The sequence below is a fragment of the Salvelinus alpinus genome, chromosome 7, assembly GCF_045679555.1.
Source record: "Salvelinus alpinus chromosome 7, SLU_Salpinus.1, whole genome shotgun sequence".
Classification (NCBI taxonomy): domain Eukaryota; kingdom Metazoa; phylum Chordata; class Actinopteri; order Salmoniformes; family Salmonidae; genus Salvelinus; species Salvelinus alpinus.
In genome coordinates this window covers 34,370,953-34,437,257 of record NC_092092.1, presented here as the reverse complement: position 1 = coordinate 34,437,257, position 66,305 = coordinate 34,370,953, and the positions used below count along the sequence as shown (strand labels likewise).

At 46.4% G+C, this 66,305-nt stretch overlaps 3 protein-coding genes across 11 annotated transcripts; all 3 read left to right on the top strand.

Annotated features, from left to right (window-relative positions):
* Window positions 1–11,793: 11,793 nt before the first annotated feature.
* LOC139580868 (synaptopodin 2-like protein) lies at window positions 11,794–22,251 on the top strand. Of its 2 annotated transcripts, XM_071409955.1 has the most exons (5): window positions 11,794–12,027; window positions 14,406–14,557; window positions 14,718–14,993; window positions 15,087–15,535; window positions 18,481–22,251. In XM_071409955.1, exons 1-5 carry the CDS (start codon window positions 11,926–11,928, stop codon window positions 21,183–21,185), a joined length of 3,684 nt encoding a protein of 1,227 aa, XP_071266056.1. In that variant the 5' UTR covers window positions 11,794–11,925; the 3' UTR covers window positions 21,186–22,251. The 2 variants fall into 2 exon arrangements, with proteins under 2 accessions (XP_071266056.1, XP_071266057.1); XM_071409956.1 differs by lacking the exon at window positions 14,718–14,993.
* A 3,812-nt stretch (window positions 22,252–26,063) lies between these two features.
* Window positions 26,064–32,649, top strand: LOC139580867 (myozenin-1-like). Of its 4 annotated transcripts, none has more exons than XM_071409954.1 (6): window positions 26,064–26,190; window positions 28,343–28,433; window positions 29,617–29,783; window positions 29,880–29,952; window positions 30,770–30,950; window positions 31,119–32,649. In XM_071409954.1, exons 2-6 carry the CDS (start codon window positions 28,352–28,354, stop codon window positions 31,357–31,359), a joined length of 744 nt encoding a protein of 247 aa, XP_071266055.1. In that variant the 5' UTR covers window positions 26,064–26,190; window positions 28,343–28,351; the 3' UTR covers window positions 31,360–32,649. The 4 variants fall into 4 exon arrangements, with proteins under 4 accessions (XP_071266055.1, XP_071266053.1, XP_071266054.1 ...); XM_071409952.1 differs by having other exon boundaries at window positions 30,767–30,950; XM_071409953.1 differs by having other exon boundaries at window positions 29,877–29,952.
* Window positions 32,650–32,871: 222 nt separating this feature from the next.
* LOC139580865 (ubiquitin carboxyl-terminal hydrolase 54-like) lies at window positions 32,872–63,839 on the top strand. 5 transcript variants are annotated; one of them, XM_071409946.1, is made up of 20 exons: window positions 32,881–33,006; window positions 40,243–40,345; window positions 41,632–42,081; window positions 43,475–43,567; window positions 49,063–49,197; window positions 49,928–50,041; window positions 50,283–50,365; window positions 51,455–51,563; window positions 52,644–52,790; window positions 53,150–53,299; window positions 53,544–53,724; window positions 53,898–54,077; window positions 54,314–54,629; window positions 55,464–55,850; window positions 56,063–56,187; window positions 56,354–56,512; window positions 57,718–57,859; window positions 58,690–59,585; window positions 59,727–59,905; window positions 60,537–63,839. In XM_071409946.1, the coding sequence occupies exons 3-20, from the start codon at window positions 41,914–41,916 to the stop codon at window positions 60,624–60,626; spliced, it is 3,654 nt and encodes a 1,217-aa protein (XP_071266047.1). In that variant the 5' UTR covers window positions 32,881–33,006; window positions 40,243–40,345; window positions 41,632–41,913; the 3' UTR covers window positions 60,627–63,839. The 5 variants fall into 5 exon arrangements, with proteins under 5 accessions (XP_071266049.1, XP_071266046.1, XP_071266050.1 ...); XM_071409948.1 differs by lacking the exon at window positions 40,243–40,345 and having other exon boundaries at window positions 32,872–33,006; window positions 51,458–51,563; XM_071409945.1 differs by lacking the exon at window positions 40,243–40,345 and having other exon boundaries at window positions 32,872–33,006.
* The last annotated feature ends 2,466 nt before the right edge of the window (window positions 63,840–66,305 follow it).

Below are 66,305 nucleotides of genomic sequence, written 5' to 3'. Positions count from 1 at the left end.
ACCGGCCAAACCCTCCCTAACCCGGACGACGCTAAGCCAATTGTGCGTCGCCCCACGGACCTCCCGGTCGCGGCCGGCTGCGACAGAGCCTGGGCGCGAACCCAGACTCTGGTGGCGCAGCATAGCACTGCGATGCAGTGCTCTAGACCACTGCGCCACCCGGGAGGCGTATTAATACTGTTTAACCAAACTATTGTTCCCGGTCACCTTGCCCTGTTTATAATCAGCATCTCGCTCTTTCAGTTTTCCTACAAGGCTGCTATCAATCCATGGTTTTTGATTTGGGAACATTTTTTAAAGGCATCGGTATCACGTCATCTATGCATTTGTTTTATGAATCAGGTGACTGAGTCAACGTATTCATTGATATTATCTCCAGAGGCGCCATGGAACATTCCAGTCCATGTGATCAACAGTCTTGGAGCGTGAATTCTGATTGATCGGACCAATGCTGTGCAGATCTGACCACCGGAACATCCATCTTGAGTTTTTGTTTTATAGGCGGGAGAAGCAAGATAGAGTCATGGACAGAAGGGGGCCTTATACCCGTGACGAAAAGTCGTCTAGCAGTGGTCAAGAGTAGAATGTCCATGAGTTAGACAGTCGATGTGTTGGCAATCATTTGGGAGCACGGTTCTCAAATTACTTTTGTTAAAGTACCCTGCAACAATGATCACTGCCTCCAGGAATGCAGTCTCCAGTTTGTTAAGGGTCCAATGAAGATCTTTGAGAGCCTTTTTGGTGTCGGCTTGGGGCGGAATGTACACAGCCATGGCGATAATCCCTGAGAGGTGGATCGACTGAAGTTGAGGATCCTCAGTGTTTTGATGCAGTGTTTGCTAGATAATGTCATGCTAGAGTATATCAGTTATCCCGTAAGAGCTTTTGTTCCGAACCAACTACGGTGTTTCAGGTTCCAAGTGTATGGTCATGTTGCATCAGTATGTAGGAGGGAGATTCCGAGGTGTACGAAGTGTGCAGGATGGCATGGGACAAAGGAATGTGTAGTTTCGGTGGAAAACGTGGAGTGTTTTAATTGTGGGGGTGGCCATGTTGCTGGGGATCAGAAATGTGCGAGTGAGACAGGTTAAGGTTTCAAGGGTGAGAGCAGTGCAAAGTGTCATATGCTGAGTCAGTGAGGAAAGTACAGGATGGTGGGCAAAGGCTGAGGGAGCCTGAGATGATCCCTATGAGTAGTAGACCAGTACAGAGTGACTTGAACAGTTTGTGCTTTAGTAAGGTTGGGTTTTTGGCGTTTATTACTATGGTCATTAATTGTACCGCACAGATGGAAAGGAAATCCCAGAAGATTGAATTGCTAGTAGCAGCAGATAGCTTTTCGGGTGTCAGAGATTTGAGTGCAGAAGAACTACAGGGGGTTTGAGAGAAGGGATTCCATCCTCTCAGGTCGACGGCTTGGTGTATGATCTGTTAGGGTCAAAGTAGTGGGAAGGGGTGGTGGGGTGTGTTGGGGATAGTGGTATATATGCAGAAATATAAAGTTGAAGTCGGAAGTTTACATACACTTAGGTTGGAGTCATTAAAACTTATTTTTCAACCACTCCACAAATTTCTTGTTAACATACTATAGTTTTCTACTTTGTGCATGACACAAGTAATTTTTCCAACAATTGTTTACAGACAGATTATTTCACTTATAATTCACTGTATCACAATTCCAGTGGGTCAGAAGTTTACATACACTAAGTTGACTGTGCCTTTAAACAGCTTGGAAAATTCCAGAAAATTATGTCATGGCTTTAGAAGTTTATGACAGGCTAATTGACATAATTTGAGTCAATTGTAGCTATACCTGTGGATGTATTTCAAGGCCTACTTTCAAACTCAGTGCCTCTTTGCTTGACATCATGGGGAAATCAAAAGAAATCAGCCAAGACCTCAGAAAAAATATTGTAGACCTCCACATGTCTGGTTCATCCTTGGGAGCAATTTCCAAACGCCTGAAGGTACAACGTTCATCTGTACAAACAATAGTACGCAAGTATAAACACCATGGGACCACGCAGCCGTCATACCGCTCAGGAAGGAGACGTGCTCTGTCTCCTCGAGATGAACATACTTTGGTGCGAAAAGTGCAAATCAATCCCAGAACAACAGCAAAGGACCTTGTGAAGATGCTGGAGGAAACAGGTACAAAAGTATCTATATCCACAGTAAAACGAGTCCTATATCGACATAACCTGAAAGGCCGCTCAGCAAGGAAGAAGCCACTGCTCCAAACCGCCATTAAAAAGCCAGACTACGGTTTGCAACTGCACATGAGGACAAAGATCGTACTTTTTGGAGAAATGTCCTCTGGTCTGATGAAACAAAAATAGAACTGTTTGGCCATAATGACCATCGTTATGTTTGGAGGAAAAAGGGGGAAGCTTTCAAGCTGAATAACACCATCTAAACCGTGAAGCATTGTGGTGGCAGCATCATGTTGTGGGGGTGCTTTGCTGCAGGAGGGACTGGTGCACTTCACAAAATAGATGACATCATGAGCAAAGAAAAAAGAAAAAAAAGAAAACATCTCAAGACATCAGTCAGGAAGTTAAAGCTTGGTCGCAAATGGGTCTTCCAAATGGACAATAATCCCAAGCATACTTCCAAAGTTGTTGCAAAATGGCTTAAGGACAACAAAGTCAAGGTATTGGAGTGGCCATCACAAAGCCCTGACCTCAATCCTATGGAAGATTTGTGGGCAGAACCGAAAGTGTGTGTGCGAGCCAGGAGGCCTGCAAACCTGACTCAGTTACACCAGCTCTGTCAGGAGGAATGGGCCAAAATTCACCCAACTTATTGTGTGAAGCTTGTGGAAGGCTACCCGAAACATTTGAACAATTTAAACAATTTAAAGGCAATGCTGCCAAATACTAATTGAGTGTATGTAAACTTCTGACCCACTGGTAATGTGATGAAAGAAATAAAAGCTGAAATAAATCATTATCTCTACTATTATTCAGACATTTCACATTCTTACAATAAAGTGGTGATCCTAACTGACCTAAGACAGGGAATCTTTAATAGGATTAAATGTCAGGAATTGTGAAAAACTGAGTTTAAATGTATTTGGCTAAGGTGTATGTAAACCTCCGACTTCAACTGTACAACAAAGTGTCTTGTCTGCCGGAAAACCACACAAAGAAGTAGGTGAGCAGCATCTGCAGAGACTTGAAGGCAACTTCATCAAAAAACTGCATGACCTTTCACCACATGGTTTTTGTAAAGTTCACACTTTAAAAGGCGGTGATCAATGATGGTCACTGACTAGACAAAATTGTTCCGCTTGAATGTGCCCTCAGTCAAGCTCTGCTGATGAATTCCTCTCCTGTAGGCGACAACATCTTTGTAGCTGAGATCTGTCAGTTACTAGTGGAGGGTGTGAAGCAGAGCACTGAGAGGATGGCCTATATCAGGGGTAGCCTACTCAACTACTATTGGAGAAGGTCCTAGGTGGAAAAGGTCCGGATGGATATTGTAACTTATCGTCATAGTAACAAACCCCCACCTCTCAACCCCAAACTGTTCACACCCCTGTTGTTGGTGGAAAGAAAATGTTTCTGTTTTTAAGATAATTTCTTGCAATTCTACACATTTTGCCATGAGGCGGAGATAACTTTTTGCAATTTTAAAGCTAATCTCCTGAAATTCTCCACATGTTGTCATGTCTTATGTGTGTATAATACCTGAGTGACTCAACAAAATCAATTGGGGCCCCCATGGGCACATAATCTGGCCATAATAAGATTTAGATAGCTAGTTAGCTTAATTTAGCAACCTTCACATCTGTCAGTAAACGACCACTGCCCATGCACTACCAAATTTCGTAATTGCACCTTGTGCATTCTATTATTGCAGCTCTCAACAGCATTATATTGAAAAACTGACAAAGTAAACATTTGTAAATAAATTGGTATTGACCCTGTTCTGGTTGTAGATCCGGACTGCAGTCCGCCAGTTGAGTATGGCTGGTTTATATTCTGATGGACAAGGTTCAGCCCGGCCTGTTCACAACTTCCTCCTGAGAGTGCGGAGGCCACCCAAACTCAGCCCCTGTCTAACCGAGCTTGGCGTATTTGGGGCCTACATCAGGTACATTCATGGACCCATCTGTATATATTCCTTTCTTGACAACTTTACAGAGAGATGGCTATACAACTTCAAAAAAAGATATCCTGGGGTGTTTATTTCTTGGTCTGACAAGAGAAAATCTAAACTATTGTTACTAAGCCCTTGCAGAGAAACCACATGACCAAAATCACATAACTGGTGTTACATCATAGAGAGGGCAGAGCAAGCCTTAAACAGGAAGCTCACCCCGTAAAGCACATGGTAAGATCAGTGACATAGATTTTTTTCTTTTTCTGATGTTAAGGTTATAAAACTGTCAAATAATACACTGTCCCAAATTGTAATCTAATACATAATAAAGTTGCCCATTTTTTGTTGTTGTCCCACTTTACCAATCATACTGTAGGTAGCTAAATTAGGACAGCTTGGAGTAGCTGAAGTTGGACAATCTTATAGGCTTTTCCAATGGAGGAAAGAGATCCAGTTTACAATAGGGACCCCCTGTGCAATAGTATCTAATAATTCACAACAATACACACAAATCTAAAAGTAAAATAATGGAATTAAGAAATATATAAATATTAGATCGAGCAATGTCGGAATGGCATTGACTAAAATACAGTAGAATAGAATACAGTATATACATATGAGATGATTAAAGCAGTATGTAAACATTATTCAATTGCCTAGTGTTCCATTATTAAAGTGGCCAGTGATTCCAAGTCTATGTATATAGGGCAGCAGCCTCTAAGGTGCAGGGTTGCGTAACTTGGTGGAAGCCGGCTAGTGATGGCTATATAACAGTCTGATGGCTTGAGATAAAAGCTGTTTTTCAGTCTCTCGGTCCCAGCTTTGATGCACCTGTACTGACCTCGCCTTCTGGATGATTTCAGGGTGAACAGGCCGGGGCTTGTGTGGTTTATGTCTTTGATGATATGTATTCCTCTTGTTCAAATGGGATAGGGCAGTGTGCAGTGCGATGGCGATTGCATCATCTGTGGAGCTATTGGGGCGGTAAGCAAATTGAAATGGGTCTAGGGTGTCAGGTAAGGTAGTGATATGATCCTTAACTAGCCTCTCAAAGCACTTCATGATCACAGAAGTGAGTGCTATGGGCTTGTAGCACTCATTTAGTTCAGTTACCTTTGCTTTATTGGGTACAGGAACAATGGTGGACATCTTGAAGCAAGTGGGGACAGCAGACTGGGATAGGGAGAGATTGAATATGTCAGTAAACACGCCAGCCATCTGGTCTGCGCATGCTCTGAGGACGCGGTTAGGCATGCCGTCTGAGCCGGTAGCCTTGCAAGGGTTAACACGCTTAAATGTCTTACTCATGTTGGCCACAGAGAAGCTGAGCCCACAGTCCTTGGTAGCCGGCCGCGTCGGTGGCACTGTGTTATCCTCAAAGCAGGCAAAGAAGGTGTTTAGCTTGTCTGGAAGCAAGACGCTGGTATCCGTGACATGGCTGGTTTTCCCTTTGTAGTCCGTGGTTGACTGTCGACCCTACCACATATGTCTCTTGTCTGAGCCATTGAATTGCAACTCCACTTTGTCTCCGTACTAACGGTTTGCCTGTTGCCTTATGGAGGGAATAACTACACAGTTTGTATTTGGCCATATTAATGAGATGGCTTTCAGTTTTGCGCGAATGCTGCCATCTATCCACGGTTTCTGGTTTGTGTAGGTTTTAATAGTCACAGTGGGTACAATATGTCCTATACACAGTGGTGTAAAGTAATTAAGTAAAAATACTTTAAAGTACTAACTTACTTATGTACTTTTTGGGGGTATCTGTACTTTACTTTACTATTAATATTTTTGACTACTTTTATTTTAACTCCACTACATTCCTAAAGAAATAATGTACTTTCTACTCCTTACATTTTCCCTGACACCCAAAAGTACTCGTTACATTTTGAATGCTTAGCAGGACAGTAAATTTGTCTAATTCACACACTTATCAAGAGAACATCCCTGGTCATCCCTACTGCTTCTGATCTGGCAGACTCATTAAACACAAATGGTTTGTTTGTAAATGATGTCTGAGTGTTGAACTGTGCCCCTGGCTATCCGTACATTTTTAAAACAAGAAAATCGTGTCTTCTGGTTTGCTTAATATAAGGAATTTTAATTGATTTAATTGACATTTAAAAGCAAATACTTTTAGACTTTTACTCAAGTACTATTTTACTGGGTGACTTTCACTTTTTTTTGTCATTTTCTTTTAAGGAATGTTTACTTTTACTCAAGTATGAAAATTGGGTACTTTTTCCACCACTGCATACACTTCCTGATGAACTCAGTCACCGTATACGTGTATTCGTCAATGTTATTCTCAGAGGCTACCCGGAACATATCCCAGTCCGCGTGAAACAATCTTGAAGCATGGATTCCGATTGGTCAGACCAGCGTTGAATAGACCATAGCACGGGCACTTCCTGTTTGAGTTTCTGTCCATAGAAAGGGAGGAGCAAAATGGAGTCGTGATCAGATTTGCCGAATGGAGGACATTTCGAAAAGTTGAGTAGCAATGTTGTTCCAGAGCGAGTACTACAGTCAATGTGTTTGGTAGAACTTCGGTAGCGCTATTCCTCAAATTTACTTTGTTAAAATCACCAGCTACAATTAATTCTGCCTCAGGATATGTGGTTTCCAGTTTGCATAAAGTCCGGTGTAGTTCTATGAGGGCCGTCGTGGTATCGGCTTGAGGGGGAATATACACGGCTGTGACTATAATCAAAGAGAATTCTCTTGGGAGGTAATACGGTCGGCATTTGATTGTGAGGTATTCTAGGTCGGGTGAACAAAAGGACTTGAGTTTCTGTGTTATCACAATCACCATGAGTAGTTCATCATGAAACATACACCCCCGGCTTTCCTCTTCCCAGAGAGTTCTTTATTACTGTCTGTGCGATGTACTGAGAACTCAGCTGGCTGTATGGACGGGGACAGTATATCCCGAGAGAGCCATGTTTCCGGGAAACAGAGTATGTTACAATCCCTGATGTCTCTCTGGAAGGAGATCTTCGCCTTGAGCTCGTCTACTTTATTATTCAGAGACTGAACATTTGCAAGTAATATGCTTGGAAGCGGTGGATGGTGTTCACACCTCCTGAGTTGGACTAGAAGTCCACTCCGAATACCTCCTCTCCGCCGCCAGTGTTTTGGAGCAGCCTCTGCAATAAGTTCAATTGCCAGGTACAAACAACGGATCCAATTCGGGAAAGTCACATTCTTGGTCGTGGTGCTGGTGAGTTACCGCCGCTCTGATATCCAAAAGTTATTTAGGCTGTATGTAATAACAAACAAAAATTCTGGACATGGTGCTAAATGAGTATGCTGGACAGACATCTGCTGAGGACCAAGAGTGATGAGCTCAGAATCACATTAGTGGAAAGCAAGACTGTTCTCCAGTGGTGTAAAGTACCCTACTGCCTCTGATCTGGCAGACTCACTAAACACGTGCTTCGTTTGTAAATGATGTCTGAGTGTTGGCGCGTGCCCCTGGCTATCCGTAAATAAATTAAAAAAACAAGAAAATGGTGCTGCCTGGTTTGCTTAATATAAGGAATTTGAAATGATTTATACTTTACTTTTGATACTTAAGTATATTTGAGCAATTACATTTACTTTTGATACATAAGTATATTTAAAACCAAATACTTTTAACATTTTACTCAAGTAAGATTTTACTGGGTGACTTTCATTTTTACTTGAGTCATTTTCTTTTGAGGTATCTTTACTTTTACTCAAATGACATTTGGGTACTTTTTCTACCGCTGCTGTTCTCATGGCAGGCTTGGTTGTAGCTAGATATGTTCGAATCGCTTCAGGGACAATTCTTTTTGCATTTTAGCTAGCCCTAACCCTTTTCCTAACCTTAACCCAATTCTCCTAATGGAGGTGTGGCGGAGAGAGTGGCAGTGCTAGACAATACGCTCCTCATCTGACCTGCACTGCCCTCTGTCACATTATTAGAGGAACTGCACAGGATGGTAACGATAAGTGCCCTTCTTTGACCACAGAGAAAATTGCTGCTCCCCATCTAAAGTAGATTTTTCTTTTACCTGGTTTTGACTGTAGAATCAAACATGTGCTCTCATTGCTTGTGTAGATCAAGAATGAGCCTGATGGAGGAAGGAAAGCAGCGAGCGGTTTGCTGACGTCAACGTTGTGAACAGAGTGCCATATGGTGGCAGTGGGGTTATGGTATGGGCAGGCATAAGGTACAGACAACGAACACAATTGCATTTTATCGATGGCAGTTTGAATGCACAGAAATACCGTGACGAGATCCTGAGGCCCGTTGTCCTTCAATTCATCCACCGCCATCACCTCATGTTTCAGCATGATAATGCACAGCCCCATGTCGCAAGATCTGTACACAATTCCTGGAAGCTGAAAATGTCCCTGTTGTTCCATGGCCTGTATACTCACCGGACATGTCACCCATTGAGCATGTTTGGGATGCTCTGGATTGACGTGTACGACAGCGTGTTCCAGTTCCTGCCAATATCCAGCAACTTTGCACAGCCATTGAAGAGGAGTGGGACAACGTTCCACAGGCCACAATCATCACCCTGATCAACTCTATGCGAAGATGTGTCGCGCTGGATGAGGCAAATGGTGGTAACACCAGATACTGACTGGTTTTCTGATCCATGCCCCTACTTTTCTTTTAAGGTAGGCCTATCTCTGACCAAAAAATGCATTCTGTATTCCGTCATGTGAAATCCACAGATTAGGGCCTAATGAATTTATTTAAATTGACTGATTTCCTCATATGAACTGTAATTTAGTAAAATCTTAGAAATTGTTGAATTTATATTTTTGATCAGTATATTTCAATCTGTTTGTCTGCATATTTCAAGACATGGCATAAATATGAGGATGATTCTCTTTATTTTTTGGGGGACCAAAAACGTGGAAATGAATCAATCCATCATCACTAACACAATGGAAAAATCGAATAATTTATTATTGAAATAGCATGGGCGACCGAGAAAAAGAAATCGATACAATTTAAGGCCAAGTGGCAAACAATAATGCAGGCACTAGGGATGTAGTCATTGATTGTGTGAGTCTGTAAGTTGTTGTTCGCATGTATAAGTTAGTATATGGAATTAATAAAAAACGGAAAAACTAAATATAAAATAAAAGAATGAGCCTGATAGAGGAAGAAAAGCTATGTGCGGACACTGAAGTGTTACTACCGCAATACATTTGGATCACTGCCAGTTCCACTATTTCGGCTAAGCAAAAAGAGTGTAGTATCCTATTCTAGATATTGCACAATCAAACAGAGAATCTAAGTGATTTCATCACAAAAGAACAGAACAATTGTGTCACGCCCTGGCCTTTGTTATCTTTGTTTTCTTTATTATTTTAGTTAGGTCAGGGTGTGACATGGGGGATGTATGTGTTTTGTATTGTCTATGTCTTTACGTTAGTTGCTTGTGTCTGCACTTTCGTTTTATAGCTTCACGGTCGTTTGTTGTTTTGTATAGTTTGTCAGTGTTCGTTTCGTTTTCGTCTTCAAATAAAAGAAGATGTATTGTTATCACGCTGCGCCTTGGTCCTCCTCTCTTCCACAATGTTACGACGATCGTGACAAATTGCAGTATGTGAAATCTCTAAAGCTGTCAAATGTGATATTTTAACATGAGGGAAGTCTAAAGAGGAAGGCCTAATATTCGTAAAGTAAATAATAATATAAAGATACATAAGTTCAATTGTTCATGTTTTAAAGGTATCATGGGAATAATAGTAATACATTTTATTATTTCACATTTTTGTTCTTTTTTATGCATTCATTTTAATGCATGGCTGTTATGTAGTCTAATATGACTGGCTTTCAAATACATTGGTGCAACTTTGGTTTTAGAAGTGGGAGGGACATTATTATAATAATTTTTTATCCAGTCAGATAATCACCTCAAACAACCTACCCGGTCGATCTGAGGCGTCCGCATGGTCCTAAAGCACATTGTTGCCTTGTTAAAAAAAAAAACACATTCCAATGATAAAACTGGGGTGGGGGGGGGGGGACAAAAATGCAATTCCAGAATGTAGGGGGACATGTCTCCCGGTCCCCAGTGAATGTTGCGCCCCTGTTCAAATATACCGTTGGGATTTGATATAAAAAATCCAGTTCTATTTCATGAACACCAGATGGGACATGAAAGGAACGCAATGCAAAAAAAGATTGATTTGTATCTATAGCTAGGTTTCCATCCAATTGGCGACAGATTTTCATGCGAATATTCTAAACTCCGCATTAAAACAATATGCGCATTTTCCCACAGAGATGTTTCCATCAAATTTACTTGTTGCAGATTAAATAATGTGCGTGAATACGTAGTGCACATAAAAATACATTTTGCAGTTAAATTCCCATGTACTGAATACAAAATACAAGTTAAATGGGTTTCCATCGCATTTTCAACTCCACTGATGGTTTTCCCACAAAAAAATGTCTGCCCACTCAGGTATTGGCACGTGCGCTCTAGCCAACAGCGCGCAGATACACGTACTGTACAGTATAGTCTACATGATGAGATTCTTTTTATTTGCCAAACGGCAGCCCAGCATCGATGATCATGTCACCAGAATAAGACCCTCGATATTTATTGGAAAGGAGCATCATGCTCATCAACTTGCATTTTCACCACCCTGTGAAGTTCATCATAATCAGCATGATTTCCTGACAAGTCGTAGTGCGAGGACCACACGTCATCGTGTCACTCCAAGTTTAATTCGATATGATTGTTATTATATCCACCGACATTTCTCGCATAATTCGTATTACCGACACAAAAAGATTCCACCTTGTCTAGCGTATTGTTTTGTCGACATTTTGAAAGTTTACCGAACATTTTTCTGTTTCCATCAGGCCTGGCCTGTCATTACATTTGTTTCATCCGACATGCATTTACTCGCATAGAAAGTTTGGATGGAAACCTGGTTAATCACATAGCATTTTACCGCAGGTTTTTAAATCCGAAAAACGTGTGGCCAGTTTAATGTGGCCACGAGTTGCTGACGTGTCGGTAAAAAAATATGATCAGTAGACTACTGTATTACCAAAACTGGTATCGCTTTAGACACAAATCTCTGGTGTTATCATAACAGCAGTATAATAGCGCCCCCTAGCAACACTGACCCGCTATGACAGGCTGGCCTTAGCTCACTGTGAATGTGGAATGTGGACCACAATATGTAGGCCTATGTTCTGCTCTTAAAATACCCCTCACCCTCTCCTTTCCACTCTGTCCTCTTCACTCAGGGCAGTTGGACACAAAGCCTCGGAGACGGCTGGTTTGGGGGTCAGGGCAGTATGTGTGATGGGGTCAGGGGGTTATTTTGGGAGGATCTATCAGCATCCTGCAGAGTGACATGACACGTGTGGTGGATATAAAACACACACACACACACACACACACACACACACACACACACACACACACACACACACACACACACACACACACACACACACACACACACACACACACACACACACACACACACACACACACACACACACACTCTCACCCCCTGTGCCCCCCCTGACAGCCGACACAGCATTCCACTGTTAGCAGAGGGAAACCAGTTCCTCTCTCTCTCTCTCTCTCTCTCTCTCTCTCTCTCTCTCTCTCTCTCTCTCTTTCTTTCTCTCTACCCCCTACCCTCTCAACCCCCCCTCTCTCTGGGTGGAGTGGGCTGGGTCACAGAGGAAGTATGTCAGACCAGAGAGACAGCACATACACAGAGCAGTCGGAAGAACCAGAGAGACATACACTCTGTGTGCAGTGTTGTTTAGTGTGTGTGTGTTATTGAGTAGTGATGGTAGCAGAGGAGGTGGTGATCACTCTCTCAGGAGGGGCTCCATGGGGCTTCAGACTGCAAGGAGGAGCAGAGCACCAAACACCACTGCAGGTGTCCAAGGTACGACTTGTGTGTGTGATAGAGTGGGGTAGGTGGAACAGCAGGTTGTGTGTCTGTTATACGCTGGGCTGTGGGGACAGAATGGTACGAGTATGTGTGGAAAAGAGTGGAGCACGCGGGCAGATCATGGAGTAACAGTTGCAGGAGAGGGCTAGGGAACAGCGGGTGTATGTAGATGGTGGTCTCAGGCCGTCAGAGTTCTGCCCTCTCCATGTCGTGCGCTGCCTGCCTGGTCATTACTGGTACGATAACTGAACCCTCTGGCACAAAATGACTGCTGTGGCATCAGCCAGGTGGGTGCTACACATTGGTAGAAGCCGGCAAGTTCCCCCTTCCCCCCCATGTAACGTAAAGCACGTTGAGCTGCTGGGCAAGTTCTGTAAGGCATCATTTTCATTACTTAGCTGTGTAACCCTTCCTAAAAAGTCTGTTTGGTTGTCATGGTGATTGGATTTTAGGGACTGTGGATCATGGGCTGACCCTAATGGACACATGATCTATGACCTTTCTTGGTGTTTAAGTGTGTTTCATCTCTATGTATTAATGTGTGTGTGTGTGTTTGAGATGGTGTGTGATCGGAATTATTATGTTGTCTCTGTCAGTGTCGTATGCTAGTAAGACACGAGCACAGGAATTGAGGGCATGCTCTCTAAGTGGACACACAGAAACACACACACACACACGCAGACACATTGGTGTTGACAGGGCAGCATGCATTTCATCTAATCAGAAAAGATATTGTGAAAAGATGGACCATGACCTGACTCTGCTTGGCATAGATGTTCGTACTGGGTTCTATTTTATTCTATTCTATAAACCAGGGGGGGCCATGGGAGAGATACATGAAATGCAGGCTTTTTCTCCATCACACCTTTCAGCTGAACAAGGTCCTGATGAGCAGCTAGTCACTGTTCTGTTGCCATTGCCAGACAAGGTCACCTCTAGTTTTATCTGTAGTGGTGTGTGAGAGAGAGAGGCCTTTTTTTTCTTCCATGGCCTGCTCCAGCTCCTCTTAAATGAGCTATTCTGATCCTACGGACCTCTCTACTCCTAGCTGGGCTTATCTGAGGCACGTCTGCCCTCCACATACACACACACACACACACACACACACACACACACACACACACACACACACACACACACACACACACACACACACACACACACACACACACACACACACACACACACACACACACACACACACACACACACACACACACACACACACACACACACACACACACACACACACACTGTCTGGTGTTGTTGACCGGTAGAGTTGAAAGGCGGTTTGAAAAGTAGCTTCGACATTCACCATATAAAGTGTGTTAAAAGGCTACATCCCTGGTTAGCTGCTCTGTGGGTCCGTCTAGAAATGTGGCTGGTTCAATTGCTGGGGTTTATTTTGGGGTGTATGGGGAACACATGGTGAATGTGAGGCGTGCCCTCTGCCCTGGGCCTGCAATGTGTGTATGGAAGGGGGAGGGTGGGGTGCATCTGTCTAATACCCTCTCTCTCATTGTGTTTTCCCACAGTGGCTGTGTGTGTGTGTGTGTGTGTGTGTGTGTGTGTGTGTGTGTGTGTGTGTGTGTGTGTGTGTGTGTGTGTGTGTGTGTGTGTGTGTGTGTGTGTGTGTGTGTGTGTGTGTGTGTGTGTGTGTGTGTGTGTGTGTGTGTGTGTGTGTGTCAATGGGGTAGTGGTGTCTTATGGGATGGTCTGTGTAGTACCAGATTTTGTGTGAAGAAACTGCACTCGACAGGTGACCAAACCGTGCTTGTGTGGGGTTGGTTTGAGAGTCTTATCCCTTAGATATTTGGCTGTTTAGCATGACATGTCTCTGCTATCTGTCGTCTGTCACCTGCTCTTTCCCTCCCTCTCTCTTTCTCTCTCCCCCTTTCTTTCCACACCCCATCTCTCTCCCTGTATCTCTCTTAACCGGCTCTCTCTATCCTCCTCATTTCTCTCTCTCCTTCTTCCCCTTTCTCCCCACCTCCCTTCACCCCTTCTCTTTATCCCTTCTCTGTCTCTCTCTCTCTCTCGCTCTCTCTCTCTCTCTCTCTCTCTCTCTCTCTCTCTCTCTCTCTCTCTCTCTCTCTCTCTCTCTCTCTCTCTCTCTCTCTCTCTCTCGCTCTCTCCATGTCTATAGAGCTCTGCTTCCACCCCCCAACCCCCCTTCAGTAAAGATAGGTTTATGACATCATTGCCTAAATTGTACCACCCTTCAGCCCCCCCCTCCCCCTCCTCATATCCCAGAAGCGATGATGACCTCACACCCCATAAACTCATAACTGAGTTGTCCCCCCCTGTGATTCCATGCTGCTGGATTGAGGCTGTGTGTGTGTATATGTTAATGTGTGTGTTGTGTGTTGCAGGTGCGACGGCGCAGTAAGGCATGCAGGGCTGGCCTGAGGGAGGAGGATGAGTTGGTTGCCATTGGCGACCGTGTGTGTGCCGAGCTCAGCCACGCTCAGGCCATGACCCTCATCGATTCCCACCGGCACACACTCAACCTCAGGATCAAGAGGTCAGAGCACACACACAGACGCACGTACGCACGCACACACATGCAAGCAAATACACACCTACACTAGACCGATACAAGTATATAATACGCAAAGCAGATACATACATGAACACACACACACACAGCCTGACTATCTTTCTCCATTTCTTTCTGTCTCCAGGTCTAGGTCTGGGGTCCACACTGTGGCCGTGTCGGGTCGTACACCTACACATATAGCTACACACACATACACACCGACACACCCAGTTCTCTCCCCCACTGACGGGCCAGCCTGCCTCACCATCACCTCCCCCCCTGACAGTGAGGCCTACTATGGAGAGACGGACAGTGACGCGGACACACACACACACACACACCGCCGTCAGCGACGCACACCTCCACATACACGCTCTCCAGGTCGTCAGCAGCAGGAGGAGGAGACCTCGGAGTTGAGCGGGTACGAGACAATAATCATCCCCAACCTTGCTTCCTGGTTTGTACCATGACATCTTGACCTATCCAATCCCTCTCTCTCTCTCTCTTCCTCCAGGTATGAGAGCGCTCCAGATGGAGGGGTTTCCCTGCAGGGGCCCTGGGAGCAACTACCCACATTTGGAAACGGGGTGATCCAACAGTGGGAGCAACCAACAGGATTGGGAACAGGGGGGTTTCAACCTGGAGTACCACGCAGGGAGGTGGTCTACCAACCCCAACCCCCCCAGTCCCAGCCAGAGTGGACCCACCCAGCCCAGCCCGTCCCACATCCTGATCAGGGGGAGCCGACGGGGGGAAGAGAGGCGGAGGGAGAGGGAGACAGTGGTTTCCAGGAGGCAGGGTTGTGTGTGGGTCTGGCCTGCTCACCCCTGGTGTCTCCAGAGCGGGCTAAAGGTGCCATGATGCTGGGCTCCAGCCGACAGATGGTTCCCATGGTGGGCGCCCAGCTGACCCCAGTCAGTGATGATCTATCTACCACGTACAAGGACAAGGCCAGGCAAGCCAGTGAGTGCACTATACCAGATACCCTACACACTATACACACTACAGCCTACACGTGAACTCTTCGGGCTGCTTTGAACGGTCTCTGCGAAGCCTGTGGATTGTCTGAGTGTTAAGAGTGTGTGGGAGTAAAGGTGTCTGAGCTGTGATAGGACCCCCTCTGGTGTTGTTCTGCTGTAAGTTCAGCCTCTCACCTTGTGGTCAGCTAGGAGGGGGTTGTTAGAGAGAGAGAGCGAGAGGGAGGGAGAAAGAGAGAGAGAGAGAGAGAGAGGGAGGAAGGAAGGAAGGGGGGAGGAAGAGAGGAAGAGATATTTCCAGTTGCTGTCTATCCTATGAATCAAAGCCTTCATCTCCTATTTTCATCTCCTATTTCTGCCCCTTAGTCTCTCCAGTCAGTATTCTAAGCCCTGGTCTCCTCCAGACTATTTATAGTTGGGCAGCTAGCATTCCCATCTAGCGTTGATGGACACACGGACACAACTGACCTCACATTTAGTGATCCACACAGCTGAATGTGCAATGGGGGAGGGGGCAGCATACATGATCAATGATATATATACCCTATTTATATGATCAATGATATATACCCTATTTACATGATGAATGATATGTACCCTATTTACATGATCAATGATATGTACCCTATTTATATGATCAATGATATATACCCTATTTACATGATGAATGATATGTACCCTATTTACATGATCAATGATATATACCCTATTTACATGATCAATGATATATACCCTATTTATATTATTTGAATCTGTAAATAACGTTTCAAGGATACTTTATGTGAAAAACAACATTCTTCCCATGAAGCTAGACATATGTCTGACCTGCTTAGATGACTACATGAAGGTCTCACAGCTGTCTACCTCACCCTGAACTATAGCAGTTGGTTGTGACTCACTGATTTTCATCCCAAGCACGGTTTTAGCCTGCTGAGCTAAAGCCTAGGCGTTAGTTTGAGGTGCTAATGCAAGTCTTCAGGTTTCAGGCAAGGTTACATCTTGAACAAAGACAATAGTGACAGACTGTTGATTGAGGGGACAAGTGACCTGCCCTTTCTCATAATACACACACACACACAGCTAAGAGTAATGAGTAAGTTGTTCTTGACGACCTAGAACAACACACACACACACACACCTTTTACAAGGTTGTTGTGTGGACATTCCTTGCGCGTATGTGAGGTGGGTGATGTAAGGGGGAGAACCCGATAGACTGTGTATGTGTGTGCATGCGCATGCGTGTGCCCAGACAGGTGTGCAAAGGATGTTCCCCCACAATGAAAGGGGGGCATGACTGAACAAGGTTTGGGAAGCGCTGATCTAGTTAATGATTAGCACAAATACAGATGGGGAACCCCATGCTTCAGTCTATGTATTTGTTGGCACTATGCTGCATCAGTTGGACTACAGGTGATAAGGCCTATTGCTAAGTAATACAGCAGCCTGATAATATAGACCGATATGTTGTTAGGCTCATTTCTGGACATTCATTTTGAAGTTAAAGTTGCCAGAACTGACTTTCTCACAGTCATTCTACAAACAAAATGACATGCCAAGCGTGGTGAAGGGTACACAAATAAGCATAAGCGGTTATGGCATTTAAAGGGGTATGGTGGTGACTCTCTGAACTGATTTTGATATTTTCTCAATTATTGGCAAACAATCTGAATTGGGCAGACTGTGTAAACACAGCCTTAGAATTAGACCAACAGTTCAAAAGTAATACGGACATTATTGGTATTTCAGATGAGATCATGAATATTTTGTATTTTCTCTTCAAAATTCACCAGGAACAACCATTTCACAGCTATTTTTTTTAAGTCTCCTGGGGGGGCATGTCCCCGAACCCCTCTAGAAAGGTGTTGACCCCGGTATCCATTAACCCTGACCACCAAATATGCAACACAAAGTTACGCCCTTGCAGACAGGGATGTGGACACTGACCAACAGTCTAACAGGTCGCTGCTCAACTGGGGAGTAGGGGGAATTTAGAGCTTTGAGCCCCCCAGCACACTCTCCTGTCTGTCAGGGTTGAGCCCCTCCCTACTTGTTGATGGTGTCACCTATCATGGTGTCATTCCAGATGCTATGATGTCATTCTGTTGATCACAGACATAATTCTAACCAGAACTTTCTTATTCATTTCAGTTACTTATTTAATCAGGGGCATCATTTCAGCTAAACCTTGGGTATGGCAAAGTGACGGGGATTTCTTAAAAAAGTGACTGCATTTACTGCTTATCTACAAAATGTACAAACTCTAAAATGCAATTTGGAGAACAGCAAAAACAAGCAAAATTGACTCCAGCCATTATCACCTTGTTGCTGTTAGTTAACTCACCTGTCAAAAGGGTACTTAACATTCGATGCACTAGCTCAGCACCGGGATTAAAACTCCAGTTTAGTTTCATGTTAAGTCAGATGGCTTTGGCAGTTACCTAGCCAAAGCCATCTACTACAGCCATCTTTACCTCTGCAATGTGTTGAGAAAAAGTCCCACTGTTCCCTGCAGCTGCATCGATGCGCTCTTCATAGAGAGAAGGAAGCGAAGCAAGAGGTTTCATTCTCGTCAAAATCTGTCCAAAATCAACCCAATCTGTTTCAATGGGCTTATTTGGCCTGAGCTTGTCGCCTGCCTTCCCGCCTTTGGGACAACGACTCCCATTGTTAGGGCAGAGACATGAGTATCTTGTCATTAATTATAGATCTCTGCTCTATATAAAGCCAGACATACAAACAAATACCGCTAAACTGCATTTGCATTTGAATCGAGATTGGAATGATTTTAATAGCCTATTTTAAATCATTGGTGTTGAGCTATGATATGGCGACTGCCATACCCAATTGACACTCCTGTATTTAATCCTCTGTCCTCTCTTACTCTCTCTCCCTCTCCTCCCACCTCCTCACATCCCTCCCCATGTCTCCCAGAGCTGCAGAGAGGAGAGAGTGTGGTAGAGAAGCAGGTGAAAGAGGCTCGTACTAAATGTCGTTCCATCGCCTCCCTGCTCACCGACGCTCCGTACTCCAACTCCAAAGGAGTTCTCATGTTCAAGAAGAGACGCCAGCGTGCCAAGAAGTATACCCTCACCTGTTTCGGCCGCGCGGAGGGGGAGGTGGGTCCTGAGACTGGGGGAGAGACGGAGGGAGAGGAGGAGGAGGGGATTTCTTTCCTCTCGGGTTCAGAGGTGGATGAAGAGGGCTTCGCTGGAACCTTTGACCCCACCTGGGACAGCGGATACCTGGACCTGCTGGATAGGAGGAGCTCCGCTTGTCCATCCACCTATAACTCAAGGTCCCAAACACCAACCAATCAGAGCTCAGGGTTGGATTGCTCGGCTTACCAGAGCCCAGAGATTAATGTGTCAATCAATCAGGGCTCTGTGACGAATGCCCCGGCCTATCAGAGCCCAGGGCTGGACTCCATTGCCTATCAGGGGAAAGAGACAGAGCAGTATGAGCAGCAAAGGAAAATGGCCACCCATGTCGCCTATAACCCCGCCCCTAACCCCTCCCCGGCCGCAGGTTTGTCAAACGGGGGCCCTGTAGGGGTGAGTCGGGCCAGTGTGGTTCTGACCCCCCCCTCTCACACACCTATCCTCCAGCCTGACCTAAACCCTAACCCTAACCCTAACCCGCCTGGAGGGATCCATAACCGCACGGCATGCCCCTTCACCTCAGGCCTCGCCCCATCTCGCCCTCCAGCCACCCCTGTCATCTTTCGACCCGTCCAGCCCACTCCTGCCGTAACAATGGTTTCCAAACCCACCGCTGCGGTATCCATGGTGACCATTGCACCTCCTCGCCCTTCAGGGGGGCCCCAGGCAAGGAGAGCGGTCTCCAGTACCTCACTCTACATCCCCCCTAGACCTGCTGCAGCCATCCTCTCTCCTCCTCCCTCTTTGGCCTCAGCTCCCTTCTCTCTTACCTACACTCCCTCTCAACCTTTCACTCCTCCCTCTGTCCATACTGCCACCTTCTCTCCCTCTTCTGCCCCCTATTCTCTTCCTAATCATCCTCCTCAACCCACCCAACACTTCTGCTCCTTGACTGCTCCTCAACCTTTCTCTCCACCTCCTCCTGCCCCCACTCAACACTTCTCTGTTCCTCCTCGACAACCTTTCTCCCCTCCTCCTGACGCCCCAGTCTATCCATCCTCTGCTGTGGCTGCCCAGCCTTTCTCTGCTCCTCCTTCTCTTAATCAATCCTTCTCTCCTTCCTATCCCACACCTTACTCTCACCCACCCCCCCTTGCTCAGACCCAACCCCCTCCTCCCCTGACCTTCAACCCCTATGTTGCCATAGCGACCCCCTCCACTGCCCAGCCCCCATCCTCTGATTCGCTGTCCTCCCGTGAGCAGCGTATCGCTGTCCCCGCCTCCAGAACAGGCATACTTGCGGAGGCACGTCGTCGCAGCAACAAGAAGCCCATGTTCCGTCCGTCTGTGGAGAACAAGAAGGACGTGTCTCCCAACCCGGCCCTGCTCGAACTGCTCCAAAACCCGGACGCACCAACCAGGATGGGTCCACGCCCCGGTCCCGGTCCCGGCTCCATGGGGCCTAGTGGAGGAGTGGGAGGTGTGGAGACTGGAGGTGAGTCTGGCCCTGAAGAGGACTGGTTGAGGCTGGGGGCTGAGGCCTGTAACTTCATGCAGGCCCGGAGAGGCCCCAAGCCCCCTCCTGTGGCCCCTAAAACGCAGGGCCCTCCACAGGTACCCCAGTTAGCGGGGAAGGGGGGTCAGCTGTTCGCCCGTAGGCAGAGCAGGATGGATCGCTATGTGGTGGAGAGCACCCCCTCCTCACCCCAACCCTCTCCCGGCCACCCCCGCCAGCCCTCTCCCACCCCCTCCCTCCCCTCTCAATTCAGATACTCCTCCAGCTGCAGAGCCCCCCCTCCCATCAGCTACAACCCCCTCCTCTCCCCCTCCTGCCCTCCCCAGGCCCAGCGCCAGAGGGCGGGGGTTGCAGGGCAGGGTGGGAGACCAGCGGGGCAAAAAGACGCTCCTGGGGGTCAGAAGGCTCAAGGCATCAAGGCTCTGGACTTTATGAGTCACCAGCCCTACCAGCTAAACTCCTCCCTCTTCAGTTACGGGGGCGGGACTCCCCAGCAAGCACAGGCCTATCAACAGCAGCCGCGCATGACTGGCGGCTCCTACGGGCCAATCAAGACGCCACGTGTGTATGAGATCAAGCGCTTCTCCACGCCACCTCCCACAGGCCCCTCCCCTACGATCATTGTCCCACGGTCAGCAACCACACTGGGAGAACCGCTGTGGAGGTCTGATATCATTTCCCCTCTGCCCACAGCCACTTCCTGCTACCAATCCCCCTCTAACACCCCCTACCAGCTTCAGTCCCAGTGGGTCCCTCCTCCTCCAGCCCCCACCGCCCCCCTCCCTCAGCTCCCTAGCTTCCCCTCTGCCCATGTCCCTAACCCTCACCCCTACCCCTCCGAGCCCCACGCCCCTCAACAGGGTAACAGGCAATTTAAGAGCGCCCCTGATCTCAGTCCTCCTGCCCACACCCCACCTCGCCCCGCCTCCACCAAGCCCTCCAGAGTGCCTCGCCCCAGATTCAGCACCTCTAACCTGGGTCTGCAACCCAGTGTCTGGCGCCCCGGATCCACCACGCACTGAGGTTGCAGGTCATGAATTGGCACGAAATGACAGGAATATAAATCCCCCCACATTCTGTTGTGATTTTGGTTTTTGGTCTTTGTCACGTCAAAGAAGATGTTAGTTTGGTGCATTGCAGGATTTGATTGATTTCTTGTTTGGGCACTATTGCAACTCTTGGATCACACCACGCATTTCATCATTTTTCTTCTTATGATCATTTGACCACCTCTGTTTCGCTTCGTAAAAAATATTGTTTGATGTATAGTCGATACACGTTGTTGATCTAGTTGATATGTATAAATATATGAATGTAAAATAAGTATTTAATGACAATCAGAAAGATAAAAAAGTGATCTAAAATAAGAAAGACATGGACAGGGAGAGAAAATGGGGCACGATGTGAAGTTTAAGAAAGTTTATTTAAAGCGATGGGGTCGACAGAATAAAGGTGAAAATAAAGAATGAAGTTGAGCGATAAACTGATACATGGAGGATGTGCTAAAGACAAGCCTGTGGAACGAGAGAGCGAGGGAGGAGGGAGAGGAGGGATTAGAGGAGAGGAAATAAGAGTCCTCTCTAAGAGACAAACTGTTCGGTAATATGCTAATCTGTTAAAGACTAGGATGGACTATATGCCTGCTGTGTGCTGCCATTGTGGCTTTAGCTCGGCGGGCTAACACTATCTCGTGGATTGAAGACGGCCCCGGTTCAAACCCCAGTTGGTCACATAAAGGCCTGAATCTGAAATAGAGATCTGACTCCGTTACAACTATATTGTACTTATTATTGTCATGATTATTGTGATTATATTCTTATTCTGAATATTATAAAATAGCCGTTTTTTTGGGGTCGGGGGCTTCATATGATTGTGTCAGAGTATTGCACAGTAGTACATCAGGATGCATTTGTTAGATGTTTTCCCCACTTCATAAAGTGCACCCTTTATTGTTATAAGGAAGGGAGGTGAGGGGTGGAAGGGACGGGAGGTAGGAGGTAGTGGTGATGATTTGTCTGATTGTTGATATGCGAGCTGTTAAGTTGTTATTCTGTGGTTCAGAGAAATAAAACTAGACGTGAAACTCTCCAGCTGTCTGTCTGTCTGTCTCTACCTATGTCACCAACATCAAGCCACCGTTGCGGACCCCGACGTCTTGCTCCCAGACAAACTAAACAGCTTCTTTGCTCGCTTTGAGGACAATACAGTGCCACCGACACGGCCCGCTACCAAAACCAGCGGGCTCTCCTTCACCACAGCCAACGTGAGTAAAACATATAAACGTGTTAACCCTCGCAAGGCTGCCGGCCCAGACGGCATCCCTAGCCGTGTCCTCAGAGCATGCGCAGACCAGCTGGCTGATGTGTTTACGGACATATTCAATCAATCCCTATCCCAGTCTGCTGTTCCCACATGCTTCAAGAGGGCCACCATTGTTCCTGTTCCCAAGAAAGCTAAGGTAACTGAGCTAAACGACTATCGCCCCGTAGCACTCACTTCCGTTATCATGAAGTGCTTTGAGAGACTAGTCAAGGATCATATCACCTCCACCCTACCTGACACCCTAGACCCACTCCAATTTGCTTACCGCCCCAATAGGTCCACAGACGACGCAATCGCAATCAATCACACTGCACACTGCCCTAACCCATTCTTACATAGGTATTCCAAGAGGAATACCTATGTAAGAAGGCTGTTCATCGTCTACAGCTCAGCATTTAACACCATAGTACCCTCCAAACTCGTCATCAAGCTCGAGACCCTGGGTCTCGACCCCGCCCTGTGCAACTGGGTCCTGGAGTTTCTGACAGGATGCCCCCAGGTGGTGAGGGTAGAAAACAACATCTCCACCCCGCTGATCCTCAACACTGGGGCCCCACAAGGGTGCATTCTCACCCCTCTCCTGTACTCCCTGTTCACCCATGACTGCGTGGCCATGCACGCCTCCAACTCAATCATCAACTTTGCAGACGACACTACAGTGGTAGGCTTGATTACCAACAATGACGAGACGGCCTACAGGGAGGAGGTGAGGGCCCTCAGAGTGTGGTGTCAGGAAAATAACCTCTCACTCAACGTCAACAAAACAAAGGAGATGATCGTGGGCTACAGGAAACAGCAGAGGGAGCAGCCCCCCATCCACATCGACGGGACAATAGTGGAGAAGGTGGAACGTTTTATGTTCCTCGGCGCACACATCACGGACAACCTGAAATGGTCCACCCACACAGACAGCGTGGTGAAGAAGGCTGAAGGAGGCTGAAGAAATTTGGCTTGTCATCTAAAACACTAACAAACTTTTACAGATGCACAATCGAGAGCATCCTGTCGGGCTGTATCACCGCCTGGTACGGCAACTGCTCTGCCCACAACCGTAAGGCTCTCCAGAGGGTAGTGAGGTCTGCACAGCGCATCACCGGGGGCAAACTACCTGCCCTCCAGGACACCTGCACCACCTGATGTCACAGGAAGGCCAAAAAGATCATCAAGGACAACAACCATCCGAGCCACTGCCTGTTCACCCCGCTATCATCGAGAAGGCGAGGTCAGTACAGGTGCATCAAAGCTGGGACCCGAGAGACTGAAAAACAGCTTCTATCTCAAGGCCATCAGACTGTTAAACAGCCATCACTAACATTGAGTGGCTGCTGCCAACATACTGACTCAAATCTCTAGCCACTTAATAATTCTAAATTGTTTGTAATAAATGTATCACTAGTCACTTTAAACAATGTCACTTTATATAATGTTTACATACCCTACATTACTCATCTCATATGTATATTCTGTACTCTATACCATCTACTGCATCTTGCCTACGGCGTTCGGCCATCACTCATCCATATATTTATATGTACGTATTATTTTTCATTCCTTTACACTTGTGTGTATAAGGTAGTTGTTGGGAAATTGATAGATTACTTGTTAGATATTACTGCATGGTCGGAACTAGAAGCACAAGCATTTCGCTACACTCCCATTAACTTCTGCTAGCCATGTGTATGTGACCAATACAATTAAATTTGATTTCATTTTGAATATGAAGGACTGGGTAAGAGTTGTATTATGATCATATGGGACAGTCCCTACCTTCATCCACTTGTGGTAATAACTGGTACTGAACTCAGTCCTGTGGCTCTCTTGGCGTTAGGCCCTTTTTGAATCTTCATACGCTAACTATCACGAGCGCCCCTCCTATTTTTAGTCCTGTTAATCTCCAGTCGTCTGGTTGAGTGCTGAGTGCTGGACTCTAAACACTGATACATTTGACAATGTTATTAGAGTAAAGACATCAGAATAATCAATTTGCTCTCTATCTCCCCCTCCCACTCTCTATGTCCCCCCCCATCTCGCTCTCTATGTCCCCGTCTCTCTCTATGTCCCCCCCCCCCTCAATCTCTATGTCCCCATCTCTCCCCCCCTCACTTTCTGTGTCCCCCCCTCCACTCTCTATGTCCCCCCCTCACTCTCTATGTCCCCATCTCTCCCCCCCTCACTTTCTGTGTCCCCCCCTCTCGCTCTCTATGTCCCCGTTTCTCTCCCCCCTCACTCTCTATGTCCCCATTTCTCTCCTCCTTCTCACTCTCTATGTCCCCCCCTCACTCTCTATGTCCCCGTTTCTCTCCCCCCTCACTCTCTATGTCCCCATCTCTCTCCTCCTTCTCACTCTCTATGTCCCCCCCCTCACTCTCTATGTCCCCATCTCTCTCCTCCTTCTCGCTCTCTATGTCCCCGTCTCTCTCCCCCCCTCACTCTCTATGTCCCCCTTCCCCCCCCTCACTCTCTATGTCCCCGTCTCTCTCCCCCCCTCACTCTCTATGTCCCCATCTCTCTCCCCCTTCTCACTCTCTATGTCCCCGTCTCTCTCCCCCCCTCACTCTCTATGTCCCCCTTCCCCCCCCTCACTCTCTATGTCCCCGTCTCTCTCCCCCCCCTCACTCTCTATGTCCCCATCTCTCTCCCCCTTCTCACTCTCTATGTCCCCATCTCTCTCCCCCTTCTCACTCTCTATGTCCCCGTCTCTCTCCCCCTCTCAACCTCTATGTCCCCATCTCTCTCCCCCTTCTCACTCTCTATGTCCCCGTTTCTCTCCCCCCTCACTCTCTATGTCCCCATCTCTCTCCTCCTTCTCGCTCTCTATGTCCCCGACTCTCTCCCCCCCTCACTCTCTATGTCCCCCTTCCCCCCCCTCACTCTCTATGTCCCCATCTCTCTCCTCCTTCTCGCTCTCTATGTCCCCATCTCTCTCTCCCCCCTCACTCTCTATGTCCCCCTTCCCCCCCCTCACTCTCTATGTCCCCGTCTCTCTCCCCCCTCTCAACCTCTATGTCCCCGTCTCTCTCCCCCCCTCTCACTCTCTATGTCCCCGTCTCCCCCACTCTCACTCTCTATGTCCCAGTCCCCCCCCTCTCGCTCTCTTGGTGGTCAGTTGTGTAACAGAGATCTGATTGATATGGGGACACAGACACCTGTTTAGTCTAAAGGTGTAAATCCTGTCTGAAGGATGGACTGGACACTTCAGTATGGTGAGAAACACACTGCTCAGGGAGCGGAGGGAAGCGGGATAAGGAATTATCTTTCTCTATCCTCTATTACGTTATTCCTCCCTCCCTTTTCACACACACCCCTTAAAATCTCTCTCTCTCTCTCTCTCTCTCTCTCTCTCTCTCTCTCTCTCTCTCTCTCTCTCTCTCTCTCTCTCTCTCTCTCTCTCTCTCTCTCTCTCTCTCTCTCTCTCTCTCTCTTTCTCTCTCTCTCTCTCTCTCTCTCTCTCCTGGTCTATACATAGACCTCAGGAGCATCTGAGAGATAGTATCAGTCTCCTCGTAGACCCTTAAGAAGCTCCTAGCCCCCCTGAACCCTTAACCTCCACCCACCCACCCAGGCCTCCATAGCCCAGCTCCTTCCTGTGCTAGGGTTTCACTCCCTCTTGGGTGTAGAGGAGGGGAGGCACTTGGACACTCTCTTGAATACTTTCAACTCTTCTCCTTCTTTCCTTCTTCTCTAATTCCTGAGGATTCTACTGAGGTAAGGCTGAGTTTGTGACATCACTGCCCACGCAATCCCACACACACACAGTCTTTCACACACACACACACACACACACACACACACACACACACACACACACACACACACACACACACACACACACACACACACACACACACACACACACACACACACACACACACACACACACACACACAAGCAGTACATGTCTGTGGCTTATATTGTTGTGATAATAGGGAAATGATGCAGGACTGATACAGGTCTAAATGTCACCAGGGTAGGATCAAGCTACCAGCATAGTTTGCTACCAGTAACTACCAATTGAGCTATATACCAATTGGAGAGTTGATTGAACATGGGTTTATGCCAGGCAGGGCCTGCACTGTGCTAGGCTGTGCTGTGCCAGGCAGAGAAGTCCCCGTCAGTGTGAATCATGTGTCATCCACCATATGGCAGCGTATCATATCACATCATAAAATGAATGAATAAATGTATCAACGGCATCGTTTCACATCAGCTAGTGGCTGCATGGATTATGCAACGCTGGCTGACTGATAAACTCTTCAACACTTACTCGATACACCTTTGACAGCCCCGTGTTAAATCATCGGGTACTAAGTTGAAGGACGCGACATGGTCAGTGAATGCAAACTATGCTGTTGACCTGCTTGTTCCCGAAACCATTCCCATTCCATGTTCCATCAGAACAGAGTGAGTTAGGAATGTGAGGTTGATGAGCGGCAGGTAGCCTAGTGGTTAAGAGCGTTGGACCAGTAACCGAAAGGTCGCTGGTTTGAATCCCCATCTGACTAGGTGAAAAATGTGTCTATATAACCCTAATTCCTCCTGTAAATACCTCTGGAGAAAAGCGTCTGCAAAAAAAATGAATGGAAAGAGAGATTATCTGGGGACTTCTAGAGGAGGAGCGGAGTGTTTTGGGAATTGGGATGTTTGGGAATGTGCTGACTGACTATGTTTGTTGTCCTCCGGTGGGATTTATCTGCAGCTAAAACAGGAATAGTGAGCGGGACAGGAGTCCCTTCTGCTTGGGGTAACCAGACATTCAGGCTCACGTTCTCCTGAAGTTGGGGGACTTTTCCCAACGCTAACCCAGCAGGAGCTCCATAAGCCTGGCGTTCTCCCACCTCAGCGGGAGCAATATTTAAATGTTGACCTGTAATTGATTGTCTTTATTGTGTACAATATAGGCAATCCATTTTATATACAGTACCAGTCAAAAGTTCGGACACAGCTACTTACTCATAGAAGGGTTTTTCTTTATTTTAACTATTTTCTACATTGTAGAATAATAGTGAAGACATCAAAACTATGAAATAACACATATGGAATCATGCAGTAACTAAAAAAGTGTTAAACAAATCAAAATGTATTTTATATTTTAGATTCTTAAAATTAGCCACCCTTTGCCTTGATGACAGCTTTGCACGGTCTTGGCATTTGCTCAACCAGCTTCACGAGGAATGCTTTTCCAACTGTCTTGAAGGAGTTCCCACATATGCTGAGCACTTGTTGGCTGCTTTTCCTTCACTATGCGGCCCTTCTCATCCCAAACCTTCTCAATTGGGTTAAGGTCAGGTGATTGTGGAGGCCAGGTCATCTGATACAGCACTCCATCACTCTCCTTCTTGGTCAAATAGTTTGACATACATTTTAAAGTGAAAAATCTTAGTCTCAGCATTACTCTGTCACTGTGGAATTGCCCTGTGTGTTTGTGTGTGTGTGTGTGTGTGTGTGTGTGTGTGTGTGTGTGTGTGTGTGTGTGTGTGTGTGTGTGTGTGTGTGTGTGTGTGTGTGTGTGTGTGTGTGTGTGTGTGTGTGTGTGTGTGTGTGTGTGTGAGTGGTGACAGTAGCACTCAACAGAGCTGCTGTGGAACATGTAGTAATAATAGCTACAGGGTGTTGGATTCCAGCAGGAGCTTCAATTACAGCAGATTAAACCAATTACACCAACTACAGTATGGAATATAGACCCACAGGCCCAGAGCCTCAGAGTAATGGTTCCCTAGAAACCTAAAACCTTTCCTTATCGGGTCAGTCATGTATCATCATCATCATCATCATTATCAGTCTGATTGGGATTGGTGGATGTCACCGATCGCTCTGTGATTGGCTGTTGATTTGAACTGTGTATTTCTGATTGGTGCAGGCTCTAGTCATGCCTCTCTCAACTCCCGCCCCCCCAAAGAGGAAGAAGGCCAACAAGATCATTACTGATCTGACCAACATCACCCAGGACGGTATGACGCATGCACACGCACACACACCCACGCGCACACACACACACACACACACACACACACACACACACACACACACACACACACACACACACACACACACACACACACACACACACACACACACACACACACACACACACACACACACACACACACACACACACACACACACACACACACACACACACACACACACACACACACACACAGACCACACAGTCCTGATTTACAAGGTACTGCAAGCTACAGCTCTCAGCACAGGATTGCTTTGCCAGCTCCCAGCCTTGTTTGTGTGTGTGTGTGTGTGTGTGTGTGTGTGTGTGTGTGTGTGTGTGTGTGTGTGTGTGTGTGTGTGTGTGTGTGTGTGTGTGTATTGTGTGTATTGTGTGGCTGGGCTCCAGGTGTTATGAGTGATATCAGAGAGTGTGTAGCGGATGATGAGTAGAACGTTTTACGGGGACGAGAGCAGACCAGCCAGCCATCTGTAAAACACATTTGACACTTTTATCAGAGAGAGAGAGAGATATAGGGAATAGGGAGAGAGAGAGGGAGAGAGAAAGAGATATAGGGAATAGGGAGAGAGTGAGAGAAAGAGATATAGGGAATAGGGAGAGACAGAAAGAGATATAGGGAATAGGGAGAGAGAGAAAGAGATATAGGGAATAGGGAGAGAGAGAGAGAGAAAGATATATAGGGAATAGGGAGAGAGAGATATAGGGGGAGAGAGAGAGAGAGATAGGGAGAGAGAGAGAGAGAGAGATAGGGAATAGGGAGAGAGAGAAATAGATATAGGGAATAGGGAGAGAGAGAGAGAGACAGAAGGACCATGTAACATTTGAATATTTCCACCTTGCTCTCATATTGGTTAAGTTGGAATTTTCGCCATGTTGTTCGCAGCTATCTGCACTTTCAGGTCAACAGTGCTTATGAGCTGGGAGTTTAGACTAGAGGATGGGGGAGGGGGTGAAAGAGTTAGTGGTGATATGGGTCTGGTAAGAGAATATTGATTGATAATTGAATGGATTAATTTAGCCCGTCTCCAGTGCTCAAATCACTTTACATAGTAAAGGTGGGACTGTGATGCTTTGTGAACTTAGCATTGGAATCAATGCAATCAGGGATATGTAAATTACAGTACATGTCATCTCATTCAATGACATTGTGTTTCCCCCTTCTACAGATGAAGAATCGGACCCCGAGGCATCAGAGTTTGATCTGGGCACTAAGATCAAGACTCCTAAAGACACCATGCTGGAGGAATTGTCTCTTATGACCAACAAGGGATCCAAGATGTTCAGGAGGAGACAACAGAGGGTTGAGCGCTTCATCGTCACCAACGAGAATATGGTGGGGGAGAGGGGGGTGGGGGGTGGTGTAAGGGTACATGTGTGTGTGTGTGTGCTGATCTGGCTGTGTGTGTGTGTGTCCTGTCTCCTCTAGCAGAATCTCCAGAGCCTAGTTCCGTCCCTGGGTTGTGAAATGATGGCCCCACCACCCGAGCCTGAACCTGAGCACGGTAGGCTTTGCACTTTTAGGACTTCTCAATTAGTTCTATTGTACCAAGCTGTACTGAACAAAAATATGAACGATACATTCAACAATTTAAAAGATTTTAACGATTTTACAGTTCATAGAAGGAAATCAGTCAATTGAAATAAATAAATTTGGCCCTAATCTATGGATTTCACATGACTGGGTAGGGGTGCAACCAATCAGAATGAGGCTGGCGTGGTTACACGTGGTCTGCGGTTGTGAGGCCTGTTGGATGTACTGCCGAATTCTCTAAAACAATGTTGGAGGCGGCTTATGGTAGAGAAATGAACATGAAATGATCTTGCAACAACTCTGCTGGACATTCCTGCATTCAGCATGCCAATTGCACTCTCCCTCAAAACTTGAGACATTGTGTTGTGTGACAAAACTGCATATTTCAGAGTGGTCTTTTATTGTCCCCCAGCACAAGGTGCACCTGTGTAATGATCATGCTGTTTAATCAGCTTCTTGATATGCCACACCTGTCATGGATTATCTTGGCAAAGGAGAAATGCTCACTAACCGGGATGTAAACACATTTGTGCACAACATTTGAGAGAAGAAGCTTTTTGTGCGTTTGGACAATTTCTGGGATCTTTTATTTCAGCTCATGAAAAATGTGACCAACACTTTACATGTTGCGTTTATATTTTTGTTCAGTATAAATCAAGCACACCTCAAGCATGTAAAACTATTTGACATTCATATGTATTGATGCGTGTTCTGACGTCAGCACCAGGGAAACTTACACACAAGCGAAAAACAGTGAGACGATGTCATGTTTATCTTCCCCACAGTAGAGGAGGAGGTGTTGGATAAGGAGGCGGAGAAAGAGAAGAGGAGGCAGCAGTATGTGCGTACTTATGTGTCTCCATGGGAACGGGCCATGAGGGGAGACGAGTCTCTGACTGCCACCATGCACCACTGCATGGCTGGACCACACCCTCCCCACGAAATGCCCAAGTTTAAGAGCTTCAACAGGTAACGCACACACATTCACACCAACACACATATGCACACAAACACGCATGCACATACACACCTGTCGAAAATAACCAGATTCAAGACCTTCAGCAGGTTACTGCTGATGCGTTTATGACTATGCAGACATGTATTTTGTACGTTATGATATTAATATTTGATTGACAGGTCGGCCCTGCCCTATGGCGGCTCCGAGAAGGCGGGAGGCCACATGACCTTCGAGCCTCCTGAGATCCTATTCGCCCCATTGGAGCTGGAGCCTCTCCCTTCCCTGCAGGCGGACATTAGGTCCCGCCCCTCGTTCAACCGCACCCCCATCGGTTGGGTGTGCAACCCGGAGGACAACTCACACATCCACATGCAGTTGGACAACATGCCTCCCTTCGACGGCGAGACGGACAATCTGTAGACACACACACACACACACACACACACACACACACACACACACACACACACACACACACACACACACACACACACACACACACACACACACACACACTGAGGTACTGTAGCCACACACTGATGTAGACACACACTGAGGTACTGTAGACACACACTGATGTACTGTAGACACACACTGATGTACTGTAGACACACACTGATGTAGACACACACTGATGTACTGTAGACACACACTGATGTAGACACACACTGATGTACTGTAGACACACACTGATGTAGACACACACTGATGTACTGTAGACACACACTGAGGTACTGTAGACACACACTGATGTACTGTAGACACACACTGATGTAGACACACACTGATGTACTGTAGACACACACTGATGTACTGTAGACACACACTGATGTAGACACACACTGATGTACTGTAGACACACACTGATGTAGACACACACTGAGGTACTGTAGACACACACTGATGTAGACACACACTGATGTACTGTAGACACACACTGATGTAGACACACACTGAGGTACTGTAGACACACACTGATGTAGACACACACTGAGGTACTGTAGACACACACTGATGTAGACACACACTGAGGTACTGTAGACACACACTGATGTAGACACACACTGAGGTACTGTAGACACACACTGATGTATTGTAGACACACACTGAGGTACTGTAGACACACACTGATGTATTGTAGACACACACTGAGGTACTGTAGACACACACTGAGGTACTGTAGACACACACTGATGTATTGTAGACACACACTGAGGTACTGTAGACACACACTGATGTACTGTAGACACACACTGATGTATTGTCGACACACACTGGTGTAGACACACGCCGCATGTGACAAATACAATTTGATTTGATTTATTTGCGTGAAACATAAATGGCTGAAGAGAAAAGAGACAGAAGATGATGGTGATGTTCAAATCAAATCAACTCAACGTTTATTGGCCGCGTACACAGATTTGCAGGTGTTATGGCAGATGCAGGGAAATCTTTCTGTCACTAGCTCCTGCGGTAAAATAGAATGTGTCGCAAACACTGCATAATACAAATACACAAATAACCCCAAAAATCTAAATGAGAAGTCAAGTAGTAACAATCCAAGTAGATAAGGTGACGTGATGATGAAAATGATATGACAATAACTTGGACAGTTGAACATGTAGCCTCGACACTGTAGACATTATAGACACACCTGATGTTTCCAGTAAACTCTGTATTTTATCCAATAAACCTTTCCCTGTACAGAAATCCTGGCTGATGAACTCTGCTTATTTGCAATTGATCACTATCCCCTCAACACATTAGAATTCAGGTCTGCTCTGCTACAGTAGCTATTGCCATGACGTAATTGGTACATTATCACCAAGGCAGTTCCGCTCATTGACCGGTAGAGGGCGGCAAGGAGCTATTCATTCCCACAGGGTGACGTCACTCACTGTAAGTGAGCTCGGGAAAACCAGCCAGCTATCGCGAGAGCAGGGTGCCGCGGCCGCAGCACTGGATGGAAGGTTGGATTGAGCGCTTCTCTTCTTCTCCCTCTCCTCTCCCTCGTTCTTTTTTACCGGGACAGCACGAGACTGGAACGGGACACGAACGGGACCTGAGGTGAGCACGCACAGTTTAAACTCCATCTACGAGAGATTAAGGCAGGGACACGGGGTACTCATTCACCAGTAAAGAACGCACGCGGCAAAGTCAGTTCGAAAGGATGTGCGTGTTTCCGCGCGGCCAGATGTCATCCACTGTGCGTAGGTTTTGCTCTCTCTCTCTCTCTCTCTCTCTCTCTCTCTCTCTCTCTATCTCTCTCTCTCTCTCTCTCTCTCTCTCTCTCTCTCTCTCTCTCTCTCTCTCTCTCTCTCTCTCTCTCTCTCTCTCTCTCTCTCTCTCCAGTGTTTACGCAGCGCTGCATGGTTCATATGGTTGAAATGGATGTAATCGATGTCCTTTACGCAGGTAGCTCAGAGGCACACACACACTGGCAGCATCAGCATCTCCACGAGTGTGGCTTTGTGCATCATTACCATCATTTTAGAACAGGTGGAGATTCTGAGGACCAGATTGACACTTTCAGAGTTGGTAGATATTGTATAGATATCTAATGCTTTAAACGGATTATCGGAACCTGCTTATAAACCTTTCCGTTAGGTTATTATATTTTATTACAGCTGATTTGTGTTAGCCGTTAACGGCCCCGGTGACTTGTTGATAGAAAGCCAACCGCAGCCCCGGTATTGATTTACCGCTGCGGTTTGGTCTCTATGATAGATGATGTTGGCTGTTACTCTTCATACCAGCACCGAGGACACCCCTGCTGCGAGCACACACACACACACACACACACACACACACACACACACACACACACACACACACACACACACACACACACACACACACACACACACACACACACACACACACACACACGCACACAGCTCTTTACAATGCATGTACTGACACCTTGCTGCGGTCTGGACCAAGCATGGCTCTGCTCTCTCTGGCATTCTCTCTCTCTCACACTCTCTCTCGCTCTCTGTCTCTCTCTCTTGCCACTCAGCAGAACAGAGTGGTAGCAGTTAGCAGACCAGACAGTGGGTTGAAGAGAAATATGTGGTCAGGTAGAACTGATGTAATTCCACTTTGGTTTGGAGACTGTAGTTAAATCCTGATAGGCTGGTTTTGGCTTATTGTTGTGACTGTTGTTTATTGCTGGAGGAAAGGACAGGGGGATAGAGGAGGAGGGGAAATGGGGAGAGGACAGGAGAAGAGGTGTCTACTTTTTCATTCACTTTCCTTCCTTCCTTCCTCCCTTCCTTCCTTCCTTCCTAGCCTCTCTCTCTCTCTCTCTCTCTCTCTCTCTCTCTCTCTCTCTCTCTCTCTCTCTCTCTCTCTCTCTCTCTCTCTCTCTCTCTCTCTCTGTCCCTCTTTATCCCTCTCTCCCCCTAATCTGTGAATAGTAGAACGTGTGAGGGTTAGTGTGCGTTTGAATTACATTATGTAAGAGAATATATTAACATATTGTGATATTCTCAGCCTTTTTAATCATCCTCATAGAAGGTCTGTGTGCATGTGCACGTGCCTGATAATATGTGCGTGTGTGTGTGTCTTTATAAGGTAGAGTAAAGTACATAGTGTATAAGCAGGGGGGAATGACCTTGAGGGGGTGTTTCAGTCTTAGATCACTCTTCTACTCTCTGTCACACGCATCCATATGTACTGTATATACACACGCACAAGTCACGACACACATGCACGCACACGCGCGCGCCGTGTTAGTGACTCCTGCGTAGGCTACTTTGACCAATAACAGTTCAATGCATTTCCGGAGTCAATAGAACTACTACTTCATAGTGAGAGTTCATTGTGAAAGTATGGGATGTCCTGAGAGGCAGCTTGACATTGGCCTAACTCTCTAATTGTGATTGCAATCTGAAGCTGTGTGTGTCTGGATATGAATTCAAATAGATTTCTAGAAAACAATGGAGTTTAAGGGGGGAATGTTCTTGTTCTATGAATGAAATGTTCTAAAATGGAGTGTTCCGTATGTAATGTCTGAATAGAGCTTCAGAGAGGGGCTGGTTCTAGAGAATTACTGAGAGAGAGAAAGAGAGAGAGAGGACCCTAGCCAGCAAACCTCTGAGAATTACTGAAGAGAGAGAGAGGGCGAGGGAAAGGGAAAGAAACAGTGAGAGAGAAAGAGCGAGAGTGGGGAGAATGAACTCTGGGTTCTCCCCGTTGTCAACCAGTGCTATTTGAAGCTATAACCCAGCTACGGCGCATGCGTGTGTGTGTCAGTGCGGAGAGACTTGAGATAGGGAGACTTAAGGAAAGGGAGAGAGAGAGAGACAAAGATGGATGAAGGAACCGATGAGAAGGGAGAACAGAGGTCAGAATGAGAGAGAGAATGAAGTATTTCAGCGGAGTGGAGTTTAAAAAAGAGACCTAGGAGCCAGGCCATTGGAAATCCAACTTTAGTTGTTTCCTTTTCTTGTAGGGCTCCAAAGAGCAAAATGCTAAAATCTTGAAAACCAATAAAGTAGATTCACCAAAAGCAAACACTGGCCTGAGGGCTAGACCAGGGATTCTCAAACTTCTTGGGGTGGGGGACTCCTTTTGTGATAGCAAATTCATCAGGAACCCCCTCATAATCAGAACACAACTCAAGTGCAAAATAAATAGCCTACTAGGATTTTTACTACGACGTCAGCAGTGCGTGGCTGGACAAACCGTGGTCACGTCCCCCTGCTTAGACGTTGTGTGCGTAAACCAATGGTTGCATGCCACGTCATCGACTGTGTCATCGACTGACATATCGCTGTAACACATGATGTGGTTAGCTGATACTTAAAATACTTATCCAGGTGTTGTAAGGTCTGGCAGGTATCAGCAATGCCTGGGCAGAGGAACGTGCCTCAAGTCTTGGCATTTGGAGAGAAAATGTAGCAGTTTTCAAGCCAATTTCCTGCAATTCTATAAAAAAATTCTCGGGGCAGAGAGATTTTTTGTTGTTGCAACTTTAAAGATACACTATATGTATGTGAACACCGCTTCAAATGAGTGGATTTGTATGAAATCAAGCACACAGCTATTCAATCTCCATAGACAAACATTGTCAGTAGAATGGCTCGTACTGAAGAGGTCAGTGACTTTCAACGTGGCACCGTCATAGGATGCTGCCTTTCCAACAAGTCCGTTTTTCAAATTCCTGCCCTGCTAGAGCTGCCCTGGTCAATTGTAAGTGCTGTTATTGTAAAGTGGAAACGTCTAGGAGAAACAAAGGCTCAGCCGCGAAGTGGTAGGCCACACAAGCTCACAGAATGGGACCGTTGAGTGCTGAAGTGCGTAACGCGAAAAAATTGTCTGTCCTCGGTTGCAACACTCACTACCGAGTTCCAAACTGCCTCTGGAAGCAACGTCAGCACAGTAACTGTTTGTCAGGAGCTTTATGAAATGGGTTTCCATGGCCGAGCAGCCGCACACAAGCCTAATATCACCATGCACTACGTCAAGCGTCGGAGTGGTGTAAAGCTCGCCGCCATTGGACTCTGGGGCAGTGGAGTCCGACAGATGAATCTGTGTTTGGCGGATGCCAGGAGAACACTACCTGCCTGTAAAGTTTGGTGGAGGAGGAATAATGCTCTGGGGCTGTTTTTCATGGTTCCAGCTAGGCCCCTTATTTCCAATGAAGGGAAATCTTGCTACAGCATGCAATGGCATTCTAGACAATTCTGTGCTTCCAAATTTGTGGCAACAATTTGGGGACGGCCCTTTCCTTTTTCAGCATGACAATTGCACAAAGCGAGGTCCATACAGAAATGGTTGATCGAGATCGGAGTGGAAGAACTTGACTGGCCTGCACAGAGCCCTGACCTCAACCCTATCGAACACCTTTGGGATGAATTGGAACGCCGACTGCGAGCCAGGCCTAATCGCCCAACATCAGTGCCCGACCTCACTAATGCTCTTGTGGTTGAATGGAAGCAAGTCCCCGCAGTAATTTTCCAACATCTAGTGGAAAGCCTTCCCAGAAGAGTGGAGGCTGTTATAGCAGCAAATGGGGGACCAACTCCATATTAATACCCATCATTTTGGAATGAGATGTTTGAAGAGCAGGTGCCCACATACTTTTGGCCATATAGTATAATATCCTGCAAATTTGCACATTTTACCATAAGGCAGAGAGAACACTTTGCAGTTTTAAAGCTTAAATTACAGTGCATTTATGTAAAATACATTTTGGGGAATAGTATTGAGTTTATAAATTGATAATTGATGTTGTACTGTGGATACCAATATCCCTGTAAGCCTCCCAGGCCCATGTTGCCCAGGGTTAAGAATTGTAGATGTAAGAATTGTAATTGTACTGTAGATATTTAATATAAATTGTATTGTATTACACACTATAAACTTATTCCACGGATCCCTTGGCCAAAAGTATTTTAATCTGTTGTTATTAATATTATTAATATTCATATATATATATATATTTTTAAATATGTATATATACACTACCGTTCAAACGTTTGGGGTCACTTAGAAATGTCCTTATGTTTGAAAGAAAATCACTTTTTTGTCCATTAAAATAACATAAAATTGATCAGAAATACAGTGTAGACATTGTTAATGTTGTGAATGACTATTGTAGCTGGAAACGACAGATTTTTTATGGAATATCTACATAGGCGTACAGAGGCCCATTATCAGCAACCATCACTCCTGTGTTCCAATGGCACGTTGTGTTAGCTAATCCAAGTTTATAATTTTAAAAGGCTAATTGATCATTAGAAAATCCTTTTGCAATTATGTTAGCACAGCTGAAAACTGTTGTTCTGATTAAAGAAGCAATAAAACTGGCCTTCTTTAGACTAGTTGAGTATCTGGAGCATCAGCATTTGTGGGTTTGATTACAGGCTCAAAATGGCCAGAAACAAATAACTTTCTTCTGAAACTCGTCAGTCTATTCTTGTTCTGAGAAATTAAAGCTATTCCATGCCAGAAATTGCCAAGAAACTGAAGATCTTGTACAACGCTGTGTACTATTCCCTTCACAGAACAGCTCAAACTGGCTCTAACCAGAATAGAAAGAGGAGTGGGAGGCCCCGGTGCACAACTGAGCAAGAGGACAAGTACATTAGAGTGTCTAGTTTGAGAAACAGACACCTCACAAGTCCTCAACTGGCAGCTTCATTAAATAGTATCCGCAAAACACTAGTCTCAACGTCAATAGTGAAGAGGCAACTCCGGGATGCTGGCCAGTGTTCCTCTGTCCAGTGTCTATGTTCTTTTGCCCATCTTAATCTTTTATTTTTATTGGCCAGTCTGAGATATGGCTTTTTCTTTGCAACGCTGCCTCGAAGGCCAGCATTCCGGAGTCGCCTCTTCACTGTTGATGTTGGGACTGGTGTTTTGCGGGTACTATTTGCCAAGAGGTTTTCCTTTTGTCCACCCCTACTTTGTCACAACACAACTGATTGGCTCAAACGCATTAAGAAGGAATGAAATTATGCAAATTAACTTTAAACATGGCATACCTGTTAATTGAATTGCATTCCAGGTGACTACCTTATGAAGCTGGTTGAGAGAATGCCAAGAGTGTGCAAAGCTGTCATCAAGGCAAAGGGTGGCTACTTTGAAGAATCTCACATTTTGATTTGTTTAACACTTTTTTGGTTACTACATGATTCCATATGTGTTATTTCCTAGTTTTGATGTCTTCACTATTATCCTACAATGTAGAAAATAGTCAAATAAAGAAAAACCCTTGAATGAGTTGGTGTGTCCAAACTTTTGACAGGTACTGAATATATTTGGTAATATTTTGAGATCTGGCCACGGACCCCCTGCACTACCTCATAGACCCACCTGCATAGTGAAAAGGCGTTCAATCAAGCATGCAAATTATTTCTGGAACGTTCCCTCTATTGGCGACAGGTAGCCTCGTGGTTAAGACTGTTTGGTCAGTAAACAAAAGGTTGCTAGTTTGAATCCCCGAGCTGCTGTTCTGCCCTTGAGCAAGGCATTTAACTCCAAAACAACTACTCCTAGGTGCTGTAGACCTTGCTTTATTAACACAGTTCCCCGCATTGCTGTGATTCAGAGAGTTAGGGTTAAATGAAGTAGACACATTTTGCCTGAATGCATTCTTGTTGAGAGAAACTCAGAAAGTAAGATAATGGTCATGTTAGAAAATGTAAACAAATGCATTTTGAACAGTAAGACATTCAGACGTGGATCAGGCTGTGCATTTTTATCTCCTGATATATTTGGTACTTGACTATGCACCTTTTAAAGGCAATGTTCCGCGTTCGCCGAGAACGCATTCGCGCTGAACACTTCATATGTCGGCTCAATCAGAAATCATCTTTAAATGTCAAGGGAGCTGTAACAAGGATCTAGCGCTGATTGGATTGGATCCCGGCCTGAAAGCAGTGTGGGAGGAGAGCCAGAGAGAGAGGGAGGGCAGGAAAGGGGGATAAAAATAGAGACAGGCTTTAAGACTTGACAACACAATGCAACTCTCAGTAGCTAATTCATGTTATTTGTTACTCTAGTGACCCGCCTGGGTGACCATCGGTTGTTGTTGTTGTTGTTGTTGTCATCTTTGTTGTTGTTTTTGTTGTTGGGGGTGGTTGTGTGTGTGGGGTGCAGCCAGCTGTAAGGGAGGCCATTGTGTGTGTGGACAGTAGATTGTCTTTCACTGTGCTGGCCTGTGGTGTCACCAGCCTCTATCAACTACTACAGTGAGAAGGAGGGGAAAAAGAGGGATAGGGGGAGAACTGGAGCACATCTATGGTGTAGTGACCAATATGGGTGGTGTAGAGTAGGGCATTACGTGTTCATGGTGCTGGACCACAGGGTCTTAGAGTTTGATTGAATATTAGTAATACTCTGACTCACCCTGGCTGCCAGGAACTCTCAACCATCAATACACATCACCACCATCACCACCAGGTTCAGGCTCTGGCCGTGTGTGTGTGTGTGTGTGTGTGTGTGTGTGTGTGTGTGTGTGTGTGTGTGTGTGTGTGTGTGTGTGTGTGTGTGTGTGTGTGTGTGTGTGTGTGTGTGTGTGTGTTGGAGCACATGGTTCGGCTTTTCCCCCACGTGCCTGCAGCTTGGCCTATTTCCATGGTAACTAGCCGAGAAAATGAACACACACACACACACACACACAGACAGACATACGCACACACACAAGATCACATCAGTTCAATACTGGATGTTGTTGTTCTTTTGAGTAAAATGTCAATGGGAACATGAACATCACACAAATCCAGTATAAATCCATCTCTAGTTTGTCTCTCTCTCTCTCTCTCTTTCTCTCTGCATGCTTGTGTGTTTTAGGCTGTCCAGTGCTGTGGGATCAGGACGTCGTGAGCAGGCTGTTGATTGGAGGGTTGTTTACAGCAGGCCGTGCTTCTCATGGTCACCAGGGGAGAGGGGTTATGTAAGAGAGGATTTCTCTCTCCCCCCTCCCTCTGCTTCTCTGTACATTTCCCTGTTTTGACCCCCCCCCCCCACCCGTGTTCCTCTCTATTTTTCACCCCAAATAATACAGTATAATTACAGTAGGAGAGAGTGATATGCTCCTCGCTCCAATCAACATAGACAAACATTGTTTAGGTGTTTATGTCCTGTAGATGATGTAGTGTTATTAACCGTACACTAAGCACAGCAGAGTGACTGTCCGGAGGGTACACACTGTATCTCTTTTAATGCCCACGACTGTGTCCTGCTGGAGCCATCGCTATAGAAACAGCCCACGCCATCTTACACACACACACACACACACACACACACACACACACACACACACACACACACACACACACACACACACACACACACACACACCACCCGTACACCGCAGCATCGCTGTGCCCTCTGGACCGTCGCCAAGGGGTCGCTATGGCAGCACGGCAACGGGGGGGAGTGCACTGCGGCTCCACTACTGACCAGTCTGTTACGCAACACACACACACACACGCAACACACACACACGTTTGTTTTACTACCCTTGTGGGGTAGAAACAATGGATTTCCTTTCAAAATCCTGTTTTCCCTAACCCGTAACTCTAAACCTAACTCTCACCCTAACCCTTAACCTAACCCTATCCTTAACCTTAACACCTAACCCTAACCCTAAACCTAGCCCTAAACCTAACCCCTAACCCTAGTTGTAACCCTAGCCCTAAAACTAACCCATAAGATGAAAATAGCCTTTTTTCCTTGTGGGGACCGGCAAAATGTCCCCACTTGTCCGAATTTTCCTTGTTTTACTATCCTTGTGAGGACTTCTGGTCACAAGGATAGTAAAACACACACACACACAGTGGCAGCGACAATGCACAGACACAGACAGTGACTGTACACACACAACCATTCAGGCATGTGCACTGACATTCACACACGGTGAGTAATACTGCTCCAAAATAAGGCCCAGATAAAACTGTCCTAATAATGACATAGCAGACAGCTCATCACAACAGTAGTCTGACACAAATCTGTCTACAGTACAGTACAGTACTACACTCGGTGTTTATTCTTTAACTTTCAGGACAGTTTGCAGGCTACAATATTGTGAGTATTATGGTATACATTGGAGACTTCGGTGCGGTTTTGCGGAGGTAAAATGTTGCTACGATGTAGTAGGCCTGTACACTGTGAACGTGTGTTTTATTAGAGATCTAGCTGACCCTGTGGTGATTGTGTTGTGTGGTTTGTCTCTTGCAGGCAGCGAAAAGAAGAGCCAGGGGACACTGAGGAATAGAAGACCCTGGACACAGAATATCAGCAGAACAGTTAAAGACTGTGGAAGTAAAGGACAGTGGACACCTGCCAGTCAGGACTTAAAGAGACCGTAGCTCTCTCTCCCCATCTTTTGATCTCTTCTCTTTATCTCTCTCTCAATCCCGCTCCCTCTCTAATGGGAGTAACTTAGAACACGTTGTTCCATCTCACGCCCCCGCCCCCTCCCTGTGTTTCTGTGGTGATGGAAGCGCCCAGCAGGAAGTGATGTCGTGGAAGAGGAACTACTTTGCGTCGGGCGGTGGCAGCGGAAGTCCCGGTGGAGGGCTACAGGGCCTGATCACGACCCCGCGGACTATGGCCTCCTTCGCCCCGAGTAAAGGCCTGAGCAATGAACCTGGACAGAACAGCTGCTTTTTAAACAGCGCCCTGCAGGTACACACACGCACACATACAAACATACACTGAGTGTACAGAACATTCTTCATTTATCGGGGCATGGGACTGCAAGGTGTTGAAAGCGTTCCACAGGGATGCCGGCCCATGTTGACTCCAATGCTCCCCACGGTTGTGTCAAGTTGGCTGGATGTCCTCTGAGTGGTGGACCATTCTTGATGCACACGGAAACTGTTGAGTGTGAAAAACCCAGCGGCGTTGCAGTTTTGACACACTCAAATCGGTGCGTCTGGCACCTCCTACCATACCCTGTTCAAAAGCACTGAAATCTTTTGTCTTGTCCATTCACCCTCTGAATGGCACACATACGCAATCCATGTCTCAAGACTTAAAAATCCTTCTTTAACCTGACTCCTCCACTTCATCTACACTGACTGACATCAATAAGGGATCATAGCTTTCACCTGGATCCACCTGGTCAGTGTATACACTACTTTCAAAGGTTTGGGGTCACTTAGAAATGTCCTTGTTTTTGGAAGAAAAGCACATTTTCTGTCCATTAAAATAACGTAAAACTGATCAGAAATACAGTGTAGACTTTGTTAACGTTGTAAATGACTATTGTAGCTGGAAACTGGCCTCTATACGCCTACGTAGATAGATATTCCATTAAAAATCAGCCGTTTCCAGCTACAATAGTCATTTACAACGTTATCAATGTCTACACTGTATTTCTGATCAATTTGATGTTATTTAAATGGACAGAAAATGTGCTTTTCTTTCAAAAACAAGGACATTTCTAAGTGACCCCAAACTTTTGAACGGTGGCGTAGCTGTGCTAGACTGTCATTCTCAGTGATATTTCACTCTCTGAGTCCCTGGGGAGCAATGATTCGGTGATGAGATGGTGAGAGAGAGAGAGAGAGAGAGAGAGAGAGAGAGAGAGAGATACAGGAACAGAAATAAAGAAAGAAAGGAAGAGAAAGATAGAGAGAGAGAGAGAGAGAAATAGACAGTGGGTGAGAGAGGGAGGGAGGAGAGAGAGGAGAGAGGATAGAGAGAGGGAGGGATGGAGGTAGAGTATGTCCTCTCTGTCCGCTGTAGTGATGTTTCACAGCTGGGAGCTGATTAATCATAAATAAACAAACTAAGGAGGGATGGAGGAGGAGGGCATGCACTGTCACCTTCCTCTCCCCCCCTTTCACACACACTTTGAATACGGTTGAATGTCTTAATTTGAATACTTTTTATGATAATTTCTTTGCTGTCACAATACCCGACTCGCATCCCACCAAATGTTTACCAGCTGGGATTCGAACCGTCAACCCTTTGTTTGCTGGTCTGACCTCTAGGTTACATGCCTCCTCTTCAAAATGTAAATATATCCAATATATAAAAATGTAAATATATAACGCTTATGTTTTCGCCTTAGGTTCTGTGGCATCTGGATATCTTCCGTAGAAGTTTCCGCCAGCTGACCACTCACAAGTGTATGGAAGACTCTTGCATCTTCTGTGCCCTCAAGGTAGGTGCAGCTCTGTGAATTCTCTACGTACCTAGCAACGGGCGCATGCCCCGCCCACCTGAGGATCTGTCTTTTACAGCCGTCTATTTCCTGTGTTTGAGGGGTGCAACTTCCTCTTGTCAGTCACTTAAATCTCGCTGCATTGATGGCTTTCATTTAACTCCTGCGTCTCTTTCACACTCTTGCTTTTGCCTGTCGTTTTTCCCCGTTAACGTTACAACCGTGGAAATGTCTGTAATGACCTGTCAGACACACCCCGATATTGGCTGAAATGGGCTCAATGGAATACATTGTCTTTCCGTTGCATCTATAAGAACGCTGAAGCCTCGTCTGGGATTTAACACATCGTCTCGACACTTACATTGCAATAAACTTTATTTTGATGTGTGTTTATTTTTGGTGGAATGGAAAAAAGTAATCCTTTGACATAGTTGAAGTGTTTACAAATCAGACGTGCTTAAATGAAAGCAACTTCCAAAAAGGATCACTCGGATTATGGTGATATTATGTCTGATGTAGAGTATGTATAGATAGGTGTAATCTAGAGCCAAGCGTGTTGATTTCTAGTCTGAGGGTATCCTGCTATTGACAAAGTTGTTGAATTATTACAACACAACGTGACAACAACAGTAATTCATGAGGCAGTCTAGACAGGTGAGTGCTGGTAGGCCTAGACAGAGGACCTTGTTCTATTGCAGCCCTGGTCCACCCCTTTATGTTAATCTAATACATATATTTCTATTTAAAATAAATAAATAAAATAAATACCCGATTCCGTTAGAAAATTTATATATGAGTGCATTCTAAGAAAAAAACGGGGACATTTTACAATCATTTTTCAATAATACCTGAATTCCCACCAAAATACCTGAAATCCATTAATTATTTGTCCGTGTCAAGAATTGTTTTCATGTGCTATAATTCATTCAATACCTGATTAGAATTGATTTAAACACTTTTTAACATTTTGATGACCGTAGCTGGTACTGTATGTAGCTCAGAGCATGCGCTGACCAGCTGGCAAGTGTCTTAACTGACATTTTCAACTTCTCCCTGACCCAGCCTGTAATATCGACACGTTTCAAGCAGACCACCATAGTCCCTGTGCCCAAAAAAGCCTAGTCTAAATGACTGTTTCCCCGTAGCACTCACATCTGTAGCCATGAAATGCTTTGAAAGGCTGGTCATGGCGCACATCACCACCATCATCCCAGACACCCTGGACCCACTCCAATTCGCATACCGCCCCAACAAATCCACAGATGACGCAATCTCTATTGCACTCCGCACTGCCCTTTCCCATCTGGACAAAAGGAACACCTACGTGAGAATGCTGTATGCTGTTCATCAACTACAGCTCAGCGTTCAACACCATAGTGCCCTCCGAGCTCATCACTAAGCCAAAGAACCTGGAAACAAACTAACTCTTCTGACTCATCACATACGCTGCTGTTACTGTTTATTATCTATCCTGTTGCCTAGTCACTTTATCCCTACCTACGTACAGTACCAGTCAAAAGTTTGGACACAGCTTCTCATAGAATGAGAATCATATTTTTTACTATTTTCTACATTGTAGAATAATAGTGAAGACATCGAAACTATGAAATAACACATATGGAATCATGTAGTAACCAAAAAGTATTTTATATTTGAGATTCTTCAAAGTAGCCACCCTTTGCCTTGATGAAAGCTTTGCACACTCTTGGCATTCTCTCAATCAATCAAATCAATCAAATTGATTTATAAAGTCCTTTTTTACATCAGCCGATGTCACAAAGTGCTATACAGAAACCCAGCCTAAAACCCGAAACAGCAAGCAATGCAGATGTAGAAGCACGGTGGCTAGGAAAAACTACCTAGAAAGGCAGGAACCTAGGAAGAAACCTAGAGAGGAACCAGGCTCAGAGGGGTGGCCAGTCGTCTTCTGGCTATGCCGGGTGGAGATTATAACAGAACATGGCCAAGATGTTCAAACGTTCATAGATGACCAGCAGGGTCAAATAATAATAATCACAGTGGTTATAGAGGGTGCAACAGGTCAGCACCTCAGGAGTAAATGTAAGTTGGCTTTTCATAGCCGATCATTCAGAGTTAGAGACAGCAGGTGCGGTAGAGAGAGAGAGTCGAAAACAGCAGGTCTATGACAGGTAGCACGTCCGGTGAACAGGTCAGGTTTCCATAGCCGTAGGCAGAACAGTTGAAACTGGAGCAGCAGCACGACCAGGTGGACTGGGGACAGCAAGGAGTCATCAGGCCAGGTAGTCCTGAGGCATGGTCCTTGGGCTCGGGTCCTTCAAGAGAAGAGAGAAAGAGAGAGAGAGAATTAGAGGGAGCATACTTAAATTCACACAGGACACCGGATAAGACAGGAGAAAATATTCCAGATATAACAGACTGACCCTAGCCCCCCGACACATAAACTATTACATAAATAACCAGCTTCATGAAGTTGTCACCTGGAATGCATTTCAATTAACAGGTGTGCCTTGTTAAAAGTTAGTTTGTGGAATTTCTTTCCTTCTTAATTTGTTTGAACCAATCAGTTGTGTTGTGACAAGGTAGGGGGTTTTATACAGAAGATAGCCCTATTTGGTAAAAGACCAAGTCCATATTATGGCAAGAACAGCTCAAATAAGCCAAGAGAAATGACCGTCCATCATTACTTTAAGACATGAAGGTCAGTCAATGCGGAAAATCTCAAGAACTTTGAAAGTTTCTTCAAGTGCAGTCGCAAAAACCATCAAGCGCTATGATGAAACTGGCTCTCATGAGGACCGCCACAGGAAAGGAAGACCTAGAGTTACCTCTGTTGCAGAGGATAAGTTCATTAGAGTTACCAGCCTCATAAATTGCAGCCCAAATAAATGTTTCACAGAGTTCAAGTAACAGACACATCTCAACATCAACTGTTCAGAGGAGACTGTGTGAATCAGGCCTTCATGGTTGAATTGCTGCAAAGAAACCACTACTAAGGGACACCAATAAGAAGAAGAGACTTGCTTGGGCCAAGAAAGAGCAATGGACATTAGACCGGTGGAAATCTGTCCTTTGGTCTGATGACTCCAAATTTGATATTTTTGGTTCCAACTGCCGTGTGTTTGTGAGATGCAGAGTAGTTGAACGGATGAACTTTGCATGTGTGGTTCCTACCGTGAGGCATGGAGGAGGAGGTGTGATGTTGTGGGGGTGCTTTGCTGGTGACACTGTCTGTGATTTATTTAGAATTCAAGGCTTAACCAGCATGGCTACCACAGCATTCTGCTGCGATATGCCATCCCATCTGGTTGGCATTTAGTGGAACAATAATTTGTTTTTCAACAGGACAACGACCCAAAACACACCTCCAGGCTGTGTAAAGGCTATTTGACCAAGAAGGGGAGTGATGGAGTGCTGCATCAGATGACCTTGCCTCCACAATCACCTGACCTCAACCCAATTGAGATGGTTTGGGATGAGTTGGACCACAGAGTGAAAGAAAAGCAGCCAACATAAGCAGCTCAGCATATGTGGGAACTCCTTCAAGACTGTTGGAAAAGCATTCATCATGAAGCTGGTTGAGAGAATGCCAAGAGTGAGCAAAGCTGTCATCAAGGCAAAGAATGGCTACTTTGAAGAATCTCAAATATAAAATATATTTTGATTTGTTTAAATCTTTTTTGGTTACTACATGATTCCATATGTGTTATTTCATAGTTTTGATGTCTTCACTGTTATTCTACAATATAGATAGTAAAAATAGTAAAAATAAAGAAATGAGTAGGTGTGTCAAAAATTTTGACTGGTACTGTATATGTACATATCTACCTCAATTACCTTGAACCCCTGCATATTGACTCGGTACTGGTACCCCGTGTATATAGCCAAGTTACCATTACTCATTGTGTATTTATTCCTTGTGTTATTATTAATATATATGTTTTTCTTTCTGCATTGTTGGGAAGGGCCCGTAAGCATTTCACTGTTAGTCTACACCTGTTGTTTTTGAAGCATGTCACAAATAACATTTGATTTGATTTGTCGTATTTACCTGTTATATCTATTGTGTGTTTAGTCACTTAGCTCTTATGTAGCATGCAGCACGTACGAGTGTGTGTGTTCGACAGTATACTGTGGGTGTATTACTGATGCTGGGTATCAGTACACATAACAGTGTGTATTTCGTATGGTGTGTATGGCAATGCGTTCTAATGATGGTGTGTGTAGGGAAATGTATTAGGGTGTATAGGGATGTGTGTCAGTCTGAGTACATTGTGTTTTGTAGCAGTGTTGGTGTGTGCATAGTATAATGTAGTGTTGTTGGTGTGTACTATGTGTGTGTAGAAGTGTGTGTCGTGTAGGGTGTGTGTGTGTAGTGGTGCATTTGTTAGTGTCTCCTGAGCCTCTGTAATTAATTGGCTGACTGAAAGAGCTGAGACAGCAGAACCCACGCACGCACGCACGCACACACGCACGCACACACACACGCACACACACACGCACGCACGCACGCACACAAGCTCGTAGGTGAAGAAGTATGGTTGGTGTACATGTGAGGCTATAGTAAAGATAACTGCTGTGAGTTGAACAGATTCTGTCTGCTGATTAGACATCATCCCTAACTTGCGACACAATGTTCACCACCCCTTGGTCCTCCTTCCGCACCAGTTGAGAGAGTGGGAGTGAGTAGGAGAGAGAGCCCAATTCTGATCATTTTTCCACTAATTGGTCTTTTGACCAATTACATCAGACCTTTTCACATTTCGCTCTTTTTCAGATCTGGTTGGTCAAAAAAACAAATTAGTGGAAAAAAATCAGAGTTGGGCTGCCTGTCTAAGTTCAGCCAGAGAGATGAACATAGCGGGGGAGAGACCGGGGGAGGGAGAGATGAATATGGTAGTGGTGTCGATTTCTCCTGTCCTCTCTTGCTGTAGTAGAGTGATGCTTAGGAATTTTCCCCTCAGCTCAATCACACACACACCTCCCTCCTCCCCCTCTTTATATCTCCCCTCTTTCCTTTCTCTTTCTCTTTCCTTCCCCCCCTCCCTCTCTGTAGGGTATAGTCCCCCTCTACTCTCCTTGGCGCATTGCTGCAGTCAGCAGAGCCACCGTGACACACACACACACACACACACACACACACACACACACACACACACACACACACACACACACACACACACACACACACACACACACACACACACACACACACACACACACACACACACACACACACACACACACACACACACACACACACCTCTCTAGCCTTAAAGGGGCGTCCCAGTTTGTCTATAGTGAAACAATGAGGGAAGAGGTAATAGTTGTAGAACTGTTGTAATACTCCTCCTCTGTCCTCACACCGTGGTAGACGTCCGACCAAGACGCAACCACTTGGACGGAGTTGTATTATGGTACGTTCTACTCTGTTAAAGCTGCAATTTGTTCAGTTTTAGTGTATGTGTGTGTGTGTGTGTGTGTGTGTGTGTGTGTGTGTGTGTGTGTGTGTGTAGAGTATCTTTGCCCAGTTCCAGTTCAGCAGTGAGCGTGTGTTACCGTCGGACGTGTTGCGGAGTGCGCTGGCCAAGACCTTCCAGGACGAACAGCGTTTCCAGCTGGGGATCATGGACGACGCAGCAGAATGCTTCGTAAGCCTAACACACACACGCACACGCACACGCACACACGCGCACCCACACACACGCCAACCCTCCTCATTGGGAGCTTCTGCGTGTGCGTGCTATCACTCCAGCCCTGCTCTAACACCATCTAATTCTACTTGATTCGCGAAGTAAGATGCGTTTGAGCAGGGCTGGAACAAATTCCTGCAGGAGGGTGGTCCATCTAACGCCTGTCTGTTTTGTGTCCTTCTGCCTCTATTAAGACTCGCAGCCCAGCTCTGCTAGCATTAGCCATTTAGCTAACTCTGTCCCTCTCTATAGGATTATACAGGAGTCGTGTGTGTTTATCCCAGTGTGTAAACATCGATACAGATAATTGCTTTTAAGCTAATAAGAGTTGGAGTGACCAGTCAACGGACAGAGGAGGGGAGAAGAGGAAGAGAGCGGGAGGAGGAGGGGAGAAACCCGGGAGAGGGACGGAGGAGAGAGAGAGCGAGAAAGAAGGCGAGGGGAGGACAGAGACAGAGCTAAAGGGATAGGTGCTATTTTTCAGTGTCCCTCTCCTACACAGCGGCGTTAGATCCTCTCCTCGCCTCCACAGTTTGCGTGTGTCTGTGTGTGCGTGTGTGTGTGTATGTTTGCGCCTGCGTACGTGTGTGTCAGGGAGGTACTACTTGATCGATTGGTAGTAAATGTGTTCAGTCAGAACATCCAGCGGGTCTTATAAAATACACGTGTGTGTTTTTTTGTGTTTCAGGAGAACCTACTGATGCGTATCCATTTCCACATCAGCGCCGAGACCAGGGAGGACATCTGTACAGCCAAACACTGTATACCACACCAGAAGTTTGCCATGACGCTGTTCGAACAGGTGGGACATACATATACTAAACCCTAACACGTTCATAGGGATATTCTATTTACACAAAGTGACATAAATGGATCAAAACGTAGCAGCAGACACTCAGGCCCCTGAGGACTGGGGATGCACATCAGTTGTGTTCCTGCTTTGACTGAAGCAAAGGCCTGCACTCATGCCGGCCCGTTGTGGATAAGAGAACAGAATGTCTCTGTATGTCTTTATAATATATATATATATATATTTTTTTCAGTGTGTGTGTAATATTTGTGGAGCCACGTCGGACCCTCTCCCCTTCATTCAGATGGTTCACTATATCTCTACCACGTCCCTCTGGTGAGAACAGACATATCTGTGTGTACAGTGTGTGTTCTTGAGGAAATGTGTATGTCTAGTATCTGTGCGAATGTGCGTGTTTGTGTGCGTGTGAATATATATGTGTGTGTGTGTACAGTGTTTGTATAGTACAGTGTTTTTTTTCTTGAGGATGTGTGTGTACACTGTATTGTACACTGTGTCCTGTTCATGATGATATACAGGTAACTGACAAAATAATGGAAACACTTCAGTACATAAGGGTTGCAAAGTATGCTGAATGCAGGTGCCTCCACAGAGATCTCAGTGACTTTGAAAGAGGGGTCTAAAAGGGGCATAGGGGATGTCAGTCACCAGATCTCCACCCAGTTGAACAGTTCTGGGAGATTCTGCAGCAGCGCCTGAGACGGCGTTTTCCACCACCATTAACAACATTTCTCCTGGAACAAAATGGTGTCGCATCCCTCCGACAGAGTTCCAGACACTAGAATCTATGCCAAAGTGCAGTCAAGCTGTTCTGGTGGCTCGTGGGGCCCAACAACTTGTTAAGACACTTTATGTTGGTGTTTCCTTTATTTTGACAGTTACCTGTATGTGTGTGTATAGTTTAGTCCAGTGTGTGTTCTTGAGGACACGTGTGTGTGTGTATGGTTTAGTCCAGTGTGTGTTCTTGAGGACACGTGTGTGTGTGTGTGTATGGTTTAGTCCAGTGTGGGTTCTTGAGGACACGTGTGTGTGTGTGTGTGTGTGTGTGTGTGTGTGTGTGTGTGTGTGTGTGTGTGTGTGTGTGTGTGTGTGTGTGTGTATGGTTTTGTCCAGTGTGTGTTCTTGAGGACACGTGTGTGTGTGTGTGTATAGTTTAGTCCAGTGTGGGTTCTTGAGGACACGTGTGTGTGTGTGTGTGTGTGTGTGTGTGTGTGTGTGTGTGTGTGTGTGTGTGTGTGTGTGTGTGTGTGTGTATGGTTTAGTCCAGTGTGGGTTCTTGAGGACACGTGTGTGTGTGTATAGTTTAGTCCAGTGTGGGTTCTTGAGGACACGTGTGTGTGTGTGTGTATGGTTTAGTCCAGTGTGTGTTCTTGAGGACACGTGTGTGTGTGTGTGTCCTTGCTGCAGTAACCAGGCGGTGAGGATGTTAGAGTGTAGAGAGAAGCCCACTCCTGACATGTTTGGAGAGCTGCTCCGCAACGCCAGCAACATGGGAGACCTACGCAACTGCCCAGTGAGTGTACACACACACACACACACACACACACACACACACACACACACACACACACACACACACACACACACACACACACACACACACACACACACACACACACACACACACACACACACACACACAAACAAACACACTCACGCATTGATGAACACACATTGACAGCTCTTTGTACTGGCTTGCGTGCCGGTGTGTGTGTGTGTGTGAGCTTTGTGCTGCTGCCGCATGGTAAAGAGCTGTTGGTGTGAGGCGGTGAATAGATCCAGTGCTGCTCCACACACCCTGCCCCTCTCTGCCAGAGTACCCACACAAAGGGCCTCTTCTCTGGGCAGAGCCTGGCGGCTGGCCCCTTCTACAACACCCCAGCCCTCCAGTCCCCAGTCTCCCTGCTAGTCACATCGCCATTATCTTGTTATTGCGAGGCTGAGAGGATCCCTTCCCTCTATGCTTGTACAATACTGCCTGTGATAGCTTTGGCCCCATGCTATGTCCCGTGTTTATCCCATGGCCCCATGCTCTTCTCCCGGAACCCATTCGGAGCGTGTGCCCTGTTGAGTGTGTTTTTTTCAGATGAGTTGTGTGTATTGCTATGAGAGTGTGTGTGTCCCTTTCTCAGGACCAGGTCGTCCTGGCATAATCCCTTCCTGTCAGTACCGGTGCCAGCCCGGTCCAACCCGCTACCCACGAATGGAGTGTGTGTGTGTGTGTATGTGTGTGTGTGTTTGTCTTTGTGTGTGTGTTCTGGCACTCTCTCTGGTTGCCAGGGTGTTCTCAGGCTGTTTTCGAGCCGGCTTTGCCAGCCCTGGTGTGTGCGTTTGTGTGTTCGTTTCTGTGTGTGTTTGTGTTCTGCCAGCTCTGTGGTGGGTCGTGAGTCAGAGGAAGAGTCTAGAACACATGGTTCTGAACTCAACAGAACAGAAGGCTACTGGACAAACACTACTCAGCAAACTATCCCTCTCTCTCCCAGATTCCAAATAAGATTCCTCAGATTCCTTAATAATCACTTCAAACCATTCTTCTTCTCTTTTAATAATGGCATTATTTTATGTTTCCTCTGCCTCACTTCCAACCCTGCAGAGTAACTGTGGGGAGGTGTTGCGTATCCGCCGTGTGCTGATGAACTCTCCAGAGATAGTGTCCATCGGCCTGGTCTGGGACTCAGACCACTCTGACCTGGCTGAGGACGTCATTCACAGCCTGGGCACCTGTCTACGCCTGGGGGATGTAAGACACGCAGACACGCAAACACACACACACACACACACACACACACACACACACACACACACACACACACACACACACACACACACACACACACACACACACACACACACACACACACACACACACACACACACACACACACACACACACACACACACACACACACACACACACACACACACACACAATGATTAACCTTAGCAGAGGCTTTAGCTCAGTGGTCTTGATTTCTTTCGATTGCCTAGACAACATACCTCATACCTGCTCTTCTTTTATCCTCTAGTACATCTGATTTCTCACCTCTCTCTCTCTCTATCTCTCTCTCTCTCTCTCTCTCTCCTCTCCCTCTCCCCTAGTTGTTCTACCGTGTGACAGAGGAGCGGGCTCGTCAGGCTGAGCTGTACCTGGTTGGTATGGTGTGTTACTATGGTAAACACTACTCCACATTCTTCTTCCAGACTAAGATACGCAAGTGGATGTACTTTGACGACGCCCACGTCAAAGAGGTGAGTCAGTGACTGAGTGAATTAGTTAGTTAGATAGTTGACATGTGTTTTTATCGAGAATGTAGCTGTATAAAGGATATCATTAATGAATATAAGGAATAGATACTTTATTGTCCGTTTGGTTAGAACGGAAATTCATCTTCCCTGAATGGTGAGCTATTTTCTGGGGCTAAGTGCCTTGCTCAAGGGCACAACATTAGATATGTTGGTTAGTAGTGTGTGTTTGTGTGCGTTATCTCGATAGATCGGTCCTAAGTGGAAGGACGTGGTGGCGCGGTGTATAAAGGGTCACTACCAGCCTCTACTGCTGCTCTATGCTGACCCCCGGGGGACGCCGGTGGTATCGCAGGACAACCCCTCCTTCTCTAACCCCCAGCTGGACCTGCTGCACTGCAGCAAGGCTGGCTATGACAGCGAGGACTCTGGTAACCTTTAACCCCTGACCTCTAAACCCTGGCCCTCACCCCAAAACTCCTTAAGCTTGGCACGTACCCTAAACCAAACCTCTCTCTCTCTTCTCATGTTCTGTCTGTCCGTCTGTCTCTCTCTCTCTCCTTTCCTCCCTCTCTCTTTCTCTGTTTCTTTCTTTCTCTTTCAGGGCGGGAGCCCTCCATATCCAGTGATACCCGTACAGATTCTTCAGACAGCTCCAGCCACCGAGCATCTCGAAATCGCCCTCTCCACCAGTCAACAGGCAGCCACCTGTCCAACGAATCGCAGACCACAGTGGTCGGTAAACATGACAACGGCACGCCCCTACACAGCGCAGACGCAACAGGTGAATTACATAATGTTACAAATCCACTTTAGTAACATATCTGATTCAGCTAATGATTAGTTGATCAATTGGATCAGGTGTGTTAGCGCTGGGCTAAAACAAAAGCCTGCACACTCTATAATCCTCCAGGATCAGAGTTGGAGAACGGTAAACACAAAAACAATCTAACCACCCTCTCTCTCTATTTCTGTCTTTCTCTCCATCCCTCTCTCCATCCCTCTCTCTATCTCTGTCAGACTCAGTAACAGAGGCTCCCCCCCGCCCCCCCTCCCCTACCCTGCAGCAGGGGGACTATAAAGAGACAGCTGGGTTCCTCCTCTCCTCTCGTCGTCCCATGTCGTCATGCTCTTCCTCGCACCCTTTCTCCTCCTCCTCCTCTTCCTCCCATCCCCCCTCCTCTACCTGTTCCTATCCCGTCTCCTCCTCCTCTTCCTCCCGTCCCATGTCCTCTTCCTCTTCCTCGGGTATAGGGGGGTCTGTGCTGGGTTCTGAGGCAGGGGCCGTGGGGCCTCACTGGGAGGATGAGAGCACTAGCAGTGAGTCCAAGTCTAGGTGGGTGCTGCTGAACAGAAACACACATTTATACTGACATATACAGTGCCTTTGGAATGTATTCAGAACCCTTGAATTCTTCCACATTTTGTTACGTTACAGCCTTATTCTAAAATGGATTAAATAAATACAAATTCTCAGCAATCTACACACAATACTCCATATAATGACAAAGCGAAAAACTGAGCAATCGGGGGAGTGGGGCCTTGGTCAGGGAAGTGACCAAGAACCTGATGGTCACTCTGACAGAGATTGAGAATTCCTCTGTGGAGATAGGAGAACCTTCCAGAAGGACAACCATCTCTGCAGCACTCCACCAATCAGGCCTTTATGGTAGAGTGGCCAGACGGAAGCCACTCCTTAGTAAAAGGCACATGAGAGCCCGCTTGGAGTTTGCCAAAAGGCATCTAAAGACTCTCAGACCATGAGCAACAAGATTCTCTGGTCTGAGGAAACCAAGATTGAACTTACTTCAACAAAGTACTGAGTAAAGGGTCTGAATACTTATGTAAATGTGATATTTCAGTTTTGATTTGCAAAAATGTTTTTAAAAGTTTTTTGCTTTGTCATTATTGGGTATTGTGTCTAGATTAATGAGGGGAAAAAACAATTTAATCAATTTTAGAATAAGGTTGTAACGTAACAAAATGTGGAAAAAGTCAAGAGGTCTGAATACTTTCCGAACTGTACTGTACTTCCATATAGTCCAAGCCCATGTGAATGTTACACAGTAGAAGGCTTATATAACAAGTGTTGCTGTAAAGTTTGTTCTCCTAGCTTGTTACAGTAAGTTAACCTTTCACAGTGTTACCTGCTAAATGTTTGACTCTCCAGTTCTTCTGGTGGTCGATGTTACCGGCCAGCCTGGAGGCCACGGAGGGAGGCCCTGAACATCGACAGCATCTTCACCCGCCAGAGAGGCTCTCCGCTGGGCTACAGCACCCTGCCCGGGCCCCGTCTACCTCCAAAGCTCCATCAACACTGTCCAACTAACACGCCTGATCTGCAGGGGGCAGGAGAGGTGGCCTGGGGTGTAGCGGGCTTGGGGGGACACACTGGGGGGGTGGCCGGTGTGGCAGGGATGCCTGGGTTGCTAGGCAATGGTACGGGCTGCCCCCCTCCTCCTCCCCCGTTGAGAGGGGTGGAGCTTCAGCCCTGTCTGATCCAGAGGATGGAGAGTGGTTACGAGAGCAGCGAGAGGAACAGCAGCAGCCCTGACAGGTACACACACAAACACACACACACACACACACACACACACACACACACACACACACACACACACACACACACACACACACACACACACACACACACACACACACACACACACACACACACACACACACACACCATGGCAGCGCAATACGTTTTGTCCTTGTTGCAGTCTCACAGAGTTTCTCTCTCTCTCTTTCCCCCTCCCTCTCTCTCAGGGAGGTAGGTCAGAAGCGTGTGCTGATGTCTGGTCCGTCGTGGCGCTCGGTGCCCAAGTCCAAGAGCACCAGTGCCATCCTGCAGGAGCTGCCAGCACCTAGCTGGGGCAGCAACAGCAACCTGGGTGTGTGTGTATATATGTGCGTGTGATATGTAACGGTGTCAAATGGGTAGCGTGTGTGTGTTTGTACAATATTCAGGTTCTAAAGTTTGTTTCTCCCACCTCCCCGTGCGTGTGCTTGTGTGTACGTGTGTGCGCTTGCATACGGTGTGTATGTGTGTGTGTGCAGGCGCTGGCCGTAGCGAGCTGGATGAGCTTCAGGAGGAGGTAGTGAGGAGAGCGAGGCAGCAGGAGCAGCAGAGGAGGAAAGCGGCGGAGAGAGAAGCTGCGGTGGGATTTAACCCCAGACCCTCCAAATACATGGACTTAGACCAGCTGCAACACCAGGGTGAGGGCAGGGAGGGGCGTACGTCACCGCGACTGTCTGTTCCTTACACCTTCCTCCTTTGGTGGCTGTCTGTCCGTCCCGTCCTTTTGTCTTGTCAGGACACGAGAGAAGATACTTTTGTGTAGTGGCTCATTTTGGGTGTGTTATGGTTACCTACTGTCTGTGTGCGCGCGCGCCTGTGAGTGTGTGTGTGTGTGTGTGTGTGTGTGTGTGTGTGTGTCTGTGTGTCTGTGTCTGTGTGTGTGTGTGTGTGTGTGTGTGTGTGTGTGTGTGTGATGCTATAACAGCGTATAGACGAGTGTTCTCGACTCCCTGGTGGGTGCAGGCTTTTGTTTTGGCCCAGCACTGACACACCATCACTGGGTGGTTTTAATTGGTCCGTTGAATCAGTAGGGGCGTGTGTCCCTGTGTGTCTGGTTGTCTGTCGTTCACCTTCTTCAACACACACACACACACACACATAACCTTCGGGTAAATCGGTGGCATTATTTCTAATGCGACTCAATGGTTTTAGCGTTGCATAATGACGTCAGTGCTTTAAGCTAATACTAACAACCTCAATCTGCCTGGTTCCATGTAACACATCACAGCTAACAACAGGAGAGGAACCACAGTGCACTTCTTGCACAGTACAAGTCAACATTGATGTGACTCATTGGGAACCTGCTTGTCGTCTCTGAACGTACCCCAGATTTGATGGTTGCTCTCCTGCTGTGTCTCTGCATCTTCTCCTAACCCACTAACAACACAGACAGCAGTGGGCACGTTCACTAGGGTTAAACGCTGCACGAGCTGATACTAGATCTGTTCTGAAGGCCTAGCGTCTTCCCCTGATCTCACGACCCCAGCTCTGCTCTCTCTCTCTCTTGAAAACCCTCATCTCTCTGTCATTGACTAACCGACATGCACGCACACACACGGGCACACACACACACGCATAAAGGAGCTGTTTGCATGCTGGCCCCCTCATAACCACTCCTCTACTCTGCTTCTCTTTTTTCTGCCTCTCTTTCCTCCATCCCTCTTTCCCTTCTCTTTATTTATTTCCAACTCTCTTTCTCATTTCCATTTCCAACTCTCTTCTCTCTCTCTTTTCATCTCTCACTATTTCCATCTCTCTCTCTCTCTGTTCTATCTCTCTCCATCTCTCGCTCTTACCATCTCTCTCTCTCTCTGTCCTCCTGCTCTCTCGTTAACATTCTCAGCTGTGCTCAGCCCCTTGCATGAGGCTAATGCTCATAGTGGATTGGCTGTAGCTGCGTGCATGAGGAGCACTTGGGAACCAATCACACAGGATCAGGATATGGAGCAGGAGACAAGAAGCGCCCGTCCACAGGGGCATCGCAGGTACCATAACTGTCCCCTGTGTGTCCCCAAAACCCACCCCAGGACCCTTCTGTGTGTGTCCCAGCTCTGCCTGTCCAAAAATCACCCCTAACTCCTCTGTGTGTAGTGCAGTGGAAAGTGTTTCTGCTCTGAGATAATTGGTCTGTACTGGTCTGTATTTGTCTGTGTTGGTCAATGTTGGTCTTTACTGGTTTGTACTGGTACTTGTTGTGTTGATGGTGAGATATCTAGTCCAGACCTGTCTAGGAGTGGGCTGTAGGTCTGTCTGCCTTTCTGCCTGTCTGTCTGTTCGTGAGGGGCTGGTGCTGTGTTGGATGGGAGGTATACTGTATATGTAGCCAGTAGGGGAAGATGAGGAGAGGAGACTAGTGCTTTCTTCTCATTCTTCAGTCCTCTCTTCCTCCCCTCCTATATCTGGTTATTTTTTCCCCTCTTCCTCTCCTCCTCTTTCTTGTTCTTAACTGCTCTCTCATTTATTCTTTATTCCCTTATTATAATTTTTTCCTCTCCTCTTCTATTGATCAACGTTGAGCTGTGATTAATGGGTGACTGCTGCAAAGGCTGCTGGGTAATTACTGAGCCAGCGGAGATGTAGAGAGTTAATGTTGGTGGTGGTGGATTTTGTGTGTGTGCTTGCTGACTGGTGTCTTGATGATTAAGTGCCTTATAGCTTTATGAATCCTACATTACAGTCATGAGCCTGACATACGATGCATTTGTTTCAACACATTCCATTTGAAGAGTGTTTTTGTTTCATCCTTTATTTACTCTGATTGTGAATGGCTGCTGAGCATCTCTGACCCGCCCTTTCTCTCCTGTCGCCCAATCAGTGAACAGCCTGGCCCGCTCCAAGTACTGCTGACGCCCAATCAGGAGGGGGAAGAGGTCCGGCCAGCCTACCAGGATGCAGCCCTGGGCCCTGGCCAGCCCTCTCTCTCCTACAGACCCTCCCCCATCCTCACCCCTCTCCACTCATCCCTCCAACCCCCTCCCACCGACAACTCCGCAGCACAGGTTGAGGAGGGGAGAGACAGCCTTTTTAGCGGGGGAGAGGGGAGAGAACGGGTCAGGAGGGGGGAGGATGTGGGGATGAGTGAGGTGGGGGGACAGGGACTGAGGAAAGTTGAGGAGGGGGAGCGGTTGAGGAGAGGTGAGGAAAGACAGGGGGTGAGGCTGGAGGAGTTGTTACAGGTTGGGGGTGTGTGTGTGAGACCTCTAGGCAGACACCTGGCCATCTCTCTTCCCTCTTTACCTCTCAGACTCTGGGATATATCCGACACACACACGACCCCCTTACACACACATTCACCCTCTGACCCCCAACACACACGACCCCCACCCCCACATTCAAACACTGACTCCCCACACATGTATACAGACCCTGAGCCCCCACACAAACAGTCTGACCCTCTGCCCACCCCCCCCTCATCCCGCAGTCAGCCCCATCCCTCCCCGCCCACCGCCTCTTCTGATTGGCCCAATCAAGTTTCCACCTTCAACACCATCACAAGTCATTGGTCCTCCTGGAGCTTGGACCGCCCAGATGCCGTGGTTACGCCATATGACACACCTCCAGATCGCTGCCTCCCCATTAAGGCACACCTCTCCCACAGAAAATACAACTCCCAGCCTGCACCTGCACAGCATGAACCCTGTGACCCTGAGGAGGCAGAGTTATCAGAGCTGGACTTCCTGTACCGGGCCAGTCTCCAGGCAGGAAGTAGAGGTACGTACTGTAGATATTGTAGTTGTGTGTATGTGTGTTTATGTTTAAAGTGTGTGTATGTACAGTAGCTGTGTGTCTAGTGTGTGTATGAAGCTATGTGTGTATATAGTCCCTGACCTCTTTTCTCCTGCGTGCGACCAGGTGGCAGCCCGGCCGGGAGGCTGCAGTGTGGGGTAAGAGGGCCAGCCCGCTCCTTCACTCCCAACACCAACATGGAGGGGAGTGTGTACCAGACTGACAGCAGCAGCACAATGGTCCGCAGTCTGAGCGGCACAGTCGTCAACCCGCGTCGCCACCGTCTCACCGCTGCACGCAGCTTTGTGAGTTTATCATACGCAAACACCACCGGAGGTTGGTGGCACCTTAATTGGGGAGGACGGGCTCGTGGTAATGGCTGGAGCGGAATTAGTGGAATGGTATCAAATACATCAAACACATGGTTTCCATTTGCTCCCCCGTTCCAGCCATTATTATGAGCCGTCCTCCCCTCAGCAGCCTCCACTGACACACACGCACTGCTGCACTCCAGTGGTCATGTTGTAGAGCTGCATCGCTGTTTTCACCTCCAATTCTCATCTGCAATACCATCACACTGCTGTTCTCTCTCTCTCTCTCTCTCTCTCTCTCTCTCTCTCTCTCTCTCTCTCTCTCTCTCTCTATCCCCCGTCTCTCTCTCTCCTTCTGAAGGTGAAGCAGACAGATGTCAGTGCCTCTGCTTACTTACCTAATCTCCTCTGAGACCCTGTATTGTTACACCATCATCACCTTCGTCATCACCATCTTCATCATAATATGTATCTTCACCATCTTCATCTTAGTCATCGTCATCTTCAACTTCATTATCTTCGTCTTCATAATCATTATCATAATTATCTTCACCCAGTCCTTTCATGACCCCTTACCCTTCACCTCTGGGGCCTGTCCGTCACTGTTTTGTCCCTCCCCCTGCAGGAGATGCCCAATGGCGCGGGGAGTTTCTGGTGTCTGACGGGGGTGAAGCTGACTTCAGACCACTTAAGACAGTGGTCTTCAGACCACTGACGTGCCTCCTTATGCATCTACGCAACAGGCACCTCCGGGGGCAGCTCGCTGGGGTCCTTACTCTCCACACCGCTACAGGAAACTCGTAGGGCAGCTCTCCGGGGTCCTAACACGCAACACCGCTACAAGCACATCCCACATTGGACCTCTAGGGTCCTTACCCTCCACACCGCTACGGGGACCTCCCAGGGCAGCCTTCTAGGGTCCTAACCCTCCACAGTTCTACAGGCACCTCCCAGGGCAGCTCTATGGGGTCCTTACCCTCCACACAGCTACAGGGACCTCCCAGAGCAGCTCTTTGGAGTCCTAATACTCCACACCACTAAAGGCACCTCCCAGGACAGCTATTTGCAGGTCCTTACCCTCGACACCACTAAAGGCACCTCCCAGGACAGCTATTTGCAGGTCCTTACCCTCGACACCGCTAAAGGCACCTCCCAGGACAGCTATTTGCAGGTCCTTACCCTTGACACCGCTAAAGGCACCTCCCAGGACAGCTATTTGCAGGTCCTTACCCTCGACACCGCTAAAGGCAGCTCCCAGGGCAGACATCCGGGGTCCTAACTCTCCACACCGCTACAGGCACCTCCCAGGACAGCTATTTGCAGGTCCTTACCCTCGACACCGCTACAGGCACCTCCCAGTGCAGACATCCGGGGTCCTAACTCTCCACACCGCTACAGGCACCTCCCAGGACAGCTATTTGCAGGTCCTTACCCTCGACACCGCTAAAGGCAGCTCCCAGGGCAGACACCCGGGGTCCTAACTCTCCACACCGCTACAGGCATCTTCCAAAGCTGCCCTGCACCTCACCCATTGCCATGATAGGGGGTTGGTCTAGGACCCCCCCCAACCCCAAACACACACCTCTCCCCACGTCCGTCCCTCAGTGGTCTACTAACCTCCCTCTACCCCCATCTCGCACCCTCCGCCCTTCTTCAACTATTCAGTCTATGCAGTCATTCTTAGTCCCCCTCAGCAGGAATTACTCTGAAACCCAAAACAACAAACTCACCTAATTACACTTCTAGCTAGCTAGCTTGCGACCTGCTAGCCTGTTAGCCTCCTAATATAGTCTGACTCTGAACATTATCCTGCTAGCCTTCCCCTCTTTGGGTCTATAAAGGAGGGAGTAGATTAGCTAGCCTGGGTTAGCCTATGATCTCCCTGCTTTATCTGCCCCAATCAGAGGGGCTCTGGAACCTTTAGGTGACTGAAAGATCCACAGGGGGGGGGGGGGGGGGGGGGGGTTACCGATAAGCCACGGCTTATTCCTTTTTCTTTATGGGCATTTCCTGTCTGATGACAGCACAGCACACCTGGATATGTTGTTTCCAAGGGAACCCCAGGACTAGTGCATACGTGCCTACATAGCTCCGTATAGACTGAACTCTAATAATAACTAAAGTCATGTACAGAAAAACGATATATGAAACCTGTATGTTATTAAGACCTTATGGAATGTTCATACTAATAATGATAATAATGAAGATATTGATAACTTTAGTGGTGACTCCTGGTCCTGGATTGAGTGACCTTCACAAGTGTTCAGCTGGAGGTCACCTGACTGACCGTTGTAACGGCTAACGCTGCTCTCCCATTTCTATCGGGAGAAACTACCTTGCTTTTTCCTTTATTTATTTATTTTTTACAGATAACGGTAGCTAAATGGAACAAACTTTTGCACACCTGATGTAACGTGAGAGAGGGAGAGCTTTGATAGAGCGAGGGTAAGGGAAGTGTGTTTGCTGAAGGGTACTTGCTGAAGTGTACTTGATGAAGGGTAAATGTAATCTAATTTATTTGAGGCCTCAGGTTAACATGATTGGTTCTTGGTTACTGAGATTCTCTATCTTCTTCTGGACCTTTCCGTTCAGTTCTGACCCTGATGTTACTCAGATATGAATGGTGAAACACTATATTATAAATATACTTCATATAAATATATGTACTGTAGGTATTAGAGATATATTTTAAGGCCATGCCATGATATATTTTTATCATGGCACTGTCTCTCATCCTCCAGTTATAACAGGGTTATTTCTCTGACTTACCCCTAACTGAATAACACTGACATGTCTTGAAAATGTTATGATATGATTTAACCTGCTGAACATGTTATAACATATGTACATATAATATGTATGTATATACATAATAAGTACATACATTTAATACATTATAACTAATCCCTATTTGGAGACCAATGGCCAGTGCAGAACGAGATCTAGACAGAACTGATAAATGATTGTTGTATCTAAACCAAAGGTTGGCACTTAGACAAAGACACAGCTCTCTGTCTGTCTTTAACATTGTGATTTACAAAAAAAATGTATTTATTAATTTGATTATTTTGTTGCTGTTGTTTGTGTTGTGGATGTTGGAGAATGTAGCCAACTGTAGCGCATGAGTCTGCTATGCAAATCAACCTTCCCTCCTGACCCTTGACCTCTGACCTGACAGATAGGAAGCAGGAAGTGGACACGCCCACGAACGGACGCTTTATTTACGAATTTAAGTCAAGAAGATACGTGATTAAATGCTGCTGTTGAACTCTGTACTAAGTCATAGGCTCGATCCCAAATGGCACCCGTCTCCCTATGTACTACACACTACTTTTGGCCAGAGCCCTACATAGGGAATAGGGTGTGATTCCCATTCGCACCATATACATACATAGTACTGAAGTGGTTCACTATGTAGTAAAAAGGGATAATGTATACCAGGGGTATTCAACTCTTACCCTACGAGGTCCGGAGCCTGCTGGTTTTCTGTTCTAACTGATAATGAACTGCACACCCCTGGTGTCCCAGGTCTAAATCAGTCTCTGATTAGAGGGGAACAATGAAAAGAACACAGTGGAACTGGCTTCGGGGTACAGAGTTGAGTTTGAGGGCTGTATACTATGCTAGGAACAGTCAATGGACATTCAATGCAAAGAGAGAGTGGAAGAAAGAGAGCGACGATGATCGAAAGAAAGTACGTAGAGAGGAGATAAAATGATGTACTGTATGTGTGTGAAATAGAGATGATGTGAGGATGAAAGAGGGCTAGGAGTCGTTTTTAGAGAGCGAGTTGTATGTGTTTGTGTGCGTGTAGGGTGTTTGTGTGTGTTGGTACTGGGTATCATTGCTTGGCGAACGAGGGAAAGAGGGATCCTGTATTTTTGCAATAAAGTTATTACCACTGCTCTCTTAATGGGGCGTAACCACTCATCTGACTCTGTCTTCTCATTGGCTGCTTTCTATGTGAAGGGAGGAGGCTGGGTATCATGGCATTTAAGCCTTATTTCTACTGTACCTGAGCAATTAGCTATGCAAAATGGCTTCCCTGCACAGTTTCGCCCATAGCTGCGCAAAGTAGGGGTGCTGGAGGTGATGCTAATGTTAATACTCCCGTCTGAACAGGCATCAATAAAATCATTCAAAATACTACACCAGAGAGCCACAATTTGTGCAGCACGCTCACCAAATATCAAACAGCTTGTTGAGTTGCCGCCATACAAATAGAATCTTAACACAATTGACATCCCTACCTATATGTACATACAGTGCCTTCGGAAAGTATTCAGACCCCTTGACTTTTTCACACATTTTGTTACATTACAGCCTTATTCTAAAATGTGTTAAATAATCTACACACAATACCCCATAATGACAATTTTTTTTTTTTTTTGCAAATGTATTACACTACCGGTCAAAAGTTTTAGGACACCTACTCATTCAAGGGTTTTTGTTTATTTTTACTATTTTCTACATTGTAGAATAATAGTGAAGACATCAAAACTAGGAAATAACACATATGGACAGTGTTAAACAAATATATTTTATATTTGAGATTCTTCAAATAGCCACCCTTTGCCCTGATGACAGCTTTGCACACTCATGGCATTCTCTCAACCAGCTTCATGAGGTAGTCACCTGGAATGCATTTCAATTAACACGTGTGCCTTAAAAGTAAATTTGTGGAATTTCTTCCTTCTTATTGCGTTTCAGCCATTCAGTTGTTTTGTGAGTCCATATTATGACAAGAACAGCTCAAATAAGCAAAGAGAAACGACAGTCCATCATTACTTTAAGACATGAAGGTCAGTCAATACGGAAAATTTCAAGAACGTTGAAAGTTTCTTCAAGTGCAGTCACAAAAAACATCAAGCTCTATGATGAAACTGGCTCTCATGAGGACCGCTACAGGAATGGAAGACCCAGAGTTACCTCTACTGCAGAGGACAGGTTCATTAAAGTTACCAGCCTCAGAAATTGCGGCACAAATAAATGCTTCACAGAGTTCAAGAAACAGACACATGTCAACATCAACTGATCAGAGGAGGCTGTGTGAATCAGGCCTTCATGGTCGATTGCTACAAAGAAACCACTACTAAAGGACACCAATAATAAGAAGAGACTTGCTTGGGCCAAGAAATACGAGCAGTGGACATTAGACCGGTGGAAATGTGTTCTTTGGTCTGGAGTCTAAATTGGAGATTTTTGGTTCCAACCGTTCCAACCGTCTGTCACATCTGCTCCTGCTACGCCCTCTGGTGTTCATCCAGTGTCTTCTTGACCTGCAGTTACTTCCCCTGTACACTCTCTCCCTCTCTGTGTGATTGTGTGATTGGAGACAGGTGTGCTGGAGTCACAGCAGATCCCTACCAGCTGCAACTCGTTCCATAATCAAGACCTCTACAAATACTCAGTCATGCCACATCCACTCTGCCAGATCGTAATCTCTGCTCAGTCAGTTCATGATTCTAACCATTTATGATGATTCAAGATCCTGTTACTCTGCTGTGCCTGTTTCCCTGCCTGACACCGTTTGTCCTCTCATTGCAGTTGCCGCTCTGTCTCCTGTTCCACATCTCACCACCCAACTACCTTACTCTGGATTTTACTCATCACCACTACCTTGGATTCCCCTCAGGACCTGTTAACCCTGTTCTACTCAGCTGTGAGACATGTCTTTGTGAGACATGATGTTGGTTAACAGATCTCCGCATTTGTATTTCCCACCGTAAAGCATGGAGGAGGAGGTGTTATGGTGTGGGACATTGCTGGTAACACTGTCTGTAATTTATGTAGAATTCAAGGCACACTTAACCAGCATGGCTACCACAGCATTCTGCAGTGATATGCCATCCCATCTGGTTTGGGCTTAGTGGGACTATCATATGTTTTTCAACAGGACAATGACCCAACGCACCTCCAGGCTGTGTAAGGGTTATTTTACCAAGAAGGTGAGTAATGGTGTGCTGCATCAGATGACCTGGCCTCCACAATCCCCCTGCCTAAACCAAATTGAGATGCTTTGGGATGTGTCGGACTGTAGAGGGAAGGAAAAGCAGCCAACAAGTACTTAGCATATGTGGGAACTCCTTCAAGACTGTTGGAAAATCATACCAGGTGAAGCTGGTTGAGAGAATGCCAAGAGTGTGCAAAGCTGTCATCAAGGCAAAGCATGGCTATTTGAAGAACCTCAAATCTAAAATATATTTTGATTTAACACTTTTATTGGTTACTACATGATTCCACATGCAGACCTGCCAACATGCACGCATTTTGCATACCGACTACGCAATTCTCTGTCCATGTATGCAGGTATGAGATCCGAGTTAAAAGTACACAGAAATGAATTGGCCCCGATTATTTTTGTATAAAAACATCCCGATTCTCGAGCTGCAAC

What these genes read in the sequence shown, in the direction of transcription:
- LOC139580868 (XM_071409955.1), top strand. Translation starts at nt 11,926, where the DNA reads ATGGTAGCAGAGGAGGTGGTGATCACTCTCTCAGGAGGGGCTCCATGG. An exon ending in CTCAACCTCAGGATCAAGAG is followed by an intron (nt 14,558 to 14,717) that starts GTCAGAGCACAC and finishes TTCTGTCTCCAG; the next exon opens with GTCTAGGTCTGGGGTCCACA. An exon ending in GGACAAGGCCAGGCAAGCCA is followed by an intron (nt 15,536 to 18,480) that starts GTGAGTGCACTA and finishes CATGTCTCCCAG; the next exon opens with AGCTGCAGAGAGGAGAGAGT.
- LOC139580865 (XM_071409945.1), top strand. Translation starts at nt 41,914, where the DNA reads ATGTCGTGGAAGAGGAACTACTTTGCGTCGGGCGGTGGCAGCGGAAGT. An exon ending in TTTTAAACAGCGCCCTGCAG is followed by an intron (nt 42,082 to 43,474) that starts GTACACACACGC and finishes TTTTCGCCTTAG; the next exon opens with GTTCTGTGGCATCTGGATAT. An exon ending in ACGACGCAGCAGAATGCTTC is followed by an intron (nt 49,198 to 49,927) that starts GTAAGCCTAACA and finishes TTTGTGTTTCAG; the next exon opens with GAGAACCTACTGATGCGTAT.
- LOC139580867 (XM_071409950.1), top strand. Translation starts at nt 28,352, where the DNA reads ATGCCTCTCTCAACTCCCGCCCCCCCAAAGAGGAAGAAGGCCAACAAG. An exon ending in TCGTCACCAACGAGAATATG is followed by an intron (nt 29,784 to 29,876) that starts GTGGGGGAGAGG and finishes TGTCTCCTCTAG; the next exon opens with CAGAATCTCCAGAGCCTAGT. An exon ending in CGAGCCTGAACCTGAGCACG is followed by an intron (nt 29,953 to 30,766) that starts GTAGGCTTTGCA and finishes TCTTCCCCACAG; the next exon opens with TAGAGGAGGAGGTGTTGGAT.